The sequence below is a fragment of the Arachis hypogaea genome, chromosome 15, assembly GCF_003086295.3.
Source record: "Arachis hypogaea cultivar Tifrunner chromosome 15, arahy.Tifrunner.gnm2.J5K5, whole genome shotgun sequence".
In the NCBI taxonomy this organism is placed as follows: Eukaryota; Viridiplantae; Streptophyta; class Magnoliopsida; order Fabales; family Fabaceae; genus Arachis; species Arachis hypogaea.
In genome coordinates this window covers 43,608,503-43,680,591 of record NC_092050.1, presented here as the reverse complement: position 1 = coordinate 43,680,591, position 72,089 = coordinate 43,608,503, and the positions used below count along the sequence as shown (strand labels likewise).

Here is a 72,089-nt window from a genome sequence, read left to right as displayed (position 1 = left end):
CAAACTCATTGTTGATTGAGAATTGGAATTCTTCAAGAATTAATTCATCCACTTAACTTACCTTCATAGTTAGAGGTTAATAAAGTGGGAGAAAAATCAAATTCTCATTACAATTGATAAGGATAACTGGGATAGGACCTCCAGTCTTCATACCTTGCCAAGAGTTTATTTTATTATTACTATTTTATTTTATTCTTTTTGTGCAACACACTGCTTCCTTACTTCCAAAACCCCCAATTTACAATCTTCATAACCAATAATAAGAACATACCTCCCTGCAATTCCTTGAGAAGACGACCCGATGTTTAAATACTCAGTTATCAATTTTAAAGGGGTTTGTTACTTGTGACAACCAAAAACGTTTGTACGAAGGGATTTTTGTTGGTTTAGATACTATATCTACAACGCGACTGTTTCTATGACATTCTTTACTGACAAAAATCCCAACGTCAAGATGTTTACAGCTTGTACCTCAAAGATTCTCAGCTTCTCCATTATAGAGAGTGGCATGAGGTTTATACTTGACCCTAGGTCACACAGAGCCTTCTCACAAGTCATAGTGCCTATGGTGCAAAGAATTAGGAAGCGTCCGAGATCCAGAAGCTTCTGAGTTAGCTTCTGTTGTACCAAAGCATTAAGGTCTTTGGTAAGCACTAAATGTTCTTCCTCCCAAGCCTTTGTACTAAATAGCTTGGCATTTAGCTTCATGAGAGCTCCTAGGTACCGAGCAACTTACTCTTCCCTGGTGTCCTCATCCTCATCAGAGGATGAGTATTCATCATAACTCATGCACTGCAGGAGTGCATGCAAGGGAACCTCTATGGTATCTACATGAGCCTTGGCTTCCTTTAATTCTTGGATAGGAATTTCTTTAGTGGGTGCTGAACACTCAATAGGCAAGGCCTTACTGGCGTTCAACGCTAGTTCTGGTGGTTCTTTGGGCATTGAACGCCCATCATGCATCTCTTCACCGGTGTTTAACACCAGTTCCTTTGCCAAGTTGGGCATTGAACACCCAGGAGGGACCTCCTTCCTGGCATTCAACGCCAGCTTTGCTACCTGTTTGGGCGTTGAACACCCAGTAAGGTCTTCCTCAGACCTCACTGGCGTTCAATGCCATCCCAGTTTCTCTAAATTCGGCCTCATCCTCAGTGGTGATCGCCTTGCACTCTTCTCTTAGGTTCACTTCAGTGTTACTAGAAAGAGTGTCAGGAGGAGTCTCAAAGATTCTCTTGCTCAGTTGACCAACTTGTACCTCCAGATTTCTGATGGAGGACCTTGTTTCAGTTATGAAACTATGAGTAGTATTAGAGAGGTTGGAGACTATAGTTACTAAGTCAGAAAGGCTCTGCTTTAGAGTCTCCATATTCCCTTGAAAAGATGGGAATTGTGGTCTATTGTTGAACCTATTCTGGGTTCTTCCACCTTAATTATTATTGAAGCCTTACTGAGGCTTCTGTTGATCCTTCCATGAAAGGTTAGGATGGTTCCTCCATGAGGGGTTGTAGGTATTTCCATAGGATTTTCCCATGTAATTCACCTCCTCCATCACAGGTTGGTCAGGATCATAAGCTTCTACTTTAGAGGAAGCTTCTTGAGTGCTGCCAGTTGCAGCTTGCATTCTAGTCAAATGCTAAGAGATCATATTGACCTGCTGGGTTAAGATCTTGTTCTGAGCCAATATGGCATTCAGAGTGTCAACTTCAAGAACTCTTTTCTTCCGAGGGACCCCATTGTTCACAGGATTTCTCTCAGAGGTGTACATGAATTGGTTGTTTATAACCATCTCAATGAGTTCTCTTGCTTCTGCAGGTATTTTCTTCAAGTAGAGTGATCCACCTGCAGAGCTGTCCAATGATATTTTAGACATCTCAGACAAGCCATCATAGAAGATGCCTAGGATAGACCATTCTGAGAGCATGTCAGAAGGACATCTCCTGATCCATTGCTTGTATCTTTCCCAAGCTTCATAGAGGGATTTACCTTCTCTTTGTCTGATGGTTTGAACTTTCACTCTGATTTCGCTCATCCTTTGAGGAGGAAAGAACTTGGCAAAGAAAGCATTGACCAACTTTTCCCAAGAGTCTAAGCTTTCTTTAGGTTGGGAATCCAACCATATTTTAGCTCTGTCTCTAACACCAAAGGAAAATAGCATAAGTTTGTAGACCTCAGGATAAACTTCATTGGTCTTAATAGTGTCACAGATTTGCAAGAATTCTGACAGAAATTGGTGTGGATCTTCCAGTGGAAGTCCATAGAACTTGTAATTATGTTGTAGAAGAGAGACTAACTGAGGCTTAAACTCAAAGTTGTTAGCTCTAATAGAAGGTATGGAAATACTTCTTCCATAGAGATCAGAGGTTGGTATGGTGTAGTCACCAAGAATCTCTCTTGCATCTCCTCCATTATTAGCATTGTCTGCCATGTCTTCAGCTTCTTGTTCAAAATTTTACGAGAGGTTTCTTCCGGAGTGTTGTGCTTTATCTTGTTGTAAATGCCTCCTTAGAGTTTTCTCAGGTTCAGGGTCAGGATTAAAGAGAGGTTCTTTATCTCTGTTCCTGGTCATAAAGAAGAAAAAGAAGACAAGAAACAAGAAGAATGAGAGCTCTATGTTCAAGAACAGAGGACTTCCTGTAAGATGTGAAGAAGAAAGAAAAGAAGAATGAAGATAGAGGAGAGAGAATAAGAATTCGAAAAGAGAGAGGGATAGAAATTCAAAAATTAGTAGTAAAAAGAGAAAATATTTTTGTTTTTATTTTTATTTATTAATTAAATTCAAAAATAAAATTAATTAACTAAAAATATTTGAAAATTAAATGATGAATTTTCGAAAAAGAAGAGAGAGAAAGAGAGAAGATATTTTCAAAAATCAGGAGAGAGAAGAACTAGTTAGGAAGTTTTGAAAAAGAAGAAAGAGAAAACAAGTAACTAATTAAGAAAGATTTGAAAACAAGATAAGATAGAAGATTAGAAAAGATTTGAATTTAAAATTTGAAATTAGAAAAGATAAGATAAGAATTTGAAAAGATTTGAAAAAGATTTGATTTTGAAATTTGAAATAAGATGAGATAAGATTTTTTAATTTTTAAAGAATGATAGAAAGATAAGATAGTAATTTGAAAAAGATATGATTTTTGAAAAGATTTGAATTCGAAAAAATTTGAATTTCAAATTTAAAACTAAGATCAGATAAGATAATGATTTTGAAATTAAAATTTAAAATATTTTTAATGATTTTCGAAAATTAAAGTGAAAGAAAAGATATTTTTATTTTTTTGAATTAATAAAGAAAGAGAAAAACAAACAAAAAGACACCAAACTTAAAATGTTTAGATCTAAGACAACTAGAAATTGAAAATTGCAAAGAAAAACACAAAGAGAAACCAAACTTAAAAATTTTAAGATCAAAACAAGAAGAAAAATAAGAACACTTTGAAGATCAATAAGAACACCAAGAACAAATCTCAAAGAATTCAAAGAAAACAAGAACATGCAAAGGACACCAAACTTAAAAATTTTGAAAACCAAAGACACAAATTTCGAAAGATTTAAAAGAAAAATCATAAGAAGACACCAAACTTAAAGATTGACACAAGACTAAAACAAAAGACACTATTTTTTAAAACTTTTTAGAAAAAGACTCAAGAAATTCGAAAAAGACTCAAACAAGAACAAGAACAAAGACTCAAACAAAAGATTAAAATTAACAAAGAAAAGAAAATGTTTTTGAAAAATTTTGATTTTTTTGGGGAAAAAAAAAGAAAATAAAAGACTCAAACAAAATTAAAGACAATACCTAATCTAAGCAACAAGATAACCCGTTAGTTGTCCAACCTCGAACAATCCTCGGCAATGGCGCCAAAAAACTTGGTACGCATAATTTAGCTTCGCACAACTGAACCAGCAAGTGCACTGGGTTGTCTAAGTAATACCTGAGTGAGTCAGGGTCGATCCCACGAGGATTGTTATTTGAAGCAAGCTATGGTTATCTTGTAGATCTTAGTCAGGTGGATAGAAAAGTTGGTTAGTTATTTAGAGCGCATAAAAGTAAAATAAAGATAACGTTACTCAGTTGATGGTGAATGCAATGATATGAAGATGGTTAAGGCTTGGAAATGCTTTGTTCTTCTGAATCGATTCGGTTTTACTGTCTCCTCCAACTGTGAATGATTTCTTCTATGACAACTGCATGTGATCAACGCCTTTCTTGAGAGGTCGATAATGCTCCTCCAAATCTGAATCCCAGGGTTAGTGTGCATCCAGTCTGATTGAGGGTGAAGCTCTTGCAGTCAATTCTCCTTAGTGATCCTACTCAAAACGCCACAGACAAGGTCGAATCTTCCGGATCAGAAAGTGCTGCAACTTTGGTTCTAGCCTTTATCACAAAGACCCTAATCTTCCCATACCTCGGCTGAACTGGTGTCTTGAGAAGTCCCCAACGAAGTCGTGGATTAGCCGTCTAAGAGATGTATAATCAAGCTAGTGGTTCATCATTGTCCAACAAAAGACTCACTCTGAACCCATATAGAATGAGATAACCTTATGCCAGTTCAATGCATTCATAAGGATGAAGAACGAAGATACATCTTAGAATAGAGAATCAAACTCGGATTGAAGATAAAACAGTAATACTTTATTAATCCAGAAAACTCAGCAGAGCTTCTCCCCTCAACCTAAGAGGTTTAGAGACTCATACTGTACATAATGGTGTTCGAAAATAATGGGGGAGGAAGAAGATCCTAAACATGGGTGATCTTCTCCTATATATACTAATCTAATGACTAATGATTACAGAAATATGATAGACTAGACTTATGAGTGCGAAAATCCACTTCTAGGGCCCACTTGGTGAGTGTTTGGGCTGAGCCTGATCGAGATCCACGTGCTAGGAGGCCTTTAGGGCATTGAACGCTGGCTAAGGGGTCCTTTTTGGGCGTTGGACGCTAGTCTCTTCTTCCTTGGGCGTTGGACGCCAGAATAGGGCTGGAAGCTGGCGTTAAATTCCAGTTTTGGGCCTTTGATTCTAAAGAAAAGTATGGACTATTATACATTACTAGAAAGCTCTAGATGTTAGCTTTCCATAGCCATTAAGAACGCTCCATTTGGACTTCTGTAGCTCTAGAAAATCTCTTTTGAGTGCAAGTAAGTCTGATCCTGACAACATCTGCAGTGCTTTCTCTGCCTCTAAATAAGACTTTGGCTCCAACTCCTCAATTTTAGCCAGAAAATACCTGAAATTGATAAAAACATACAAACTCAAAGTAGAATCCAAAAATATAAATTTTGCACTAAAACCTATGAAAACTTACTAAAACTTAAATAAACATGCTAAAAACTATATGAAAATGATACCAAAAAGCGTATAAAATATCTTCTCATCATCACTTATCATGTTAAATCCAGACAATTAAGGAGTTGTGAGAAAGGGTTTCAAGCTTTAATTCTAATGATGTAACTTTTCCAAGATTCAAAAGAATTCAATTTAGATCAGAGTTATTTTCCAATACACATTAATCCATAGGATGAAGAACGAAACCAATTCTTAAACATAAATCAATGCATTAATCAAGAGTAGAGGAGCAAATAGTTTTTAATCCATCAAAGTAAACAGAGCTCCTAACCTTAACAATGGAGGTTTAGTTCTCCATACTGTAAAAAATTAAAATTCTCATAATGCAGAAAATTGAAATCCTAATCTAATGTGTAAAACCTAAAACTAATGAATGAGAGAACGGCAGGGGGAGAATTCCCTTAGTACGTTGCTTCCTTCCCTGTTTTAAAGTAAAATCTTTTATTCCTAGCACCCAAATGTATCTTTCCTTTTTTGGCAATCAAATCTTATCATTAATAATGATTTTCTGGGTCTTGGGCTGTGAGTCTGGTGTTTAGCACCACTTTGGTGGTGTTTTGCACCACTTTTGATGCAATTCACGCACTCCTTACTGCCCATCTAGCGTTTAGTGCCAGTTTCTGGTGTTTGGCACCGGGGTCCTGAGAAAATAGTGATGCTAGACGCGGTTTGGTGCTAAACACCAATGTCGCGGCATTTAGCGCCGTGATGTCAGAGAGCAAGCATGGAGTATTATATATCATTGGAAAGCTCTAGAAGATGGCTTTCTAATATCGCTGAAACCGCATCATTTGGACCTCTATAGCTCAAGTTTGCTTGTCGGAGTGTGAGGAGGTTAGGGTTGACAGCATCCATGATTTCTCTTTGTACTTGTCTTCAGTTCTTGTTCCTCCTTGTTCTTTTGCTTCTCTTTTCCTACATTTTCCTACAAGAATTATGAAACCAAGAAAATCAAAGTACTAATAGAATAGCCTTCAAAATCATATAATTATCATGAAAAAGTCATAACATTTCTACAATAAATGCCAATGAAAAGTTCTTAAGATGCTCATGCATCATAATTCTAACCAACCCTATGTGAATAGTAGGTAGAATTAGATAGTTGTACATAATAAGTGTAAATGGTTTGCATATATCTTGGTAGACTTCCTTCATCCTCTTGATTAGTGTTATAACATGAGGACATGCTAGGTCTAAGTGTGGAAAAATTGATAAACTCCATTTTGTCCTTATAAATTGTATAGAAAAGTATGGAGTTTATCAACTAAATCTCACAATTTTAGCTCAATTCATGGAGTTTTTCCATTATTGCTTCCAATGAACTCATGAGTGAAAATTATGCTTTTTATGCTCTTAATCATTGATTTCTTAATTTCCTTTTATACCATTCGATGCTGTGATCAATTGTTTTTAAGTGTTTCAGGGTTAAGGTATTTCAATGGCTTCAAAGGATTGAAAGGAATAGAGCAAAGAAGCAAATTAGGGAAGCAGTTAGGAGTGGAATTTGCTGAAGTCCTCGCGTGTGCAAGCATCAGTCGTGCTCGCAAATTCCTCGCGTAGGCAAGTCTCCTTCGCACATGTGTGAGTTCCTCGAGTGAGCAGCATTCCTTGCGTGCGTGAGAATTTTCCACGTGAGCGAAAAACCTCCACGTGCCTGGATTAATGAAACACATACTTCCTTGTTTTGGGCTTCCAAAAGGCCCCCAATTGCTATATTCTGAAGTATATTGAAGCAAGAATCGAGAGGGAGGAGTCAAGTAGTATAGTAGTAGTTTAGTATTAGGTTGTAGGCCAAATTCTAGAGAGAGAAGCTCCAACTTCTCCCTAGGATTTTAGGATTTTTAGTAGTTTTTAGTTTAATTTCTCCTTAGATTTAGGTTTTAATTTTATTTTAGTTTAGTTTTCTTTATATTTTCTTATTCTATTGTCTTATTTCTCTTAGTTTTACCAGTTAGCTTCTTAATTTTTGTTAATTTTAGTTTATAAACTCACTTGATGAATTTCCAATTTTCTTTAATACAATTAATGTTTTTCATGTTATTAATGTTCATTTGAGTTGTTATTATTACTTTCTTGTCTTGGTTAGTTGTAGATTTTATTATTATTGCAATTTATGAAGCTTTACTTTTATGCCTTCTAAGTATTTGATAAAATGTCTCACCTAATTATGGAGTAGAATTTTGCATTCTTGGCTTGGAATTAAGGATTTAGGTGACCTTAAGTCATTGATGTCTGATATTGATTGGTGATGATTTAAGGTTATTAGTTTATTTAGTTTCTACCAACACTAATCTTTTACCAAATTTAATTGGTAAGTTGGTTAGAATTTGTGGATTGAGATCAATCATACCTACTTGATTTTCTTCCGTTGTTTAAAGGTCGACGTGCGATTAAGTCTTCATAATTGCCATGTTTGTGGTTAATGACAAGGATAATGATCCTTGACTCTCAATCCTTGCCAAGATCTTTTTAACATTTTAATTTCCTTTCCTTTGTTTTAATTGCTTTGAGTTTAATTGCCCTTGATATTTAGTTATTGCATTGCTTCTTTAATTTCTTGTCATTTAATTTCCACTTATTGTTATCAACCCCTGTTTTCCATAGCCAATGATACGCACACCCAATTGCAATTCCGTGGGAGATCGACACGAGATTTAAAACTACCGGTTAATTGATTTGAATTGTGACAATCTTTTAAACTTTGATAGGGTTATTTGTCGGTTTAGAACTATGCTTACAACGAATTCATGTTTTTAAACTTGTGAAATTCTAAACTGATTTAGGACTATGCAGTGCACCGTAGGTTCTTTACAAGCGACGATGGACAGCTTTTGAGAGGAGGAGGCGATGGGAGGCTACGATAAGAAAAGGGGTTTTGATGAGCGGATATTTTATACGCTTTTTGGGGTTAATTTCATATAGATTTTAGTATGTTTTAGTTGGTTTTCAGTTTATTTTCATTAGTTTCTAGGCAAAATCCACATTTCTGGACTTTACTATGAGTTTGTGTGTTTTTCTATAATTTTAGGTATTTTCTGGCTGAAATTGAGGGAGCTGAGCAAAAATCTGATTCAGGCTGAAAAAGAACTGCTGATGCTGTTGGATTCTGACCTCCCTGCACTCAAAATGGACTTTCTGGAGCTACAGAACTCCAAATGGCGTGCTTCCAATTGCGTTGGAAAGTATACATCCAGGGCTTTCCAGCAATATATAATAGTCCATACTTTGCTCAAGGATAGATGACGTAAACTGGCGTTCAACGCCAGTTCTCTGCCCAATTCTGGCGTCCAGCGCCAGAAACAAGTTGCAAGTTGGAGTTCAACGCCAGAAAAGGATCCAAAGCTGGCGTTGAACGCTCAAAACAGCCCCAGGCACGTGAGAAGCTTTAGTCTCAGCCCCAGCATACACCAAGTGGGCCCCAGAAGTGGATTTCTGCACTATCTGTTATAGTTTACTCATTTTCTGTAAACCTAGGTTACTAGTTTAGTATTTAAACAACTTTTAGAGATTTATTTTGTATCTCATGACATTTTAGATTTGAACTTTGTACTCTTTGACGGCATGAGTCTCTAAACTCCATTGTTGGGGGTGAGGAGCTCTGCTGTGTCTCGATGAATTAATGCAAGTATTTCTGTTTTCCATTCAAACATGCGTGTTCCTACCTAAGATATCCATTCGTGCCTAACTATGGAGAAGGTGATGATCAGTGACACTCATCACCTTCCTCAATCCATGAACGTGTGTCTGATAATCACCTCCGTTCTACACCAGATTGAATGAATATCTCTTAGATTCCTTAATCAAAATCTCCGTGGCATAAGCTAGATTGATGGCGGCATTCATGAGAATCCGGAAAGTCTAAACCTTGTCTGTGGTATTCCGAGTAGGATTCTGGGATTGGATGGCTGTGACGAACTTCAAACTCGCGAGTGCTGGGCGTAGTGACAGACGCAAAAGGATAGTAAATCCTATTCCGGTACGACTGAGAACCTGCAGATGATTAGCCATGCGGTGACAGCGCACCTGGACCCTTTTCACTGGAAGGATGGATGGTAGCCATTGACAACGGTGATCCACCTACACATAGCTTGCCATAGGAGGACGTGCGTGCGTGAATCAGAAGACAGAGGAAAGCAGAGATTCTGAAGACAAAGCATCTCCAAAACTCCAACATATTCTCCATTACTGCATAACAAGTAACCTTTAATCCATGCTCTCTTGTTTATTCGCAATTCAACTGATAAATATAATTGACTTCCTGACTAAGAATTGCAAGATAACCATAGATTGCTTCAAACCAACAATCTTCGTGGGATTCGACCCTTACTCACGTAAGGTATTACTTGGACGACCCAGTGCACTTGCTGGTTAGTGGTACGAGTGTGAAAAGTGTGATTCACAATTCGTGCACCAAGTTTTTGGCGCCGTTGCCGGGGATTGTTCGTGTTTGAACAACTGACGGTTTATTTTGTTGCTTAGATTAGGAAAATTTTTCTTTTTGGTTTAGAGTCTCTTATTATTGTTCTTGGTTAAAAATATCCTTCTTCAAAACAAGTGTTACATTTATTGCCCAATTGGCTAGAGTGTTGGTTTATGTTCTTGATGATTGGGCACCAGTTTTATTAAAAAATCTTTTTCAAAAATAATTTTCTCTTGATTAAATCTTGTGCCAAACTTTAAGTTTGGTGTTTTCTTGTTGAGTTTTTTCTTTGGTTTTCGAAAATTTTATTTTGGTTTTCTAAAAATTTTAAGTTTGGTGTTCTTTCTTCATGTTCTTGTGTTCGTGTGAGTCTTCAAAGTGTTCTTGAGTTTCCCTTGTGTCTTGATCTTAAAATTTTTAAGTTTGGTGTTCCTTGGTGTTTTCCCTCCAAAATTTTCAAAAACAAGGAGCATTAGATCTGAAAATTTTAAATCTTGTGCTATCTTATTGTTTCTCTCTCTCCTCTTTAAATTCAAAAATATCTTTTCTCTCTATTTTAAAGCAAATTTTTGAAATTTACCTTTAAAATTCAGATTTTTTATTTTTTTAAAATTTAAAACCTTTTTCAAAAATCATCATATCCTATTTAAAACTTTCTAACCACTTTCTCTCCCCTCATTTTTTCGAAATTTTTCAACCATTTTTGTTTATTTTATTTTAATTTATTTCATTTTCGAATTGAATAAATATATAAATAAATAAAAATAAATTTTTTATTTGACATCATCTCCCTTTCTCCATTATGGATCTAAGTGGAAATGAACAGTCCAGGAGGACTCTGGGGTCATATGCTAACCCCTCTACTGCTTCATATGGGAGTAGTATCTGCATACCCTCCATTGGAGTCAGTAGCTTTGAGTTGAATCCTCAGCTCATTATCATAGTGCAGCAAAGTTGCTAGTATTCCGGTCTTCCACAGGAAGAACCTACAGAGTTTCTAGCACAATTTTTACAAATTGCTGACACAGTACATGATAAAGAAATAGATCAGGATGTCTACAGACTATTACTATTTCCATTTGCTGTAAAAGATCAAGCTAAGAGGTGGTTAAATAACCAACCTAAGGCCAGCATAAGGACATGGAAACAGCTGACAGAAAAATTTCTGAATCAATACTTTTCCCCAAAACGGATGACACGGCTAAGGCTGGACATCCAAGGCTTTAAACAAGGAGATAAGGAACCTCTTTATGATGCCTGGGAGAGATACAGAGAGATGCTACGAAAATGCCCCTCTGAAATGTTTTCAGAGTGGGTTCAGTTAGACATCTTCTATTATGGGCTTGCAGAAGGAGCTCAGATGTCTCTAGATTACTCAGCTGGTGGATTTATCCACATGAGAAAGACAATTGAAGAGGCTCAAGAGCTCATTGATACAGTTGCCAGGAATCAACATCTGTACCTAAGCAGTGACCCTTCCATGAAAGAAGAGGTTAAAACAGTAACTGCTGAACTCAGCCCTGTAAAATAAGTTGCTGAATTCAATCAGCAATTGGACTTTCTAACAAAGCAGTTAGCCGAATTCAAGGATAAACTACAAGAGACAAGGATGGCTAATATAAATATGGAAGAACAATTGAGGCAAACAAAGCAGCAGCTGTCAAGACAAATAACAGAAGAATGCCAAGCAGTTCAATTAAGAAGTGGGAAAACATTAAATACCCCACCTCAAGGCAGCAAAGAGCCAAGGAATGAGCAAACCACCCAAAATTCACCTGAGGACAGTAAGAGCCCAGGGAAAAGTAATTCTGGCGTTAAAACGCCAGCAATCTGGTGGAAGGCTAGCGCTGAACGCCCAGACCATGCCCAAGACTGGCGTTGAGAACGCCAGTAACAAGCAAGGACTGGCGTTCAACGCCAGAAACAAGCAAGGATCTGGCGTTGAACGCCCAAAATGAGCAGGATCTGGCGTTGAACGCCCAAAATGGGCACAGTTCTGGCGTTCAGACGCCAGGAACAGACAAGGAGTTGGCGTCTAACATCACTCCAGCCTCTAACTCTGGCACTCAATTGCCAGTGAGGGATCAGACACATACAAGTGCTGATGACAACCCCGCTAAAAAGGCTTCTTCAACCACTTCTGTAGGCAATAAACCTACAGTAACTAAGGTTGAGGAATATAAAGCCAAGATACCTTATCCTCAAAAACTCCGGAAAGAGGAGCAGGATAAGCAATTTGCTCGCTTTGCAGATTATCTCAGGACTCTTGAAATAAAGATTCCATTTGCAGAGGCACTTGAGCAAATACCTTCTTATGCCAAGTTCATAAAAGAGATCCTGAGTCATAAAAAGGATTGGAGAGAAACAGAAAGAGTTCTCCTCACTGAAGAATGCAGTGCAGTCATTCTAAAAAGCTTTCCTGAAAAGCTTAAAGACCCTGGGAGTTTTCTGATACCATGCATATTAGAAGGTAATTGCACCAAGACAGCTTTGTGCGATCTTGGGGCAAGCATCAATCTAATACCTGCATCCACTATCAGAAAGCTTGGCTTAACTGAAGAAGTTAAACCAACCCGGATATGTCTCCAACTTGCTGATGGCTCTATTAAATACCCATCAGGCGTGATTGAAGACATGATTGTCAGAGTTGGGCCATTCGCCTTTCCCACTGACTTTGTAGTGCTGGAAATGGAAGAGCACAAGAGTGCTACTCTCATTCTAGGAAGACCCTTCCTAGCAACTGGACGAACCCTCATTGATGTCTAACAAGGGGAAATAACCCTAAGAGTCAATGATGATGAGTTTAAGTTGAATGCTGTCAAAGCCATGCAGCATCCAGACACATCAAAAGACTGCATGAAAGTTGATCTTATTGACTCTTTGGTAGAAGAGATCAACATGGCTGAGAGTCTCGAATCAGAGTTGGAAGACATCTTTAAAGATGTTCAGCCTGATTTGGAGGATTCAGAGGTGATGAAAGAGCCTCTGAAATTTCCTCTGGAAGAGGAAAAACGTCCTAACCCCAAGCTCAAACCATTACCACCATCCCTGAAATATGTATTTCTGGGAGAAGGTGACACTTTTCCAGTGATCATAAGCTCTGCTTTAAATCCACAGGAAGAGGAAGCACTTATTCAAGTGCTAAGGACACACAAAACAGCTCTTGGGTGGTCCATAAGTGACCTTAAGGGCATAAGCCCAGCTAGATGCATGCACAAAATCTTATTGGAAGATAATGCTAAACCAGTGGTTCAACCACAGAGGCGGCTAAATCCATCCATGAAGGAAGTGGTGCAGAAAGAGGTCACCAAATTACTAGAGGCTGGGATTATTTATCCTATTTCTGATAGCCCCTGGGTGAGCCCTGTCCAAGTCGTCCCAAAAAAGGGAGGCATGACAGTGATTCATAATGAAAAAAATGAACTCGTTCCTACAAGAACAGTTACAGGGTGGCGCATGTGTATTGACTACAGAAGGCTCAATACAGCCACCAGAAAGGATCATTTTCCTTTACCATTCATAGACCAGATGCTAGAAAGACTGGCAGGTCATGATTATTACTGCTTTTTGGATGGCTACTCAGGCTATAACCAAATTGCAGTAGATCCTCAGGATCAAGAGAAAACAGCATTCACATGTCCATCTGGAGTGTTTGCTTATAGAAGGATGCCATTTGGGCTGTGTAATGCGCCTGCAACCTTCCAGAGATGCATGCTCTCTATTTTCTCTGATATGGTGAAAAAATTTCTGGAGGTCTTCATGGATGACTTCTCAGTATATGGAGACTCATTCAGCTCCTGTCTTGATCACCTGAAACTTGTCCTGAAGAGATGCCAAGAGACCAACCTAGTCTTAAACTGGGAAAAATGTCACTTCATGGTGACTGAAGGGATTGTCCTTGGGCATAAAATCTCAAACAAGGGAATAGAGGCGGATCAAGCAAAAATAGAGGTAATTGAAAAATTACCACCACCTGCCAATGTTAAGGCAATCAGAAGCTTTCTGGGGCATGCAAGATTCTATAGGAGGTTTATAAAGGATTTTTCAAAAATCACAAAACCTCTAAGTAATCTGCTAGCTGCTGACACGCCATTTGTGTTTGACACAGAGTGTCTGCAGGCGTTTGAAACGCTGAAAGCTAAGCTGGTCACAGCACCAGTTATTTCCACACCAGACTGGACATTACCATTTGAGCTAATGTGTGATGCCAGTGATCACGCCATTGGTGCAGTATTGGGACAGAGGCATGACAAGCTTCTGCACGTCATTTATTATGCTAGTCGCGTTTTAAATGATGCCCAAAAAAATTACACAACCACAGAAAAAGAATTACTTGCAGTGGTTTATGCCATTGACAAGTTCAGATCATACTTAGTAGGATCAAAAGTGATTGTGTATACTGACCATGCTGCTCTTAAATATCTACTCACAAAGCAGGATTCAAAACCCAGGCTCATCAGATGGGTGTTGCTTCTGCAAGAGTTTGATATAGAAATAAGAGACAGAAAAGGGACAGAGAACCAAGTGGCTGATCATCTGTCCCGGATAGAGCCAGTAGAAGGGACGTACCTCCCCTCTCTTGAGATCTCTGAGACTTTTCCGGATGAGCATTTATTTGCCATTCAGGAAACACCATGGTTTGCCGACATTGCAAACTATAAAGTTGCAAGGTTCATACCCAAAGAGTACACAGGCAACAAAAGAAAAAATTAATCACTGATGCAAAGTACTACTTGTGGGATGAACCCTATCTCTTTAAGAGATGTGCAGACGGAATAATCCGTAGGTGTGTTCCTAGAGAAAAAGCACAGAGGATCCTATGGCATTACCATGGATCTCAATATGGAGGCCATTTCGGAGGTGAGCGAACGGCCACCAAGGTCCTCCAATGTGGCTTCTATTGGCCCACACTCTATAAAGATTCCCGAGAGTTTGTACGTAACTGTGACAGTTGCCAAAGAGCTGGTAATCTGCCGCATGGTTACGCCATGCCTCAACAAGGAATCTTGGAGATTGAGTTGTTTGACGTATGGGGAATTGACTTCATGGGACCTTTCCCACCATCATTCTCAAATACTTATATTCTGGTGGCAGTTGACTATGTATCAAAATGGGTTGAGGCCATTGCCACACCCACCAATGATACTAAAACAGTGCTGAAGTTCCTCCAGAAATATATCTTCAGCAGGTTTGGGGTCCCTAGAGTACTAATCAGTGATGGGGGCACTCACTTCTGCAACAAACAGCTTTACTCTGCCATGGTCCGGTATGGGATTCGCCACAAGGTGGCGACTCCATATCATCCACAGACTAATGGAAAAGCTGAAGTCTCTAACAAAGAGCTAAAAAGAATCCTAGAACGGACTGTAAATACCCGTAGAAAGGATTGGGCAAGAAGCTTGGATGATGCTCTGTGGGCATACAGAACAACATTCAAGACTCCTATAGGGACCTCTCCATACCAACTGGTCTATGGTAAGGCATGTCACCTGCCCGTGGAACTGGAACATAAAGCCTACTGGGCAACCAGATTCCTAAACTTTGATGCCAAATTAGCTGGAGAAAAAAGATTGCTCCAGCTAAATGAGCTAGAGGAATTCAGATTCATTGCTTTCGAAAATGCCAAGCTTTATAAAGAAAAATAAAAAAAGTGGCATGACAGAAAGCTATCATCTAGAATCTTTGAACCAGGACAAAAGGTTCTGTTGTTCAACTCTAGGCTCAGGCTATTCCCCGGAAAACTGAAGTCCCGGTGGAGGGGACCATATGTGATTACAAGTGTATCACCATATGGTTATGTGGAGCTTCAAGATATTAATTCTGATAAGAAGTTCATTGTCAATGGACAGAGAATCAAGCACTATCTTGAAGGCAATGTTGAGCAAGAGTGCTCAAGGCTGAAGCTAGACTAAAAGCTCAGCAAGGTCCAGCTAAAGACAATAAAGAAGCGCTTGCTGGGAGGCAACCCAGCCATGGGGCATCAATCCTCTAAGCATTTTGCCCTATTTTTATTTTTATTTGTTTATATAAAGTTCATTGATAACAAGGTAAAGAATTAATTGCATAAGTTTACAGGGTTACAGAAGGAATCTGCACACAAAACAGAGAAAAAGAGCTCACTGGCAAGAAAACGCCAGTAAAAGTCTGTTTTGGGCGTTCAACGCCCAAAAGAAGCATCCACTGGGCGTTGAACGCCAGTGAGGATAGCCATCTGGGCGTTAAACGCCAGAAAGAATCTCTTTCTGGGCGTTTAACGCCAGATTTGCAGCATTCTAGGCGTTCAGAAAAACGCCCAGTAACAAAGGACTTCCTAGCGTTCAACGCCAGAAAGAAGCAGCAGCATTTGGGCGTTGAACGCCCAAAACATGTAGCGTTTGGGCGTTCAAACGTTAGGATGGTGGGGAGGAGGTAAATTCATTTTTTCTTCATATTTTTCATTTTAATCCTAATTTTCATATTTCAATTCATGATTTCTTGCATAAACATGTTAAGAACCCTGATTTCTAAAATTCCTAATTTCTAAAAATCCTACCTTAAAAATATCAAATGTATCTTAATCCATAAGCACAAACCCTCTTTTTCAATTCAATTCAACTCTTTTTCAAATTTTCAAAACAAATCTATCTTTTCAACTAATATCTTTTTCAAATCTCCACATTATCTTTTTCAAAATCTAGATTTATCTTTTCAAAAATCTTTCATATCTTTTCAATTTTAAACTACATCCTCTCTTATCATATCTTCTATCTTATCTTTTCCAAATCAATTTTTTTTATCATATCTTTTCTAAATTTTCGAACCCACCCCCCTCCCTTTAAATATGGGTTCGGCCTCCCTCCCCTTCCATCAACAATTGCACCTAGCTCTCCTTCTATCCCTCTCCTTTCTTTTCTTTTGCTTGAGGACAATCAAACCTCTAAGTTTGGTGTGTTTTTCCGTGATCACTAAGACCATGGCTCCTAAGGGAAAATAACCCACTTCAAGAGGCAAGAAAGAGAGCGTTCCAAAACCACTTTAGAATCAAGGGAAGTTCTTATCTAAAGAACATTCAGACCATTATTACAAAATAATGGGTCTAAGATCAGTGATCCCGGAAGTTAGATTCGATCTGAAAGAAGACGAATATCTGGAGATCCAGGAGCAAATTCGAATCAGGAACTGGGAGGTCCTAGCTAATCCTGGAACGAAAGTGGGAAGGAATATGGTCCAGGAGTTCTATGCTAATATGTGGCAGACAGACAAGCAAAAACTATCTGGAACTACTTTCTATGAATATCGGACCGTGGTCAGAGGAAAGATTGTTCATACCAACCCTGACAAGATCATGGAGATCTTAAAGCTACCTCAGCTGAAGGATGATCCAGACTCTTTCAACAGGAGAATGATGAGAACAGACAAGGGCCTGGATAAGATCCTAGAGGATATATGTATCCCTGGAGCCAGGTGGACCACCAGCACGAAGGGTGTCCCAAATCAACTCAAAAGAGAAGATCTTAAACCAGTCGCCAGAGGATGGCTGGATTTCATTGGGCATTCTCTGCTGCCCACCAGCAACCGTTCTGAAGTCACTGTTAAAAGAGCAGTGATGATCCATTGCATCATGATGGTAAAAGAAGTGGAAGTTCATCAACTGATTTCAACTGAATTCTACAAAATTGCTAATAAAAATTCTAAAGAGGCCAGGTTGGCTTACCCAAGCTTGATTTCTCTGCTCTGCAAGGACGCTGGGGTAAGGATGGGAATAACTGAGTATATCTCAATTGAGAAACCAATCACCAAAGCATCAATGGAAAAACAACAAGCGCAGGATGACCCCATCAAGAAGAAAACACAGGAATTTCTCCCAGAAATCCCTCAATCTGAATATTGGGAGTATCTTGAAACATCAGTTACCAAGATACAAGAAGCTATGGAACAAATAATAAAGGAACAGAAGGAACACAGTCAAATTCTTTGCTATTTGATTAAAGAACAGGAAGAGCAAGGGCGTGACTTGAGGGAATTGAAGCGCCAGAAGTTATCTCTTGAAGGACCAAGCACCCCACAGATCCGAGGAACATCCACTTCCCAGAACAAAGGTTGTTAAATTCCAATTTCTGCTTTAACTCTGTGATAGTTGTCGTTATAAGAGTTTACCTTAGGAGTCATATAAGTAGTAATTAGTGTCTATTTTGATTTTACCTCCAATTAAGTTATAGTCTATTTTTCTCATCATCAGCAAACATGAATAAAATAGTAGATCTTTTGAATAAGAGGCCATAAAATTCGAGTTTTTTTTAATAAGAAAAATTCTAATTAGTAACATGTGGTGGCAATACTTTCTGTCTTCTGAATGAATGCTTGAACAGTGCATATGTCTTTTGAATTTGTTGTTTAAGACTGTTAAATATGTTGGCTCTTGAAAGAATGATGAACATGAGACATGTTATTGATAATCTGAAAAATCATAAAAATGATTCTTGAAGCAAGAAAAAGCAGCAAAGAACAAAGCTTGCAGAAAAAAAAGAAAAAAAAAAGAGAAGAGAAAGCAAGCAGAAAAAGCCAATAGCCCTTAAAACCAAAAGGCAAGGGTAATAAAAAGGATCCCAAGGCTTTGAGCATCAGTGGATAGGAGGGCCTAAAGGAATAAAATCCTGGCCTAAGCGGCTAAACCAAGCTGTCCCTAGCCATGTGCTTGTGGCGTGAAGGTGTCAAGTGAAAACTTGAGACTGAGCGGTTAAAGTCAAGGTCCAAAGCAAGAAGAAGAGTGTGCTTAAGAACCCTGGACACCTCTAATTGGGGACTTTAGCAAAGCTGAGTCACAATCTGAAAAGGTTCACCCAATTATGTGTCTGTGGCATTTATGTATCCGGTGGTAATACTGGAAAACAAAGTGCTTAGGGCCACAGCCAAGACTCATAAAGTAGCTGTGTTCAAGAATCATCAAACTGAAATAGGAGAATCAATAACACTATCTAAAATCTAAGTTCCTATAGATGCCAATCACTCTGAGCTTCAATGGATAAAGTGAGATGCCAAAACTGTTCGGAAGCAAAAAGCTACTAGTCCCGCTCATCTAATTAGAATCTGAGCTTCACTCAAAAACTCTGAGATATTATTGCTTCTTGACTTATTAGTCTTCTATTTTATTTGTCTAGTTGCTTGAGGACAAGCAACAGTTCAAGTTTGGTGTTGTGATGAGCGGATATTTTATACGCTTTTTGGGGTTAATTTCATATAGATTTTAGTATGTTTTAGTTGGTTTTCAGTTTATTTTCATTAGTTTCTAGGCAAAATCTACATTTCTGGACTTTACTATGAGTTTGTGTATTTTTCTGTAATTTCAGGTATTTTCTGGCTAAAATTGAGGGAGCTGAGCAAACATCTGATTCAGGCTGAAAAAGGACTGCTGATGCTGTTGGATTCTGACCTCCCTGCACTCAAAATGGATTTTCTGGAGCTACAGAACTCCAAATGGCGTGCTTCCAATTGCGTTGGAAATTAGACATCCAGGGCTTTCTAGCAATATATAATAGTTTATACTTTGCACAAGGATAGATGACGTAAACTGGCGTTCAACGCCAGTTCTCTGCCCAATTCTGGCGTCCAGCGCCAGAAACAAGTTGCAAGTTGGAGTTCAACACCAGAAAAGGATCCAAAGCTGGCGTCGAACGCCCAAAACAGCCCCAGGCACGTGAGAAGCTTTAGTCTCAGCCCCAGCACACACCAAGTGGGCCCCAGAAGTGGATTTCTGCACTATCTGTTATAGTTTACTCATTTTCTGTAAACCTAGGTTACTAGTTTAGTATTTAAACAACTTTTAGAGATTTATTTTGTATCTCATGACATTTTAGATCTAAACTTTGTACTCTTTGACGGCATGAGTCTCTAAACTCCATTGTTGGGGGTGAGGAGCTCTGCTGTGTCTCGATGAATTAATGCAAGTATTTCTGTTTTCCATTCAAACATGCGTGTTCCTACCTAAGATATCCATTTGTGCCTAACTATGGAGAAGGTGATGATCAGTGAAACTCATCACCTTCCTCAATCCATGAACGTGTGTCTGACAATCACCTCCGTTCTACACCAGATTGAATGAATATCTCTTAGATTCCTTAATCAAAATCTCTGTGGCATAAGCTAGATTGATGGCGGCATTCATGAGAATCCGGAAAGTCTAAACCTTGTCTGTGGTATTCCAAGTAGAATTCTGGGATTGGATGGCTGTGACGAACTTCAAACTCGCGAGTGCTGGGCGTAGTGACAGACGCAAAAGGATAGTAAATCCTATTCCGGTACGATTGAGAACCTGTAGATGATTAGCCGTGCGGTGACAGCGCACCTGGACCCTTTTCACTGGAAGGATGGATGGTAGCCATTGACAACGGTGATTCACCTACACACAGCTTGCCATAGGAGGACGTGCGTGCGTGAATCAGAAGACAGAGGAAAGCAGAGATTCTGAAGACAAAGCATCTCCAAAACTCCAACATATTATCCATTACTGCATAACAAGTAACCTTTAATCCATGCTCTCTTGTTTATTCGCAATTCAACTGATAAATATAATTGACTTCCTGAATAAGAATTGCAAGATAACCATAGATTGCTTCAAACCAACAATCTTCGTGGGATTCGACACTTACTCACGTAAGGTATTACTTGGACGACCCAGTGCACTTGCTGGTTAGTGGTACGAGTGTGAAAAGTGTGATTCACAATTCGTGTACCAGGTTTAAGATTTGGTGTGGGTGAAAATAGATAATGAAGAAGGTGAAAGGTGAAAGTAAAATTAGGTTGGGATGTTTTTAAATAGTTATTGGGCCTAGAAAAATAACACGTTGTTCATGTTATTCGCATCCTCCATTGTTCACCTAGCGGAATTGTATATATAATGGCTCACCTTTAAAGATCATAGAAAATGCGATACATATCCCAAGTGAACTACTTCTATGATTATATATCTACATCTGCATATGTATGTATGTGTTATTATTATAATTGTGACTAATGTTCATTCACTGAGTGTACGGAAATCTCATGATGGGTTCCCATAAGACAAGTCTCCCACTTCACGCTCCAAAAAATAACAAAAAATAACAAAACAGATTTACTAGAAAAATACAAAATTAATGCACAAAAAATAATACAAATAGATAAAAGTTCATACCTAATGTGTGACAAAGTTGTATTTGTGTTAGAATTTGTGAAGATTAGAGTAAAAAAATTAAAAATATATGAAGATTGTGTTAGAATTTGTGAAGGTTAGGGTGAAAAATTAGAAATATACAAAGACCCCAATGGCAATATATGAGAACTCTAATGGCAGAAAGTATGTGCAAAAAATAAATGAAATTTGGTGTTAATAATTAATAAGGGTAATTTTGAATATTTATTATTATATAAGGTTATATTAGACTTTTTAATTTTGATAAGCACAAGCCAACTTTGAAAAGCTTCCCGTTAGGTACTTTCAAAAGCACTCCTAGCTTTTAAAAGTCACAAGCACAAGCACATGGGCTTTATAATTTACCAAACGCAAAACGAGGAGCTTGTATAAAGTACAAGTACCTCTTCGAAAAATTTTAGCAAGCCAAGCCTTAATCAGTTCGTGGGTTTTGCCCGCATTCAATGATCAACAGTTCATGGATTTGTTCCGCCTTTAAACATTTAATAAAACATGCACTGAACAAGCAGGACGGAACCCTCATCCTTGCCAAACCAACATTTAATATTTCAATTTTCTTTTTCTGTAAACATTTTTCTTTAATCTTTTCTTTAACCACTACCTTAATATTTTTCTGAATCTTTTTAAGCATTCTTTCCTTAAAACCTTAACCTTCAAATTCATTTCATAATCTTTACCTTAATGATCTTAATTCAAACTACTTTCAAGCACCTTAAATATGTATTTCTAGCTATCAAACATCAAATTCATCAATTGTGCATTCAAGACACATTTCACACAATTCAATTTAATTAAACCCTTACACTTTTATAAAAATTCGGACATAACCTCTCCTAAAAGTGGACTTAACCACCCTTAAAAGTTCCTCCAATCTCAACTACTTATAAATCATTGTAACCGTCAACCACAATATCATCAAATTAAATTAGAACTTTCCAACAAATATTCAATCCTAAACAAACTTTCAAGGGTATGTATAACTGTCGAACAATTCTCAATTTCACACACATCCAATCATCATCCTAATAAATTTAGAATCAATCAAATTCATAACCACAAACCAAACTCAATAACACTACAATTATTAATTTATTTGTAATAATATATTCTACATTTTAGGCATTCTTAAATTAAAATAATCATTAATTTTGAAAACATATCTCTTATCTCAATTAGTCAAAACCCACAGAAATTACCAAGTGTAGCAAATTCCCCTTTTGTTTTAATCTGCAGCAACTCCACCATAATTGTGCAGCAGCGACACTCACAACTTGTAGTTACAGTGACTCAGTCTTAAGATATCAACACCTCTAAATCCTCAACAACATATAACAGAAGAATAATAGTGTGAATTTTGGAACAAGAACAACTTATAACAACTAGGGAGGAACGAGGGAATGGAGCAGCAACAGCTCCGGCGATGACAATGTTAGCAACTCTGGAAATGGCAGGGCAGAAGCAAGAACGGACGTATGGTAGCAACAACGATAGTTTTAGGTAACTTTGGCAGCGGCAGCGGCGGCGTCTTTCACCACCTTCGCATCCTTTTTCCTACCTCTTTCTTTAGTCATTGTGTTCTCTCCCTATGCGAGCTCCTTCTCTCTCTTTGGGCTACTCTTAGCATCGTCGGTGACTTCAATCGATTGCAACAGTTACGATGACACTTCCCACGACAAGCCCTAGCAGCGGCGGTAGCAACAGATTGGTGGCGACGGAGGCTGGTGCGGTATTTTACAACCACACTTACTAACCAGCAAGTGCACCGGGTCGTACCAAGTAATACCTTACGTGAGTAAGGGTCGATCCCACGAGGATTGATGGATTAAGCAACAATAGCGTTTGATAGGATTAGTTAGACAAACAGAAAATAATGTTTGGGAGTTCAAAAGACATTAAACAATATTAAAAATATTGTAGAAAGGTAAGTAATTAAGATGGGAATAAAATATGGAGAAAATAATTAAGGTTTCAGAGTTATCTATTTTTCCTGATTAATTTTTCTTACTAACTATTTTAATCATGTAGGATTTAATTTATGGCAAACTATACGTGACTAGACCCTAATTCCTTAGACCTTCCTAGTCTCCTATAAAATTCATCAACAGCCAATTCCTTGGTCAATTAATTCCAATTAGAGGGTGATAATCAATTTCTAGTTTATATGCCACAAAAACTCTAATTACCCAAAAATAAAAGGATTATATGTCACGTATCCCGTTAAATCCAAATAATTAAAATTTAGGAGAAATTGTTTTCAAGCTGTTGTTCAAGTAAAGAGCTTTTCCAAGTTTTACAGGAACTCAAATAGAAAGAGGGTCATACTTCCGTTCCACCCAAATTCATAAAATAAAGAGCGAAAACAATTCTTAAATTATAAATCCACACATAAATTAAAATAGTAAAAGCAATAAAATTAATCCATAGAAATAGACAGAGCTCCTAACCTTAACAATGGAGGATTAGTTGCTCATAATTGAGATGGAAAATAAAGATTGTAAATTGGGATAGAATGGGATCCTCCCCAGGACCTCTCTACAAAGGAAGGAAAGTTTCTCCCTTTTTATAACTAATCCTAATAAATTTAAAATCTAATATCTAAAACTAAAAATTAAAATAATATCTTTTCCTAGAATTAAAATTTGAATTTAAATTTGAATTAATTTAAATAATCAAATCTTCAATGGATGGATGGGGACCACTTGAATTGTCCATTCTGCAGATCGCTCATGTGATGCGTCCGCGTCGTCCACGCGTTCGCGTCATTTGTGCAGATTCCAGTCCACGCGATCACGTCAGGCACGCGATCGCGTCATTGCGATTTCCTCCATTCCGCGCGGTCGCGTGAGCCATGCGTCCGCGTCGGTATTCGCTGGTCATCTCCTTGACTTCTTCTCTTTCTCTGCAGAAACTCCATCAAATTCCGCCAAATGCTACCTAAAATAAACAGTATTGTACAAAACTCAAAATAGCATCCATAGTAGCTAAAATATAATTAATTCTTAATTAAATTCAACAATTTAGATGCAAATTCACTAGGAAAAGATAGACAAGATGCTCACGTATCACAACACCAAACTTAAACTGTTGCTTGTCCTCAAGCAACCAAAACTAAGATAAGCTTAGGATGTGAATTTGCATGAGAATGAGAGTTCGATTAAGCCCATGTCTTCTCTTATAGCGGGGTTTACAATTGCAATCCTGAACAGTTTTGGCATCTCAATTTATCTTTTGAAGTTCAGAGTGATTGACATCCATAGAAACTCAGAATTCAGATAGTGTTATTGATTCTCCTAGTTCAGTATGTTGATTCTTGAACACAGCTACTTTATGAGTCTTGGCTGTGACCCTAAACATTTTGTTTTCCAGTATTACCACCGGATACATAAATGTCACATACACATAACTGGGTGAACCTTTTCAGATTGTGACTCAGCTTTGCTAGAGTCCCCAGTTAGAGGTGCTCAGAGCTCTTAAGCACACTCTTTTTCCTTTGGACCACGACTTTAACCGCTCAGTCTCAAGCTTTTCACTTGACACCTTCACGCCACAAGCACATGGTTAGGGACAGCTTGATTTAGCCGCTTAGGCCAGGATTTTATTCCTTTGGGCCCTCCTATCCATTAATGCTCAAAGCCTTGGATCCTTTTTACCCTTTGCCTTTTAGTTTAAAGGGTTATTGGCTTTTTCTGCTTGCTTTTCTTTTTCTTTTTTTTTTCTTTTTTTTTCTTTTTTTTTAAATTTTTTTCTACAAGCTTTGTATTTTTCACTGCTTTTTCTTGCTTCAAGAATCAATTTTATGATTTTTCAGATTATCAATAACATTTATCTTTTTTATCATTCTTTCAAAAGCCAACAATTTTAACATTCATAAACTTCACTATCTAAAATATGCACTGTTCATGTCATGCATTCAGAATCACAGAAAATACCACCACATTTAAGTAAATAAGACTATTCTTCAATATAGACCCACTTTCTCATGCCATATATCACTCCTGTATTTTTTTTTTTTTTTGAATTTAAGCTCAGTGAGTAATACATGAGACGTCTTTTCAGAATTAAAGCAATAGGAAGAACTAAACTAGTCCTACGATTCTAACTAATAAAGGATCATGCAACAAACAAAGCAAAATAACAGGAAACCGGAACATAACATAGAAAAAGAGGGGAGGAATAAAAAATGAAAGGAACTCAACCACCTTAATTATCCTAGCGGTCGCTTTATTCTTCAGGTTGTGCTCCTTCGCGAAGATGATTCGCCTCCCTTTTGTACTAGAAAACCTATAAGTGCAGCGTCAACACCAAACTTAAAGGTTTGCCTGTCCTCAAGCAAAGAAGAACTGTAAATAGAAAGAGATAACTTATTAAAATGAAAGAAAATAAAAGGATAAGAGAATAAGAGAGAATTAGGATTGGGAGAGAGAGAGAGAGAGAGAAACTGGGCGGCGCAAGCGACGCGTTCGCGTCAATGACGCGATCGCGTACGTCGCGCGTTCTTCATAATGACGCGTTAGCGTCAGGCACGCGTCCGCGTGGATGGCCATGTATGCAAATGACGCGGACGAGTCGGACACGCGTCCGCATGACCAAATTTGTGCTTTTAGCACACTTCTTGCCTCAAGCCAGCTTAACTCTCTGTCCAGATACCTTTTACGTCGATTTTTCGGGTCACGCGTCCGCGTGGATGACGCGGTCGCGTGAAGTAGCAAAAATCATGGATGACGTGGTCGCGTGAGCCATGCGTCCACGTGGGCTTGTTTGTGCTAGAGGCATAATTCTTGTGCCACTCCCGCGCAACTCTATGTTCAAATTTATTTTTCACGCACACATGATTGACGCGTTCGCGTCAATGACACGATCGCGTCGTGTGACTCTCTTCTCTTTTTTTTTTTTTAAATAGCCTGAGGTGTTTGGTTCCTGTGATAAAATAGCTGCATGATCAGAAAATTAGTAAGAACTTAAAAAAATCAACTAAGTAAGAAGACTACTATTACGAAAAACAACTAAGAATGAAAAAGAACGATCATACCACGGTGGGTTGTCTCCCACCAAGCACTTTTAGTTAAAGTCCTTAAGTTGGACATGTTGTGAGCTTCTTTGTCATGGTGGCTTGTGCTTGTACTGATCCAGGAATTTCACCAATGTTTGTTAATCCAATGGCCACTGGGATTCCAAACTAGGCGCATAACTCCTTCGAGCAAGTTGAAGCAAGTGACAAGGCCCCAATAGTGTTGATTGTGAGAATGAATTCCAGGATCCCAAACCTTACTTTTACACCCGTCTTCTTGTGTATCACCATTGTTTCCACCGGGTGGCAAGCAATCTGAATTCTCACAGAGGCATCAAAACAACCTTCTGGACCCATTCAATTGAGCTCTACACCAATCCTTGCACTTCGATTTGGAGCATGCAACCATATTGAACCTTGCTTGACAACTCTTACCACTAACCATCTTCCTCTTACTCTTAATGCCACAAAGAGCTCTAAGTTGACCATCCGTCTCCAGTAGCCCATATTCAAGTGGGAAAGTAAGGATTAAGGATAGGAATTTTACCCACTTGAATGTTGTATTGGATGGTGATGGCTTTGGAAGAGGTCTTGCAAGCTCTACTCCCTTGTGTTCTACTTTGAATTCTACCACCTCCTTGCAAGCTTCCTCAATTTCAACCTCTTCTTCTTGGTAGCTTTCTTTTAATTCAATCTCTTCTTCATTGCTTACCAAGGGCATGGGAGGTTATGTATCTTCCTCCTTTGTGGGTGCATCTTCCTCCTTTGTTTTTGCATCTTCCTATTCTTCCATGTGTGAGGATGGAAAGTTCTCTAATGCACTGGAGTATAAACTCCTTTGATTGATTTCCTCACTTTCTTCCATAGGATCTTGCATTGTATCTTTTGGGAAGGAATTTGCTTGTTCCTCTTCCTGGTACTTGATAATCGACTGCATATGCTTCTCTATATTTTTGACACTTGTCTTTATATCATGTAAGCATTCTTTCATGAGAAGCTCAAGATCTGATGGTATTTGAGATGAATAAGAAGGAGGTGATGGTTCTTGATAAGTGTAAAAAGAGGATGGTTCTTGGTATGGATAGGGAGATAGTGGCTCTTGATATGGGTAGAAAGATGATGGTTCATGATACGGATAGAGAGGTGGTGGTTCTTGATATGAATATGGAGGTGGTGGCTCTTGATAGTTGGAACATGGAGCACTGAGGTTTCTTTGCTTTTGACCTTTCCAACCAAAATTTGGGTAGTTTCTCCATTCATAAGGATATGAATCACTACTCGGGTGTGAGTAGTAACCCATATGATCTCTCTCCATTATTTTTTCTTAACACAACACACCAAAAAGAATTAAACGCACCATGTGGTAAATAGGAAAGCAAAGAAAAAAGAACAAAATTCTAAAAATTAAAATAAAACTAACTAAAAAACACCAAACTTAATTTAAGAAATTAAAATTAAAAAGAAATAATGGGTTAAAATATTTTTATTTTTATTTTATAAAAAAAATTTTTATATAATAAAAGAAAAAAAATAGAAAGAAAAACGTAACAGGGGAGGGGGGAACGAAAGAAAAAAAAGGGAAGTGTAATGGAAAAGAAAAGAAAAATATAAACGTAAAAAGAATTTTTTTTTTTCGAAAATTTAAAAGCAAAATTTAATTAAAATAAAAATTAAAATGCCTAATTTAAGCAATCAAACAACTAGTAGTTGTTAATCACAATCAATCCCCGGCAACGGCGCCAAAAACTTGATACGGTATTTTACAACCACACTTACTAACCGGCAAGTGCACCGGGTCGTACCAAATAATACCTTACGTGAGTAAGGGTCGATCCCACGAGGATTGATGGATTAAGCAACAATAGCGTTTGATAGGATTAGTTAGACAAACAGAAAATAATGTTTGGGAGTTCAAAAGATATTAAACAATATTAAAAATATTGTAAAAAGGCAAGTAATTAAGATGGGGATAAAATATGGAGAAAATAGTTAAGGTTTCAGAGTTATCTATTTTTCCTAATTAATTTTTCTTACAAACTATTTTAATCATGTAGGATTTAATTTATGGCAAACTATATGTGACTAGACCCTAATTCCTTAGACCTTCCTAGTCTCCTCTAAAATTCATCAACAGCCAATTCATTAGTCAATTAATTCCAATTAGAGAGTGATAATCAATTTCTAGTTTATATGCCACAAAAACTCTAATTACCCAAAAATAAAAGGATTATATGTCACGTATCCCGTTAAATCCAAATAATTAAAATTTAGGAGAAATTATTTTCAAGCTATTGTTCAAGTAAAGAGCTTTTCCAAGTTTTACAGGAACTCAAATAGAAAGAGGGTCATACTTCCGTTCCACCCAATTCATAAAATAAAGAGCGAAAACAATTCTTAAATTATAAATCCACACATAAATTAAAATAGTAAAAGCAATAAAATTAATCCATAGAAATAGAGAGAGCTCCTAACCTTAACAATGGAGGATTAGTTGCTCATAATTGAGATGGAAAATAAAGATTGTAAATTGGGATGGAATGGGATCCTCCCCAGGACCTCTCTACAAAGGAAGGAAAGTTTCTCCCTTTTTATAACTAATCCTAATAAATTTAAAATCTAATATCTAAAACTAAAAATTAAAATAATATATTTTCTTAGAATTAAAATTTGAATTAATTTAAATAATCAAATCTTCAATGGATGGATGGGGACCACTTGAATTGTCCATTCTGCAGATCGCTCATGTGACGCGTCCGCGTCGTCCACGCGTTCGCGTCATTTGTGCAGATTCCAGTCCACGCGATCGCGTCAGGCACGCGATCGCGTCATTGCGATTTCCTCCATTCCGCGCGGTCGCGTGAGCCATGCCATGCGTCCGCGTCGGTATTCGCTGGTCATCTCCTTGGCTTCTTCTCTTTCTCTGCAGAAACTCCATCAAATTCCGCCAAATGCTACCTAAAATAAACAGTATTGTACAAAACTCAAAATAGCATCCATAGTGGTTAAAATATAATTAATTCTTAATTAAATTCAACAATTTAGATGCAAATTCACTAGGAAAAGATAGACAATATGCTCACGTATCAAAGGCATGACGGGGCGAGACAATGCCTCTTTCTCTCTCGCGTCTTTCTCTCTTTCATTCGATCTTTTTCTCTCTCCTCTTCCCTGTGACAACAACGACTACGGCGGCTCCCGACCTTGCCAGCACCGTCCCTTCCCTCTCCCCCCCCCCCCCTCTCTTCTTCTTCTCCTTTTCTTTCTCCCTTGCATTTTCTCGAGCCCTCTCTCCTTTTCTATTTCTTCTTATTCTTTCGTGTGTGTGTGGAAAAGTGAGGGTGTAACCAAGGTTCTGAAAATCAGTTCGAATCAGACGGTCAAACCGAATGAACCGCTAATTGATGGAAATCCTGGTTCCGACTAATGGCAAAACCACAGGATTAGAAACCGACGTTGAACCGCAAAACCGGCCGAAAATTGGTTGGTCGAACCGAATCGTGAACCGGCCGATTTTTGAAATTTGACCAAAACGCAACCGTTTGGTCCTTTCCATCTAACCCAGCAACCCTAAGTCCCTAACTTAGTAACCCATTCCACTAACCCTTGCTCAACACAAGACACGATGGTGCAGCTCTCCCTCTCCCTCTCCCTCCCTCACCCACCCTCCAGCTCGTCCTTCCTCTCACTGCCGGCAAGTTGTCTCAGCCACTTCCGTCCAGCTGCTAGACTGCTCCCGCTGCCGTTGCAAGTTGGAGCCTCGAAGGTTACAGTCATGATCGTGCAACTCTCCACCATCATCGCCGTTTCAACTCTAGAAAGACCGTTGCCGGACTCGCCTCCTGCCTCTGTCGTACACCTCTCTTCCACCGTGGCCTGGCGTCAGCTCGGTTGCACCGGTCAGTTCTGTTCACCGATTTTCTTTCTGTTTTATACTTTTATGCTTCTAGCCTCTAGGTTTTTTTTTAAACAATAATTGTTGAATAATCTATAAACTTATTATGGATTTAATAATTGTTAATTATTCTGTGAGTTTTGCTACTGTTATTGGTTGAATAATTGTTGAATTTTGCTGCTATTATTGGTTGAATTTTGCTGCTGTTATTATTCATATCAGACTCTTATGCCTAGAAATAGAGTGTGGAGCTAACAAGTGAAGCTATAGAGTTTTCAAATTGTACCTTTCGATTGTTGGATACAGATAAAAGTATGTAACAACATTTTTTATCCACTCTAATATGCACCTCCGTTTACTTAGCTTCCATGCTCATTTTAATTTATACTTTCTATTGTTTAATGTTTCAAAACTTGACACTTTCTAGAATCGATCCCTATGCCCTGCAGAAGTTGATAAGCTTTTTAATACTACTGCTCCAGAGAGGTAAACATTCCCTTTATTTGTCCCTTTTTCTTTTTCTGAATAAATAATTAATTCTTCACTACTATCATATTAATCTACACCCTTTTTTTGTTTTGGGGGGTATATTAATCTGCATAATTAAATTACTCTTTTGTGACATTGAGGAAATAGACTTAAATTGTTTGATGGCCTCTAATAGCTTGAGCTATTGATTAAGTATCCATAGTAGAGCTTTGAGACAGTTTCTAAGTCCAACACTCAATAACAATTAGATTTTGTGTAGTTAATATGTTATACTAGGCTTATCATATATTGTATTTAATTTGTTAGGATGGAAAGACAAAAAAAAGCGAAAAGTACAATATGAAAATATTTGAATGAGATCATAACATTATAGTTTATATAGTACTTTTAATTTGGATGATATTTTAAAATTTATATTCGATTATAATTATATTTTAGTGTGTTTATTTATATTTTATTTATTATTTTATTATAAAACGATTTTTTCAGTTCAACTACGGTCGAATCGGTTGAATTTATAAATCAGTAAACCGGTTGGGTTTTTTAGAACCGTGGGTGTAACACATGTTTTGGTGAGTGTAACACACGTTTTTAAAAGATACGTGTGAGCGTGAGTGGGAAATGAGTGTGAATGCGTGTATGTAGCTGATTCTTCTTATTCTCACGCATTAAATAAGCCTAAGTCTAATTTAATTTAGCTTCAACCCTTTAGATTAATTTACGTTGATTATATTGATACGGAGTGTTTTAATATATATTTCAATCATTTAAATTATTAGTTAACAAGAGCTCTAACATGGTGTTTGGTTATATATATGTTATAAATATTTTGAAATTAAGCACATTTTTTCGAAGGAGGATATTAGAGGGCATAATCGCTGTAGGTTTGGTGGGTATATGAGTGAACTTTTTAGAGGATAAGCGAAAGTGTTGAATTATTATTAACAGTGTGGTGGATGCAACATGTATCGTGTTCATGCATTATTTGATATGAATGGAACTGAGTCAATTAATTAAAAGCAGTCATGCATCTGGTTCTGAATTTATCAAAAGAGTGACTTTATTAAAGAGAAAGGAAAACCATTGATGCTGATTGACGAGCCTAAATTATATACAGTAGATTAAGTAGATTGGTTTTTACCATGCATGCATATTATTATTATTAAGTTTGTTTGGAATGGAGCCGGGCTGATCCAGAACTTTAAGAAGGTACTTATGGTTTTGGTTTTGTTTTTCATAAAAAATAATACGTCATTGCAATTATATCACACTGATGACAATTTCTTTTATTTAAATTTTAGTATTGAGTTTGATTGAACGAAATTATGGGTTTTGTATGAGTTTTTATCAAAAAAAAAAAAATTCAAATGATTTTTTAAAGATTTTTTTAAAAAATAAAAATAATTTTATATTTAAATATCTCATATAAAAATAAATATTTTCTATTTAATAATTATATTTGGATATAATAATATAAAATATTTTTTATTTATTTATTATATTAAAAATATTTTTAAATAAAAAAGAATATTTAAAAAAATATAAATTATAGTTTTTAATTTTTTTCTAATATTTTTATTTTTATTATTAAAATTTTTTTAAGCTCACTAAAACATAAAATAAAAATTCTAATAACTTAATGATATAACAATTCGGATTTTCAAAAATTAAATAATTAGCTATTTATGAGTCATTATATTATATTGAGATTTTATTTTTTAAAAAATTAATTTTTAACAAAAATAATTAAATCAAAATTTTATAATTATTGAAGTTTAATTTAATTACGATTTATTTTATTAAATTTAAATTATTTATTACAAAATATTTTGTTAGACAAAAAATTTAATTGATTTTTATTGTTATTATTATTATTATTACTATTATCATTATTATTATTATCATTATCATTATTATTGTTATTACTATTATTATATTATCATTGTTATCGTTATTATTAATATTATATTGTCATTATTATATAATTATTTAATTTTATTCTATTATTATTATTATTATTAAATTATATTATTATTTATTTTTTTCCAAAATATTTTGGCCGAAGCCTTAAGGAAACAAGAAGAGGAATGAAATAACGTGGCTGCATGCTTATATACATATATATAATTCTTATACATGTTTCCTTTATACATATATACCATGACACTTGTTTCTTTTATTTTTCTAACCTTGACACCTATAAGCCTAAACACCACTCATCACTAATCATCTTTGTTTTGTTCCTCATGCATCACCGAACACTACAAAATTCTTATTTGTTTGTAGAAATTTTTTAGTGAAAATTATTAAAACCTCCACAATATAATTTATTTATAACAACTTTAAAGAGTTAACAAAAATTTTCACTTTTTTTTTTGGTGACTAAAAACTTTCACTATTTGTTTTCACTTTTCAACCCGATTATTTATAAAAAACCCAACCCAAAAAAATATTTACCAAATCCATACCAAAAATAAAAAAAAATGAAAGAGTTATTCGATCGAGAGAGAGAACAAGCAGGGAGAGTCTGAAACCCTAGAATCATGATTCCATCGCCACCGCCATTCATCTCCTTGCCGCCGTTGCCGCCAAGTTTCCTCCGTCGACCGTCGCCTGCTGGAGTTATGAATGGAGACCAGGTTCACACATTCATCCACTATTCTCTCTCTCTCTCTTTGACTTTTTGAATTCTTTTTCTAATTTTCGCTTTTCGTTGTTTGTATCGAGGCAAGCTCACGGAGGAAGAAGCTCAGGCTCTTTCAAAGAGGTAAATAAAAACGCTCTTTCTTTCAAATCAGATCTGTTTTCAGGTTTTTTTTGTTCCCTATTTTTTATTTCTTCGTTCTCTGATCTGATTCGCCTACTAGAAAATGTGTTTCTTCGATTCCCTTCGAATTGATCTTTTGTTTCTTCTTTTTTTCTTTCAAACTTTAGTGATTTTCTATTCTTCAATCTTTGTGTTTTTTATTTTTCATTTAGTTGTTTTAGTAAGTGTGATTATTGATTAGATTGTTTTCTATGATATGATGACATGCCTGTTAATTGATTCCGGAAATGCCTCAAATGATAAATAGAATTTGTGTGTTTGCGTTTTGTGACTGATCTCTGTATCTCCTCTGCCGTCGTCATGCCTCTATCTTCTATGTTAGCAGGTTATGCCAAATGTAATCTTTGGATTTCTTGTGTTTATCCTTTACAGACAGCTACAGAAGAAGAGTATTCTTCAACTATGAAAAACGTATCCGCTTACAGAGCCCTCCAGAAAAGGTAATCATTTCACTTTTTTAGTCTTTTCCATTATGTGTTTCTTCAATGATCAGTGATATTGATTCTTATTCATTTAATTTGCAGGTTTTCGAGTACTTTGCATCGATCAAAATCGCAAATGGCAAGGTTTATATGACACCTGTAGATTTGATGCGTGCTGTTGTTCCGGTGTTCCCTCCTTCGGAATCAAACCGTGTTAGAGAGGGCTTTCTTAGAGGGGAGCAGGTTCTTGGTACATTGCGGTGTTAACCCTCTGAATTCTTTATGCTCTTTGACACTAACAATGATGGAGTCATTTCTTTTCTAGAGTGAGTATTCTGTTCTGTTGTTATCACATCTTCTTCTATACATGAATCAATCTCATTTGTTCAGATTTCAAGTGCTGCTAATTTGGATAACAAATTCATTTCTTCCTCAATTACAGGTACATCTTTTTTGTTACTCTCCTCAGCATACCAGAATCCAGCTTCACAGTCGTCTTCAAAATGTTTGATCTTAACAATAATGGGTAGGATCTTCTTCCTTCCTTCAAGAAAAAATGTCACAATCATAATGATTATACACATATTGTTACGATAGCAATTGATTTTGTCCACTATCAATGATATCCTGGTTTGTGCATCTGAGCTCTCTAAGGATCATGTTAATAGGGAAATAGACAAAGAAGAATTCAAAAAAGTGATGGTATTTATATAAAGAATTTACCATATTGCAGAGCATGAAAATTTCTTATGATTGTAGGCCTCTTTTTTATGGCCAAAATTGGAACCTTGCTTTATGAAAAGGTTGCATTTTAAATAATACATACATGAATTCTGTTGTCTTTTGATTTTTTATTTTCATTTATTTACTTTTGTATAGGCAACTAATAGAAATAAAGGAAGCAATTGAACGTCAGCACAAATTATTCAAGAAAAAAAATCTGGTATTATCCTATTACCCCTTCTCTATTTAATCCATTGTTTCCTAAAGTTGGAGGGGAGGGCTTGACTGCTTGAGTGGATCAAATTTAGGGTTGTTTTTCATTTTACCATTTTCCATTCTCCTCCTTTCTTATGCGTACTAGTTATATAATCATATGATGGCTATGTGTCAATCAAGGCATTTAGTACTTTGTATTTATTGACATCTAATGGCTTTCATTGTGTATTCACTTTCCAGATATATAAATAATAACTAATATTATGCTCCTTTTGACAGTACAATTATTTGTATAAATAATAATTAATAATGTATTAAGTAATATTTCAATTATTTGTATGTACTTGTATAGTTATGATTGATTAATGGGCTTAGTAATGTAGAGTAAATAACAGTTTCTATTCTCATGTCCCCTCTAATTTTGGGTTGTATTATTTTTTGAGTCAAATTACAATAGAGATAGAGGAAGAGATGAGATCTAATACAACAGTAATGTTATAGGAAAGACTAGTAGAGTGTGCAGCAGATGGTTAGCAAAAACAGCTTGCGTTTCATCAAAGGAGTCACCCTAATGCTGCCCAAGAATGCAAGCCCAAACCCCCACACCCTTAAGCACAACCAACTCTAGGTTCGTACCCTACAGCACCTTCATTTTTTTCTGTTTCTAAATTCTGATTTGTAAGCTGAGGACACATATGTCCTTTTTCTTATTTACAATGGTTAGAGGAATTTATTTGTTTCGTAATAAAGAAATTAGAAATTTTCATTTATTTGTCTTTTTCTTTTAAAATTTAGATAAAAAAAAATAGGAATGGTTTATATCTAATATGTCGGCTTAGGAATTTAATTTTTTGAAAGAAAACTCTAATGAGTGGGTGTTATATTCCACATGTTTCCCAATTCCTTTTTCTTGGTCTTATGGTGATGATGATGCTCGTGGCAGGCACAAAAGCTTCTATATGACATGTTGGAAGAGACTATAGAGATAGTGAAGGAACTTGACCCTGTTCTGAATGATGAAGATCCCAAGATCAACCAGGAAGAAGAAGAAAGAGAACCTGGCATTCGCTTGTTCAAGCATGTTTGCCAACCAGGAATAGTGTTTGATCATTTTGGTAACTCACTAAATCAAATGACCTCTTTTCTAGTGGCTTACTTATCTAGAGTTTGAAATTTTCAATATATATTTATAGTTTCTGCATAGGGTGTCATCATATTTTCAAGTGACAGCGAGAATGCTTTAATCAGTCAAATTAATTTTAGTGCTTTATATAGTTGAAATACAATCTTTATTTCATCCAATTGGGATGCGAAGGGGTTTTTATATTAATTTACTATCCAGTTTGGTCGAGGTCATATTGACAGACCTTGTTTTATATTTCAAATTATTCATGTTAAATTTTGTTCAAATATGTAATATTTTAATTTCCTTCTAAATTTTTAATGTGTCTTATTTAAAGATTTCTTTTAAATGATAATTGATTAGTAGTATAATAATGTAATTCTAGTATCTAGATTAATTATTTCAGACTAATATTGACATGTTTGTGGAGGTTGAAACCCACATGAATGTGTTTTTTTTTAAATTGAAAATTATTTTTATGGGGGTTCTAAACCGCCACAATGATTAACCAAGAATTGCCACAAAACGCAAGCACAGAACCCCCACAAAAGGTATAGAAAACCGCCACTGAATGGAATTGTGGGGGTTGTGAAAAACCGCCACAAAAGAACTCGTGGCACCTCAAATTTTGGGGGTTTTCGAAACTGCCACGATCCTTTCTGTGGGGGTTTGAAACCTCCACAAATAGGAAAAAAACCGCCACAAATGAACAAAATCCTTGTAGTGGAACATGCATTTGGAGAAAGAAAACTAAGAGAGAGAGCGTGAACTTCATGGAAACATAAACTTTCAGCTTCGATTTTTTTAGATTTGTAACTCTAATAAAAAATTTAATCTGGTAAAAGTGTTTGTATCCTCTTTTTCTACATATTAACGTTATTTTTGTCCGGTAAAAATTAACGGTGATATAGCTCCTCCTCCGTTTGAGTTTGGCCAATTAGAATTCTAGAAGGCACAAATAATTTCTGACGTTTTCTTCTTCAACAGCTCGATCAAAAAGCTTCTCCGAAGTTTCTGTTATTTTGATTTCATATAGAGATAAGGTTTTGGTAACTTTATAATAATTCAATGTGAATTTGATAAGTGAATGTTGATTTGGTTGATTATTGTTTGAGTTTGAATGAGTTTATATTGAATTATTGTTGTTGCTTGTGATTTGTTAGTTTAGTTATAAGGAACAGCTCAGCTGTGGTTCTTTTAATGATTTTGGGACTGTTGTGATATGATATTTTTGAGGAAATTGATGAGATTTGGTAGTTGAAAGATTAAATTAAAAACTGAAAAAAAAAACGGTAATAGTAAAGTTTAAAAAACGAACTTAAAACTCAAGTTGAAAACTTGAAGAATTTTGGAAATGAGATTCAGTTCTTTGATAAAGTTATAATCGAAAAATTAATATTTATATTTAGGAATGAAATAGTAATTTAATAAAAATTGAAGTTAGTTTTGTCATTATATATGTTTTTTTGGGTAATAAGTAAAGTTTAGGGATAAAATGGGTATTTTATAAAAGTTTAAAAGTAAGGTTTTATAAACTAAGATTTAAGAATATATATATATATATATATATATATATATATATATTATTTAAAATATCTTATTTATATTGTTGTTATTATTATTTTATTAAGAATATTATATCTAGTAAAAATATTATTAATATTATTATATATTAGAGAAGAGCAAATAGAGTGATTTTAAAAGTTTTAGAGAACGCAAACTTAATTAAAGTACTTTATAATTTTTTTTCATAAGATACTTAGGAAAAGGCGAGGGAAAATGTGAAGTTAAGTTATGATAAAGAATTAAAAGATTAAAGAAAAGAAGAGAGAAAGAAAAGAAGTAAAAAAAATAAAAGAGAAAGATGAGAAAGAAAAGAATGTATTAACTAAAGGGATATCTGCCACAGGAGAGCAGATCTTTACCACAGGAGAGAAGAGACCAAAGATAAAAAGATTTTAAAAGACTGTCTACCACAGGTGAGAAGAGATCAAAGACTAAAAGATTTCAATGAACGTCTGCCACAATAGAGCAGATATAAAAGAAGGTATTAATTAAAGGAATCTCTACCGCGGTAGAGTAGAGAGCAAATATTGAAAAGAAATTGAGTGTTGTTTAGGCCTCAGTGCCAAGTGTCTAGTGGGAACGGCGATACGTAACGCTCACTTGATACTATAAGGATGACTCAGTGAGGACGGCGATGCATAACACTCACTGGAGACCGGAAGGAAGGTTCCCATGAGGACGGTGATGTGTAATGCTCATGGAGGGGATGTTGGCTGAGATAAGGACGACAATACGAAATGCTTATCTCAGGACTAGTGTTGGAAATTGGGCAACAGACCGACACATGAGCTCATGGCCTGTATAGGACAAGACATGCATCATACTTGTTTGCGCATACTTGTTGTGATTATGTTTTCATGATTGTGTGTGCTTGTGATTGGATTCTATATTCTGTAATTGTTCTCTGATTTGTGTTTGTCTTGCATTATTTGTGTCTATGATTGATTCTATTTTATGATTGAGTTTTGATGGTGATTCGTGTTGAATTGGGCCGTAGGCCGAGTTGATATGATTTGGGTCAAAGACCGTGATTGGAAGGACCAGTGGCAAGTTTTGGTTAAAATGATTTCTTAGTAAGGTGTGTGAAATATATGAAATGTCATTTTGTGTGAAATTTTTATAAGGAAAATATGAGTTTTAAATTTGGATAATGAACTTAACTTCTAACCCCGACCCTGCTAAGAACTCCCGAGTTCTTATCCCATATTTCCACCCCTTTCAGCTACAAGTGCGAAGGTTTAGTGCGAAACTACAAGAGCATAGAAGATTCTGTTTACACGTTGAGTTGTAAGATTTTATTTTCCCCTCGTCATTCATTGTTTTAGTTTTTAGAGGGGTAGGAATTGTATTTGAGGATCTTTGAATAAGTCTATATATATAATACTACGTGGATATATATAATTTTATGATTAAATGATTTACAGTACCGACTCTTCGATTTTTTAATTAAAGTTTTGGTTCGTGTTCGCGAAGGCTCAATATTAAATAAAAATAGTATATAGTAAAAAGGTTTAGAGGTAAGTACCGCTCGAACTTTTAGTACGATCATGAAGTATTAAAAATTAGGGTGTTACAAATGACACCCAAAAATCACTCTATGTCAAGATTGTTGTAAGGGTTTGTTTGGATGAATTGTTACAAAAATATCTTTTTTTTAAGTTATCTATTTTTAAAAAATATTTTAAAAAAGTAAATTAATTTTATGTTTAAATATTTTATGTAAAAATATTCTTTTATTCAATAATTATGTTTGGGTATAATGATATAAAAATATATTTTGTTTAATTATTATATTAAAAATATTTTTTTAAATAAAAATATTTAAAAAACTATAAATTGTAATTTCTAAAAAATATATTTTTTGTTTTTCTAGTATTTTTATTTTTACTATTAAAATTTAGTCAAATACATTAAATAAAAAAAGAAAGATCATTATATATTAAAAAATATCATTTTCTAACAACTTAACAGCATCCAAATAAGTATTAAATGTTTTAAGTACTATTCTAAGTTCATAAAAGAAGAATTGATATTACATTTTAAAGAAAACCGTCAAATTGATACCAAAAGATTTTGATGTTGACAAAAATAATTTTAAAAAATACAAATGGTAAATTAAATCCTAAAAAATAATTAAATTAGTTGACAAAAATGACCAAATATTAACCAAATTTACTTTTGTTAATTAACAGAAAACACTGAATAGAGTCTATTTAAATTAACCAAATATTTTTGACATAATAAATAAATAAAAAATATTTTATATTATTGTATTTAAATATAATTATTAAATAAAAATATTTAATTTTGCATGAGATATTACAAAATCTAATAGTTACTCTTGAATTTGATAGTATTAATTGGAGATAATACTCAAAATAATTTTTGAAGATCAAACTCAATTTGACTCCCAAAATTATAATGACTCTCAAATTTTAAGATGTAATTCAAGTTAATTTTTTCATTTATTTCAGTCGATAAAAAAAATAACAAGACACATTCAATTGATATCTGGTATTAAGAACATTTATCTGATAAAGTCAAATTATTATAAACATCAATTTAATCCCTCTTGATTGAACATAAAAACTAACAAGAACCCCAAATCTCTAAGATTGAAGTTGCTGTTATCTTGGGAAGGATATTGAGGAGCAGCAACCAAGATTCTAGAAGCTCCGATAGATCTTGTTCGCATAGTACTTGGTGGATAATGAGGAATGCACATCGAAACAGAGTTGGGATCCACATTAGTGTAGTTGTGGGATGCGCAATCTATTCTTTATTAGAATAAGACAAATGCAAATTTAAAGAGACCATTTTTAAATTATGATATGAGTTGTTTTAAATTATGATATGAGACTCCTCCTCCTCCTAATATTTCTTTCTTTTATAAATTTTTTTCAATTTTTTGTATGGGTAGATAATGAAGAAAAAAAAGACATAATTAAGAGAAATGAATATCAAATTAGTGATGAGAATTGAAAATCAAATATGCATTAATAATATATAAAATCAAATATGCAAATTAAAAACTATTTTAACTCAAATATATTTTTTAACTGGATTTCAAAATTTATGATTGTCATCAAAATGAATAGTTGTAATTGCTATAATATACCAAAAGTAAAACAAAAAATGATGTCAAAAGTATCATCAATTATAGATACATAATTAAAGTTTCCAAAATACAACTTTACACAAGGTATCTCAAAAATTTTAAACAATAGAATTTCAAAAGACTTTCTACAAATTAAGTCATACATAACTTGTTGCAACAACAACTACGTACCTAAATAATTCTCTATTTCTTTCTTAGTGGTTTGAAGCCTGGACTGAGAACAAATTTCATAAAGGATTAAATATGATTTTGGCCTCCAACGTAGGGGTTGAAAATTTATTTCGTCCCTCACCTTTTTTTCGCTCCAAAATGGTCCCCAAGATTTCAATTTGTTTTAAAATCGTCCTTTTTACCAATTATATTTTTTTATTACCAAATTACCTTTTATTAAAAAATTATAAAATAAAATAAATATAAAATAAAAAAGAAAAAAGAAAGAAAGGGGGATATAGAAGCGGGGTGAGAGGGGACGAGAAAGAAAGAAAAAGAAGGGGGGGGTGGAGGGTGGAGGGGGGAGAGAAGAGGGACGCCATGCCGCCGCACCGCCGCCCGCCACTTCTTCTTCTTCTTCTTCTTCTTCTTCTTCTTCTTCTTCTTCTTCTTCTTCTTCTTCCCGCCGCCGCACCGTCGCCCGCCGCTTCTTCTTCTTCTTACCGCCGAACCGCTGCCCGCCGCTTCTTCTTCTCGCCGCCGCACCGCCGCCCATTTCTTCTTCTTCTTCTTCTTCTTCCTGCCGACTCCACCGCCGCACCGCCGCCCGCCGTCCGCCACTTCTTCTTCTTCTGTGAATTGGATTTTTTGTGAAATTTTTGAATTTTTTGTAAAATTTATTGTGGAATATTGTTGTTGCTGAAATTTGATTTTGGAGTATTGTTGGTGCTGAGTTGAGTTTGAGTATTATTGTTGTTGATGCTGAAATTTGTGAAATTCTGGGTTCTTGGAATATTACTGTTGTTGCTGAAATTTGTGAAATTCGGGGTTCTTTACATGATGATGATGATGATGATGATGATGATGATGATGATGATGATGATGACGACGACGACGGTGCTAGGTGCTGGTGAAATTCTGGTGAAATTTGTGAAATTCTGGGTTTTTTGCTGAAATTTGTGAAATTTTGGGTTCTTTGCGTGATGATAGTGGTGCTGGTGCTTTGCATGATGATGATGATGATGATGATGATGATGATGATGGTGGTGGTGGTGGTGGTGGTAGGTGGTGGGTGGTGGTGGTTGTAGTGGTGCTAGTGCTTTGCATGATTTTGGGGAAGAAGGGATAGGGGGCATTTTAGTCCGAAGGGCGGTTTTAAAACAAACTGAAATTTTGGGAACCATTTTGGAGCGAAAAAAGGCGAGGGACGAAATAAATTTTCATCCCCTACGTTGGGGACCAAAATCATACTTAACCCTTTCATAAACCTTGCCAATTGTGCATCTGTTCCAAAATATAGGGGTAAACACAGATTGGATTGGATATGGCCATAATCTAGATTCAACCTGCACTAAAATTATCGAATTTGATCCAATATTTACGATTTTTAAGCTTTGATCTAATCTTATTCGGATCGGGTATCGAATATATCCGTAAAATATAAAAATATTTTAAAATATTTATTTTTATTAAAAATATCAATAAAATTTTTTTCTCACTTTTTTAAACATGTTTACTCCTATAATATTATTAAAAATATATTCTTAAATAATAAAAATAAAATAATACAATATATATAATAATTATTAATTGAAATAAAATATAAAAAGAATATTTGTTTATTTATTTATTTATTTTTTACGGATCCTTAAATATGCAGATCGAACATGTAGATACCTACCTGAAATTCACAATCTAATCCTATTAGTGTGTAGATCATATTCGATCCAATCATATAGTTTTGCAGATCGAATCAATATCAACAATTTTTTGATCAAATTCAAATAAAAATCATGGATATGCGGATCGAATTCGATCCATGAACATTACTATCAAAACTTGCTCCCTGCATTGAGTTCATTGGTGATATTGATCTTTTTTTTTAGGTTGCAGCTTATCAGGCCTTGTAACGTATTGATGTGGAGTTAGAGGAGGTGGTAAATCCGACGGAGGCATCTAAGAGCAATTTGAAAGTGTTTGATTGGTTAGTGATAAGATATGGCTATTTCATACAAGCAATTTGCAATCTTTAAGTTTAATGTTACCTATTTTTGAATTTCTAATTGTGAATAAATAAGTTAGGTGAAGGCAATCTCTGAAACTTGTATAGCATCACCACTTTGTGTAGTTGCATCAGGAGCATTAGGCTCATTAGTAAAATCACCAAATTATTATGTATCAACAGTAGAATCATTGTGTTAATGTTGCAAGTGTGAGGAGTGTATGAACATCAAAGAAAATAAAGAAGAGTGAGAAGTTTATAAGATGAGAGACCTATTAATTTATTACTTTAAGATTTGAGTTGGATACAGTATCTTTTCATTTATCTTTTTATGAAAACACTTTTTTTTTAATGTGCTATTTGTATCACAATAAATACAAGTGAATTTTTTGTATTGTCTCTTTTATTGGGTTGAATTTTTTTATTTCTTACCATCAGATGGTTTTTATCAATATTTTTTCCTTTTTTTTGGTCAAATTTCTTATTTTAGATGTTTGAGGTCTATTATATTAAATTTTTTTTCACAGATTCTGTCTTAGTATTGAATTTAGAGAATGTATATATGTAACTCTATATGCCTTCATAATCATTTAATGATGACAAAAATTTAGAATTTTTGTTAACCTTAAAATTCTACATACATAGTCACATGACAAATCTACAATAACAAATTCTAATTAGTGATCATTTATAATATGAAATAATACAACTTCAGAATTTTAAAAATTATTTTGAGTATTAACTCCATTAATTACCTTGTTAAACTGTGCTATTCAAGTTTATAATTACAAAAAACAATAGTCACTCCTAAATTTGATATCACTAAGTTAAGTAAAGATCATGTTTATATCCGATAATTCCATAATCATGTGTTTATTTCTTAATTTTCGTCACCATTCACCACCATGTGATTAAACGGAACAAGGGATTACAATGAGTGTATATATATATATATATATATATTCAAGAATATTAATTAAATGACTTTTTTTAATTAAAGTATAGAATTAATTAAAGAGTACTCAAGAATATTAGTTAAAAAAGTTAAAATAGGAAAATGACTTTTTTTAATTCGTTGTTAATGATCGTAATAAAAATAAAAACTATATTTTTTATGTATAGTGTTCTTAAGGGCATTTGTTACTTAAATTCATCTAATTATTTAACAAAGATTAAAATAACTATTTCTATAATTATTAAATTCATAAAAATTATAAAATAAAAAACTAAGAATTTAGATTCTCTAAAATAAAAAATTAATAACGTAGTAAAATAAAAAATTAATTATTATTGAATTTATAATTTCTAGTATATATAAATTTTATTATCTTAATTTAATAGTAATTAATTTTTTATTTTATTATTTTACTAATTTTTTAATTTAAAAAATCTTGATTCAAAAACCAATATCTTAAAAGTACATGTAATATGTTTTTTATCATTAAAATGGATTAAATATTTAAAAAAAGTTAAAAATAATTTATTTGAGACTCTACTTATAAAAACACTGTTCACACGTCTTGGTGAATAAGCTGTGATCACTTTAAGGTTTAACTGTCAGAAGTTAAAACTAGAGAGTATTAATAAATAAAAAAGGAATATTAACATTTCCTCCCTACCTTTTAAGTATAACACATGTATAGAAAATGAGTGAATTTTTTCACATATTCTTACAAATATATCTTCTAAATATTTTATCGTTATCTTTAACTTATATCTTACAAAACGTAGTTTAAAGAATTCATAATATGATAGCATGATAATAAAAAAATAATAATATTACTAGATTACTAGATATGTGAATCAAAAAATAAATAAATTATTGCTATAATAATTAAAAGATGGTGGTGTCTAACTTATTAAAAAAATAAAAATTAAGATTCAATTTAAAAAATATAAAATAAATAATTTTTAAATATTTAAAATTTGTTATAAAAAATAAATTAAAAAATTGACATTAAATAATAAAACACCATAAAATTCACCAAATATAGGTTAACTAATAGAATATATTTGACGCGAGATATAGCCGTTGGGACTTGGGAGGCATCTGCTGGAACGAAAGTAGAAAATCGGTTCGTTAATAACAGTTCAAAAAGTTTTTCGACCGTTAGAGAAAACTGACCATTACAATTCTTGCAACATTACACTTACGCACTCCCTCTCCCTCCTTCAGCACCAAGCAGCAAAGCAAACACACGCTCTTTCTGTTTTCCTCTCAAAATTAAATTAGATCAAACTCAACGCAGCAATCGAACTCAACCAGAGACACCAAATTCGGAGGAAAGAAAAACCCTCTTTCACCTTAACTCGAGGTTGTGCTCAAATAAATTGGACATGGCAACGGCGGCGGCGGAGGAAACTGGAAGTAGTAACATCGGCGGTGGCAGCGGCACCACCATTACCGTGATCGATGAGACCTACGAGTTCTCAGCGCCGAGGTTCTTTGATTTCATCAATGGGGAAACCGAGGAGGACGAACGCAGGGCTCAGCTATGGTTCGATACTGCTCTCTCCTACGCACCTTCACGTAAGTTTTGTTTCTTTAAATTGTTGCTGAGTGAAAAGTTGGGATTTTAGGTTATAGGGTTATACACATAGGATCGAAGCAGGTTAGGGTTGGTTTAAATCCATGCTGATTTCTTAGCATTGGTTTCTCCTGTGGCTGCTATTCTGTAAATTCTTCAATTAAACCTGTCGCATGGTTCTAAGCTCTTTGATTAAGCTATAAGTTATTTGGAATGTTGGATAATTCGCTTAATAGGAAGTTCAATTCTTTTTGCACCAACACCTTTTAGGTTAGGGTTAGTTACATAAATATTGTTCTCTCTAAACAGGCTATCAGGATAAAAAGTTTAAACTATTGTTTAGTTTGTTTTCTAATTGGTGTTTATTGTATGATTATTTACGTGATTGATCTTTACTTGGTTCTTCAAATTGTTGGCAGCATTCATGCCTAAAATCAAGGCTGGTAGATCTATCACTGTAGATACCTTGTGTGATTTTAGTGAAGCTGACAAAATAGACACGGTACTCTTACTTCTACATTGATGATATAATTGTTGTGCTTAAAATTTGATTGAATTATCATTACTGATCATATATTGTTTTACTAGACATCCGAAAATGCTGAGAAGACTTTTCAGGAAACAATTAAACAGCCACAGAGCATCACTACTGAAATAAAGGAAGATGATGCACCTTGCAGTGAAGTCAAAGAAGAAAACAAGACAATTACTTCTCATGTGGTAATTATTGCTGCAATCTGAGGATCCCTTTTGGAAAATTTGTTCCCTGAGTATTGACTTAAGTTTAACAATTATGATCAATGGATATCAGGTTCCTGCTGATATGGAAAGAAGTGCAGATGTTTGCAAAGGAGAGAGCTCATGCTTAGGGATTTCATCATCTGGAGATGGGTCTGCTGAAGTAGGAAAAGATGCTTGCACTCCCAAGCCAACACTGCAGAAAAGATTGCCAACCACCACCTCCAAGAAGCAAGAGACAGCTAGAAAGATAGGCACTAGTAAAAAACCACAGTCACAGTCATCATCCATGAAAACCAGCACTGCTGGGACTCCCCATGTGGCCCAAGAGAATCAAGCTATTAAAAAGCAAAAATTGGAAGGAGGAAAGAGTAGACAGGTAAATTTTGCCGTTGTTCTTCCGCATTTTCTATTTAAAATTTTTTATGTCTTATCTTAATTGTATCCCTTTTTCTTTCTTCGTCAAAACTTTTCAGATTCTGAATGTCAAACATCACAATTTGCCCCATAAGTCTAAATTGGGTTTATTAACCACTGGCAATGCCAACATCCCTTCAAGTACTAGCAAGACTAACAAAGAAGACAGAAAGGTTTGTGTTGTTCATTAATTTCATATATTAATAAAAGATCCTTTTGATTATAATTTTAGTACTTTACTGCTGATCCTTTTATATCGAACTATCAATGTCTGTATGTGATAGGTTTATGTTCGTGGAACACCAAAAACAGCACCTGCACCATTTATATCAACAGCAGAAATACTTAAAAGATTTCAGTCCAGTACAAGAGACCTGTCATTGCCCAATGCTCTTTCTAATGTAAGATATGGATCTGTTGTTTTCTCTCCTTTTTTATCATATGGTACATGTTAAAATTTAAAATACATTTTTGACTAATTAGTTGGGGAAATGTTGCTTCCATGACCAGACAAAACCAAAACTAACATTGACCCGACCAAAAGAACCTGAATTTGAGACAACTCAAAGGGTTCGCCCAACTAAGGTGAAGAGTAGTGCTGAACTTGAGGAAGAGTTGATGGCTAAAATGCCAAAGTTTAAGGCTCGTCCACTGAATAAGAAGGTACTTTTTCATTCTTCTCTGGGTCGTACGTGAATGTTATCGTTTATGCCTAGATTTATGAAATTTATTTATTTCCTTTTTTTTATCCATTATAGATTTTGCAGACATCAAGTTTGCCTCCGATACCAAGAAGTACACCCCATCCTCCAGAGTTTAAGGTAAACCACATCAAAATATGTTTAGCAGAAATGCCTAATGTGATACAAGTACTAATAATTATTTATTTATTATTTTCTTTAGGAGTTTCATTTGGAAACAATGGCCAGGTCCCATCAGAATGTAGATTCAGCATCAGTAGCTTCAACAGAGCTGTCTCATAAGGTAATTTAGAGCAACAGGAGTTATATGATCCCTTTTGGATATGTCGGCTTATTCACTTCGATTCATTAGGTTGTCTCTTTTCCTTCTTTGACACAGGATAATTCATGGAAGCCTCGTCATCTTACAGAACCTAAAACACCTGTACTTCAAACATCACTGAGGGGCCGTCCGCCGAAGGTGAAGAGCTCCATGGAATTAGAGCAAGAGGAGCTTGAGAAAGCCCCCAAATTCAAGGCAAGGCCGCTAAATAAGAAGGTAATGGTGCCAACTTCGATATTACTTATGTAAGAATTTTGTCCTATCCTTCAAGAATTTTATGGTAACCAAATGATTTCTTGTCAGATTTTTGAAAGTAAAGGCAACATTGGCATATTCTGCAATGCAAAGAAGAATGTTACCGAGCCTCAAGAATTTAACTTTGCAACAAATGAGAGGATCCCACCACCTGCTGCTGTGGCAGATTTGTTTGACAAGGTACTTTAGAGTTAAATACTTTTCTCTTAGATATTTATTATCAGTTAAGAGATTCATTTTCTTAATGGGGTTTGCAGCTTTCTTTGAAGTCATCTGAATCTGCACATAGCCATAATGCTCTTCCAAGAAACACAACTCCAAATCCATTTCATCTCCATACTGAGGTTCATTACTTCACCTTTCATGGAAGATTAGTATAGCATGGTGAATAGTCTAGTTTTGGTATACCAACATTCTTAATCATGTTTTAGGAAAGAGGTGCTGAAAAAGAAAAGAGACTGTTGGTAGAACTTCTAACAAAACAGTGGGAGGAGGAAAGAGCGAGGGTTCCCAAGGCTAATCCATATCCTTATACCACTGACTACCCTGTGGTAAGAAGTTTCTCAATTTCGGCGCCCAATTGATGTTTACTAATTGATAGAGTATACATAGTATATATAAAATTGTTGGTGTCGTTTGTAGATTCCGCCGAAACCAGAACCCAAGCAATGCACAAAACCAGAACCATTTCAACTGGAGAGCCTAGTGAGACATGAGGAAGAAATGCAGAAAGAAATGGAAGAAAGACTAAGAATGGAGAGAGAAGAGGCCGAGATGAGAACATTCAAGGCACAGCCAATCTTAAAAGAGTGAGTACCAATTCAGAAGTTTATTCTTCCTGACGTGTATGAAGAAATACGATGTTCTTAATATAGTCTTTGTGGATATCATTGCAAGCAGGGACCCAATCCCAGTTCCAGAGAAGGTTCGCAAACCCCTTACACAAGTTCAACAGTTTAATTTACATGTGGAACATCGCGCTGTGGATCGAGCACAATTTGATGAAAGGGTAAAATCTCTCTCTGCATTTTGTGTGTGTGTATGTTATTATTATTGGTATTAGTATAGCTTTTTTGTGGCAGATCAAGGAGAAAGAAATGATGCACAAACGATACAGAGAAGAAAGTGAAGCAGCAAGAATGGTATAATATATTTTGTGAACTTTGGTACATTGTTATAGTCATCTAGTTACATGTTTGAGTGATAGTGATAAGTTTGTGAACAATGCAGATAGAGGAAGAGAAGGCTCTGAAACAGTTGAGAAGGACAATGGTTCCTCATGCTAGGCCTATTCCTAAATTTGATAATCCATTTTGTCCCCAAAAGTATATTCTTAAACTCTGTCTGTTTTTTATTGAAAAACGTTTTCTTATAATAAAAAATACAACTAATACTCCGTGCATACTAAATGTTGCGTACTTAGGTCTACCAAGGACACAACAAAACCTAAGTCACCAAAATTGCGTGTATTCCATAGAAAGGAGAGGAGGAAGGTATTCAATGGAACTGTAATTTCAAGTCCTGCCTCCAACATGAGATGATGATGGATTGATGGCTACATCAACTTTGTATTAACATTATTGTAGTGTTCAAGATTTCTTGAATGACACACCCCTATGTATGTTTCATAGTTGTTTTCATAGTCAAATTCCTAATTCTTTGTAAATTTTTTTCCAAAAACTATATAGAGATATTAATGTTGTTCTAATGATATGAATACCTTCATAAAAATACTACGTCACACTAGTAAATTAGTCATAACTTATTAAAACCGGTGTACTCACCAAATCTCACTTGAAAATAATAATTGCCTGAAAAATATTTTTGTTTTATGTTGTTATTATTGGTACTAGTATTAGTATATATCTTCCTTCCTTTGGCAAATCAAGTAGAAAGAAATAATGTACAAACGATGCAGAAAAAAATATTCTATATTTTGTGAACTTTGGTACATTGTCATAGTCATTTATTTGTTGTTACATGTTTGATTTAATAGAGATAAATTTATAAACAACGCATATAGAGGAAGAGAAGGCTCTGAAACAGTTGACAACGATGGTGCCTCATGTTAGGCCTATTTTCTTTGATAATCTATTTTGTCCCCCAAAAATTTTTCCTTAAACCGTGTAACTAATACTCCCTACATAATAAATGTTGCAGAGTACTCCACGGAAAGGAAAGGAGATGATGATGGCTACATCAACTTTGTATTAGTATTGTAATGTTCAAAATTTTTGAATCACACATCGTAGTTGTTTCCATTGTCAAATTCCTTAATTTTTTAGAGGCTTGAATACCTCCAGGAGTTTAGAGGCTTGCTCATCCTTGAGTTGCTCAATCTTGGTATGTGTAGGAAGAGAGGAAGTGAGCTCTTTAAGGTCTCTGGCATCTATCGTATTTTCGTCAGTTGGCCCCTCATCACCAGAGGGTTGCTTATCTACTTTTTTTTCACCTATCAAATAAATGGTCTTACATTTTTCTCTCGGATTCGGAATTGTATCACTGGGAAATGTATTAGGAGGTTCTCAGCAACTTGCTTGCTCAACTGTCCTATTTGAACTTCTAAGTTCCTAATTGAAACTCTAGTTTTCTGTATAAAGCTGTGGGTGATCTTGGAGAGTTTTGCTAAGGCTATTTCTAAGGCCAGCTTTGAAGATGATGGTTCTTGATAAGAATAGAGAGAGTATGGTTCTTGATATAAATAAAGAGATGATGGTTCTTGGTATGAGTAAGGAGATGATGGTACTTAATAGATGAAATATGGAACACTGAAGTTTTCTTGGTCTTGACTTTTCCAACCAAAATCCGGATAGTTTCTCTATCTACAGTAATATAAATCATTCCTTGAGTGTGAGTAGTAGCCCATGTAATCTCTCTCCATTATTTTCCTTAGCACAAAACACAAAATTGAATCAAACGTACTATGTGGTAAAAAGAGAGGAAAAGAAGAAATAATAGAAAGAAATATTTTTTATTTTTTTATTTTTTTTTGAAATAGAAGAGAAATAGGAAAAAAGAAAAAGAATATGTAATCTAGGTAATCAATTAACAGGTAGTTGTTAATCACAATTAATCTCCGGCAACGGCACTAAAAATTTGGTGCGAAATTTACAATCCAAAACTTACCGGCAAGTGCATCAGGTCGTACCAAGTAATAAACTCAGGTGAGTGAGTATGGATCCCACGAGGATTAATGGACTAAGCAAGCAATTATTGATTTGTTGTTCTAGTTAGACTAGTTGAAATGAGAGATTTGATTATCAAATAATAAAAAAGACAGTAAAGTAAGAAAAGCAAACAATAAAGGTTGAGAAAATGGTATGAGAATAAAGTTAAGATTTTGGAGATGTTTAAATATCTGGGTTAATATTCAATGTCAATTACCTTGATCATACAATAATTTAGTTTATGGCAAACTCCAAGTGATTAAATTCCTATTCCTAGGCAATCCAATCTCCTCTAATTCAACCAACCGTTAATTTCTTGATCAATTAACCTACTTCACGTTGTACGTGAGCCCATAAATGATACTCCAGGATCACACTTTCAAGTCACATATAACATGGAACAGCCCACATATTACGTGGGCCTCGCTGCCTCTTCCAGAACATCAATTCAAGACTTTATGTTCTTCAAAAGTTCAACTCGAGGATTATTCACAATTAATGTTGACAATTATTAAAGATCATAAGCAATCAAGGAAGATATCTTCTCGGTGGAGAATGATTAGGAAATTGATTTGATTATGTTTTAGTTTTGATTCTGGCTTAATTTGAATTTGAATTTGAATTAGGGTTAGTATTTAATACAGAGGGGGACACTTTGTTCCGCTCTCCCACTTTGCAATTTTTATTTCATACGGATTTCAAGAACAAGCATAAGTTTCTAATTCTCCTCGGATAAGGTTAGGAGCTCTGTTAGTTTTATGAATTAATGCAATAACTTTTCTGTTTCTAATTGATGCAATGGATTCCTCTTTAAGAAATGGTTTTCGTTCTTCATCTCAAAGGGTTTGAATGTGTTGGAAAATAATTCTTCTCTAACTTAAATTTTCTTAAACTCTTGGAAAATTAATTAATTAAATTAAGCTTGAAAACCAATTCTCATAATTTGTATGTTTCGAAACTGGATTGATAAGTGACATAGAATCAACTGGGCTAAACTCTTATGAAATGTGTGGTTTTATAAATCTAAAATGTTCTTCAACTCTTTTTCTGATTAAGTGACTATGGAATTAGCATTTAATTAGGTGAAAGAGAAATTGAATCACCCAGGGATTGGGGTTTAATTACTAATGGTTTACCATAAAAGAATCGTTGCATGATTAGAATAGAAAGTGAAAAGTGTTTATTCAGACGACTAACATCTCTGAAACCTTAACTTTCTCAATTATATAACTTTCTCAACCCACTATCTGCTTTGTTTTTGTTTCGTTTACTTTCTGTTTATCCTTAAATCCAGTCAAAACCTTAATTTGCTAGTCTGACTAGATTAATCAATTAATTTTGCTTGCTTAATCCGTTAGACCTCGTGAGATTAACCCTCACTCACCTGAGGTTATTACTTGATTTGACCCAGTACACTTGCCGGTATTTTGTGGATTGTAAAATCCGCATCAAGCTTTTCTAAGATTCAATAGAATTCAAGTTAGATTAGAGTTATTTCCCAATAATCACTATTTTGTAGGATGAAGAACAAAACCAATTCTTAAACATAAATCAATGCATTAATCAATAGTAGAAGAATAAATAATTATTAATCCATCAAAGTAAACAGAGCTTCTAACCTTAACAATGGGGGTTTAGTTGCTCATGGTGTAAAAAAACTCTAGCAGTAAAAAAGTGTTAAAGTATAGAATGAAAACTAAGAGAAGAGAGATCCTCACGTCGGCAGATCTCAATCCTATTTATAATCCTCATAAAAATTGATTTAAAACTTAAATAACTCCCTAAAAAATCTTTTCTAATTAGTATTTGATTTGAAATCAAATCATATTTGCTTCCGTTGACTCCTTGCAAACGTGTGGTCCCCATTGTAAAACACGCTACTGGCACTAAATGCCAGTGACTGAGCGTTTAGCCCAACCAACAGTATGGCTTGCACACAACAAAAGGGTCTCAGCGCTAAACGCTAGTGGTTGGGCATTTAGTGCCAATGTCCAGAAGGCCAAGCAAAAATTACGAAGCTGCCTGCACTAAATGCTGAGTTGTGGCGTTTAACGCCACCTACCCAGAGAGGGATTGTCTTACTAAGCTCTTGTAGTCGTACATTTTTCACCAATTCTTCATCTGAATGCTACCTGAAATCAATAAATAGCCACAGAAACTCAAAGTAGCCTCCAATGGGGTATAATCCATCGAAATCCTCTAATAAATCAATGGAATACCATACAAATCACATAGAAAAGGCACTAATGATACTCACGCATCATTGGGAAAGTTGAGAATTCACTCCAAGTTATACGTTTATAGATGTCAATGGGGATTTTGATGAGATTATGATTGAAGTGTGACGAACACTATATCCCGAGAGTGTGGCGGATACTATATCCCAAAATGAATAGGCTTGTTAAGGTTGATAATTCCCTCTCTCATGTTTGATTCAATTAAGATTTGGATTGATATGGTGAGGATGGTGGCTTTGTCCCATTCACGCATAGGCAAGTTGAGATTGAGGATTCTCTCTCTTGCTATGATAGACAAATTGACGTTGAAGATTCCCTCTCTTGTTGAGATGGGAAAGCGAGATTGAGGATTTCCTCTCTTGTTATATCAGAAAATTGAATGGAGAAGGTTGAGGATTCCCTTCGATTTAATTTCTGGTTGTGGCATGAACGAGTGAGGTTGAGGATTCCTTATCGTTACATCACGGTCTCTCTCTAAATGGGAAGTTGAGGATTCCCTTCGTATTAAGAGACAATATTCGGGTTAGCTACCGGATGTGTCAAGTTCTGGCTATATAACCGACAGATGAACTCATTGGCCATAGGACAGACATGCATCATTTGCACTTGTTGTTATTGCTTCCTTTAGTTTGGTAGTTATAGCTTTTATAATTCATGCAATTTATGATGTTTTTCATTTATGCCTTGCAAGTGTTTGATAAAATGCTTCTTTCAATTATAGAGTAGATTTTATACTCTTTGATTGGGATTGAGGACTTAGGTAACCTTAAGTCATTGATGTCCAATATTGATTGGTGATTTATGGTTGTTAGTTGATTTTGTTTCCAGTAAAGCTAGTCTTTCACTAAGCTAATTAGTGAGTTGGCTAGGATTTGTGGATTGAGATTAATTATGCTTATTTGACTTACCTTCGATGTCAGGTTGACTAAGTGGGATTAACTCTTCATAATTGCCATGTTTATGGTTAATGACTAGGATAGGAATCCTTGACTCTCAACCCTTGCCAAGACCCTTTTTAGCATTTCAATCTCCTTTCATTTTCTTAGTTAATTACCTTTATTGCTTCTTTATTTTCTTGCAATTTAATTTCTTGTCAATTGCTATGACAACTCCCTTTTTTTCCATAGCCAATGATACGCATACCTCACTACAATTCCGTGGGAGAACGACTCGGGACTTAAAACTCCCAGTTTTTGTTGATTTGAATTGTGACAATCATTTAAACTTTGATCAAGGTCATTTATTGGTTTGGAACTATACTATTGACGAAGCAATTCTCTTTGAGAAATTCTAAACTAACGGTTGGCCCTCGTCACATACGCGAAAAGGTGTTTGCATATGCGATCACCCCTGTTTTTCTGAAAAAGTGAATTCTTACATCCTCAACCATTCTTCGAGCCTTTTAAACCTCTGTAAATCCGGTTATGAGCCTAGAACCAGTGTAATAGAGGGTAGAGGAGTTAAGAATGAGAATGTATGAGTTGAGTTAGTGAATTGAAGAAAGATGGATAAAATGTAATGAGAGATGATTAAGATTGATTATGATGAGAATGATTAAGATTACGAGAAATGAGGATGATTGATTATGATTAAGTATGATGAGAATGGTTATGATAATGAGAAAAAATGATGGTTGATTTTGATTGAGGATGATGAGGATGATCATGATGATGAAAGATAATGATTGATTTGATTGAGGACGAGTTTGATACTGAGTAATCGAGAGTAGGAGCCTGAGTATGGTAAATTGATGATGGATTGGGGAGGTTGAGGATTCCCTTTAAGTTATATGTTTATAAATGTGAATGGGGATAATGATGAGATTATGATTGAAGTGTGATGGGCACTATATCTCGGAATAAATAGATGGGTTGAGGTTGAGGATTCCGTCTCTCCTGTTTGATTGAATTCAGATTTGGATTGATATGGTAAGGATAATGGCTTTGTCCCGCTCACGTATAGGCAAGTTGAGATTGAGGATTCTCTCTCTTGCTGTGATAGACAAGTTGAGGTTGAGGATTCCCTCTTTTGTTGCGGTGGGCAAGCGAGGTTGAGGATTCTCTCTCTTGTTACATCGGGAAATTGAATGGAGAAGGTTGAAGATTCCCTTCGATTCAATTTCTAGTTGTGGTATGAACGAGTGAGATTGAGGATTTCCTATCGTTACATCACAGTCTCTCTCTAAATGGGAGGCTGAGGATTCTCTTTATGTTGAGAGACGATATCCGGGTTAGCTACCAGGTGTGTCGGTTTTGGCTGTATAACTGATAGATGAGCTTATTGGCCATAGGGAAGACATGCATCATTTGCACTTGATTACTTTTGTAACGACCCAACTTCTAGTACGTTATGATCATACAAAAATTAAGGCGTTACTAACCTAATTTCTTTATTATCTATTTTATATTGAGCCTTTACGCGATAATCTGTAGACAGTTTTACTAAAAAGTAAAATTTTTAATCAAGAACAAATAACACATATTCACAAACTTAATATTAAAAATACATTATAGTATTACATACAAAACCAATTACAAAACCTACTCCTCTGAATAAAACTTCGACTAACAAGGTGAGGGGAAAAATAAATTCTAATAACAAGGCAATAAGCCTTCGCATCTGTAGTTGAAAGGGGCGGAAATGGGGGTAAGAACTGGGAAGTTCTTAGTGGGGTCGGGGTGGATAGTTATGTTCATTTTATTCATTGTTACATAGCAATCCCACAACAGAATACATACAATCTTCAATAGATAACCAACAGCAACTAACAACAGGACACATATCAACATAATAAATAAAAGAACACTAAAGTCAATCAATCATATAACACACACACAATCACAAAATTACACAACACAAAGATATGCGCAAACAAGCATGATGCATGTCTAGCCCTATGCAGGCCATGAGCCCATGTGTCGGTTGCCTATCTGCTCCCAACATTACCCAAGCACAAGTCCCAGATATGGCTTTCTAGATGAATACAGTCTGCATATAAGTCTTATGGTCACGCCGCATACAATGTGACTTTTAAATGTATTGTAATATGCTTACATCTGGAAAACAATTCACAATGTGTGGGTGTCCCCACTATACATTTGGCCCTAAGACCTAAACATGATTGCATCTGCTCTCATGTTACAGACAGTCTTTTAAAGTCTTTTTATCTTTGCCCTTTGCTCTCCTGTGGCAGAGATCCCTTTAATTAATACATTTTTTTCTTTTTTGTACTCTGCTCTCCTGTGGCAGAGGTTCGTTAGAATCTTTTAGTCTTTACTCTTTGCTCTCCTGTAGTAGATCATCCTTTTAGTTAATATATTCTTTTTTTTTCTATTTTCTGCTTTCCTATGTCAGAGATCTGCTCTTATGTGGTAGATATCCCTTTAATCCTTTTTTTTCTTTTCTATTTATCATTCTTTTATTTTTCTTATTTTAATACCACAAATCGCCTTCACACTCTTCCCTCATCTCTCCCTAGATTTTTTATGAAGAGTGAATCATAAGATTCTCAGTTTAGGTTCGTCTTTCTACAACTTTTAAATAAGTTACTATTTAACTCTTCTATTCTATTATAATACAAATTACTAATATATAATATATTAAAAATACATAGATAATAATCTTAATACCAAAGTAAAAGTAGTATTTTTCTTTATTACCTAAAACTTATTAACTTGAACTTTAAATAATCTTATTACTCAAAACCTATTAACTTATGCTTTATTATTAGGCTTTTATAAATTATTCTGTATCTCTGAACTTTTTAAAGCATTTATATTTTTATCCTAATATAGTTTATAAATTACTAAAATATCCTTATATATAATATAATTACCAAAATAATCTTGCATCTTTTATAAAATACCCATTTTATCCTTGAACTTCTTAATTATTATCCATAATACTCCAAAACTTATATAATTACAAAACTAACTTCGATTTTTACTAAATTACCATTTTCATCTCAAAAATAAATTTTTATTTCCATGATTATAGTTTTACCAAAGGACCGAACCTCATTCCTAAAATTCTTCAAGTTTTCTGCTTGATTTTTAAGTCTGTTTTTGATCTTTACAGTTACTAATTTCTCTTAATGTTCAATTCTAATTTTCTGCCACTTAATCTCATCGATTTCATCATGTTTCAAGCTTAGAATTTCCTCATTTTTTACATAAATTAGTTTGTCTTTTCAGCTTTCCAAGGAACCAAAATTACAAGTTATAAAACATAAAAATTTTAACACAAAACAATCATATAACCACTCAATTTCAATCATATCACAACCAGCTACCATTTTAAGCAACATAAATACATTCAAATCACAATAAAATTTACGAAACCCTATCATTGTATGATAGTCACCAAACCAAAACACCAAGGAAGCTTTCTGAACGAGAAATCGAAGAGGAAAACGTCAAAATTGGCTACTCCACCTGTAACATCCTAATTACCCTAAGCCTTACCTCATGCCGTAAAACAAAAGTTAATCAAAGGTTACGACAATTATAAGGCTTATACATATTATGTAAAAAGAAATAATATATTCTAGAAACCTGATGAAGGATTAAGCTAAAAAACAGAGTTTGAAAAGTGCAAAACATTCACACAAAGCTACACTAAACGAAGCACAAGGTATATCAAAAGATAATAATCATAAGGATCTAGCCCCCGCTCGCGAAGTTTAAGCCGGCTAGTTATATATAGACATACAGAGTTTAAACAGATAAAACAACTTATATAAACTTTCTCTCAAAGTGAGCCTCTAGGAAAAATAAATACAAAAGTGAGAGAACTAATAAAAATAAATCAAAGGACTCCAAAACATGATAAGGTCCTCCGCTCTATCACCATCAAGCAACTCACCGAGGTGGGTTACGACCTGCATGTGAAAAATAACAACAAAATATGGTATGAGAATCGGAGGTTCTCAGTATGGTAACAGTGCCCAGTAATGTAAGATATAAGACCCCGGGACGCCAGAGGCAATCCTAGATCTTCATATCAGTCATAAGATTCAACTTAAAACATAATTAAAATTAAAACCATAACTTTAAACCCTTATAAAAAGGGGTAAACTAACTTAAGGGATTTCTAACTATCAGTTCACCGCTATCCCACAACCTTCACCAGCCTATCCGCCATGCGATCCATTGCCACCACCTTCTGAACCTCCTCAATCCCAGTAGAAAACACAAGTAGTAACAATGCAAGTAAAACACAAGTATAGCATGTATATCAAGAAATTCAAGAAGCAATTAATCATGTTATACAATTAAGCAAGCAATTCAAGTCGGTAAAGCAAGCAAACAGATAGAAGATGCACATGATGAATGCTTGTCCTATTTGGTTGTGATATCACATTGTCAGTTCAACTGCCAACCCGACACATCTCTATGGAGACGTCACCTTTCGGTCACAAATACAATGGGTACTCGATGAGCGGATAATTTATACGCTTTTTGGCATTGTTTTTACATAGTTTTTAGTATAATTTAGTTAGTTTTTAGTATATTTTTATTAGTTTTTAAATAAAATTCACATTTCTGGACTTTACTATGAGTTTGCGTGTTTTTCTGTGATTTCAGGTATTTTTTTGGCTAAAATTGAGGGACTTGAGCAAAAATCAGATTCAGAGGTTGAAGAAGGACTGCAGATGCTGTTGGATTCTGACCTCCTTGCACTCAAAGTGGATTTTCTGGAGCTACAGAACTCTAAATGGCGCGTTCTCAACTGCGTTGGAAGTAGACATCCAGGCTTTCCAGCAATATATAATAATCCATACTTTTCCCGAGTTTAGATGATGCAAACTGGCGTTCAACGCCAGCTCCCTGCCCTATTCTGGAGTCAAACGCCAGAAACAGGTTGCAAAGTGGAGTTAAATGCCAGAAATAGGTTACAAACTGGCGTTTAACTCCAAGAAAGACCTCTCCACGTGAAAGCTTCAATGCTCAGCCCAAGCACACACCAAGTGGGCCCCAGAAGTGGATTTCTGCATCATTTACTTATCTCTGTAACCTTAGTAACTAGTTTAGCATAAATAGGACTTTTTACTATTGTATTCAGAGATCTTTGGACGTTTAGTTCTGGGATCATGGAGGCTGGCCTCTCGACCATGCCTAGACCTTGTTTTTATGTATTTTCAACGGTAGAGTTTCTACACACCATAGATTAAGGTGTGGAGCTCTGCTGTTCCTCGAGTATTAATGCAAAGTACTATTGTTTTTCTATTCAATTCAAGCTTATTCCTATTCTAAGATATTCATTCGCACCCAAGAACATGATGAATGTGATGATTATGTGACGCTCATCACCATTCTCACTTATGAACACGTGCCTGACAACCACTTCCGTTCTACATGAAGATGAGATAGAATGAGTATCTCTTAGATATTTAATACAGGGGACCGAGTCCGAGATATTAGAGTCTTCGTGGTATAAGTTAGAACCCATGGACGGCCATTCCTGAGATCCAAAAAGTCTAAACCTTGTCTGTGGTATTTCGAGTAGGATCTGAGAAGGGATGGTTGTGACGAGCTTCAAACTCGCGAGTGCTGGGCGTAGTGACAGACGCAAAAGGATAGTAAATCCTATTCCAGTATGATCGAGAACCGACAGATGATTAGCCATGTAGTGACAGCGCATTGGACCATTTTCACAGAGAGGACGGGATGTAGCCATTGACAACGGTGATGCCCAACATACAGCTTGCCACGGAAAGGAGTAGGAATGATTGGATGAAGAAAGCAGGAAAGCAGAGGTTCAGGAGGAACGAAAGCATCTCTATACGCTTATCTGAAATTTTCACCAATGAATTACATAAGTATCTCTATCCTAGTTTATATTTTAATTATGTTTTAATTATCAATTCTCTATAACCATTTGAATCCGCCTGACTGAGATTTACAAGGTGACCATAGCTTGCTTCAAGCCGACAATCTCCGTGGGATCGACCCTTACTCACGTAAGGTTTATTACTTGGACGACCCAGTGCACTTGCTGGTTAGTTGTGCGAAGTTGTGACAAAGTGTGATTCACGTTTGAGAGCACCAAGTCTTTGGCGCCATTGTTGATGATCACAATTTCGTGCACCAAGTTTTTGGCGTCGTTGCCGGGGATTGTTCGAGTTTGGACAACTGACGGTTCATCTTGTTGCTCAGATTAGGTAAATTTATTTTAATTTTAAGCTTTTTGCTTTTATTATTCTTAATTTCGAAAAAAATAATTAAAAATAAATATTTTCAAAAATATATTTTTCTTCAGAATTTTTAAGAATGAATTCTAGTGTTTCATGATGATTTGTTGAATCCTGGCTGGCTCTAAGCCATGTCTAATCTTTTGGACCGGGATTTCAACTTATCATCACAAGAGCTTGTTGATCTTCACCCATTTGGCAGTTACACACATAGTTGTTGTATACATGGGAGGTAGGCAATATCTGCTGAAGCTTGGCTGGCCATTGGCCATCTCTAGTGTTTTGGACCAGAGCTTTAACTGAAAGCTTGGCTGGCTAGTAAGCCATGTCTAATTCCTGGACTGGAGCTTTAGACTAACATTGCAAGATTCTTGGAATTCCTATTAAAAATTTTGAAATCCTTATTTTTCTTTTTCCAATTAATTTTAAAAAAAAATTAAATTAATAAAATCATAAAATCAAAAATAATTTTGTGTTTCTTGTTTGAGTCTTGAGTCAAATCTTAAGTTTGGTGTCAATTGCATTTTTTTTTTAAAATTTGTGCATTTTTCGAAAACTCATGCATGTGTTCTTCATGATCTTCAAGTTGTTCTTGACAAGTTTTCTTGTTTGATCTTCATATTTTCTTGTTTTGTGTCCTTTCTTGTTTTTCATATGCATTCTTGAATTATTAGTGTCTAGAGAATAAAAATTTCTAAGTTTGGTGTCTTGCATGTTTTTCTTTTCTTAAAAATTTTCAAAAAATATGTTCTTGATGTTCATCTTGACATTCAAAGTGTTCTTGGTGTTCATCTTGACATTCAAAGTGTTCTTGCATGCATTAGTTATTTTGATTCACAATTTTTATGTTTTGTTTCAATTTAGTGTTTTTCTCTCTCATCATTAAAAATTCAAAAAAAAAAATATCTTTCCCTTATTCACTCATAAATTTTCGAAAATTTGACTTGACTTTTTCAAAACTTTTTAAAATTTAGTTGTTTCTTATGAGTCAAATCAAATTTTCAATTTAAAAATTCTATCTTTTTCAAATCTTTTTCAAAAATCAAATCTTTTTTTTTCTTTCATAATTTTTGAAAATTCCAAATTGATTTTCAAAAATCTTTTTCTTATTTTATTTCATAATTTTCGAAATTACTACTAGCATTTAATATGATTGATTCAAAAATTTTAAGTTTGTTACTTGCCTAATAAGAAAGGTTCAATCTTTAAATTTTAAAATCCTATCTTGTTGTTTCTTGTTAGTCAAGTAATCAACTTTAATTTTCAAAATCAAATCTTTTTAAATTTCTTTTTCAAATCTTTTTCAAAATAAATTTCAATCACATCTTTTTCAAAATTAATTTCAAAATCTTTTCTAACTTCTTATCTTTTGAAAAATTGATTAACCACTTAACTTTTTGTTTGATTCTTATCTTTTTCAAAACTACCTAACTAACTCTCTCTTTCTAATTTTCAAAAATTCCTTCCCTCTTTTTCAAAATTCCTTTTTAATTAACTAATTGTTTTAATTTTTACTTTAATTTAATTTCATTTTTTTGTATTTTCAAATTCTAACTTTAAATTTAATTTAAAAACAAAAATATTTTTCTTTTCTTTTCAATGATTTTCGAAAATTCTTCTCCCTCATCTCCTTCTAATTATTTATTTATCTACTGACACTCTTCTTCATCTAAGAATTCGAACCCACTCCTCTCCCATGTGTTTGGATTCTTATTTTTTCCTTCTTCTATTCTTATCTTCTTCTACTCACATAAAGGAATCTCTATACTGTGACATAGAGGATTTCATATTTTCTTTTTTGTTTTCTTCTTTTTCATATGAGCAGGAATAAGGATAAGAACATTCTTGTTGAAGCTGATCCTGAACCTGAAAGGACTCTGAAGAGGAAGCTAAGGGAAGCCAAAGCACAACTCTCTAGAGAAAATCTGACAGAAAATTTCGAAAAAGAAGGAGACATGGCCGAAAATAATAACAATGCAAGGAAGATGCTTGGTGACTTTACTGCACCAAATTCCAATTTACATGGAAGAAGCATCTCAATCCCTGCCATTGGAGCAAACAATTTTGAGCTTAAACCTCAATTAGTTTCTCTGATTTAACAGAACTGCAAGTTTCATGAACTTCCATCAGAAGATCCTTTTCAGTTCTTAACTGAATTCTTGCAGATCTGTGATACTGTTAAGACCAATGGGGTTGACTCCGAGGTCTACAGGCTTATGCTTTTCCCGTTTGCTGTAAGAGACAGAGCTAGAATATGGTTGGACTCTCAACCTAAGGATTGCCTGAACTCTTAGGATAAGTTGGTCACGACTTTCTTAGCCAAGTTCTTTCCTCCTCAAAAGCTTAGCAAGCTTAGAGTGGATGTTCAAACTTTCAGACAAAAAGAAGGTGAATCCCTCTATGAAGCTTGGGAGAGATACAAGCAACTGACCAAAAAGTGTCCTTCTGACATGCTTTCAGAATGGACCATCCTGGATATATTCTATGATGGTCTGTCTGAATTATCTAAGATGTCTTTGGACCATTCTGCAGGTGGATCCATTCACCTAAAAAAAATGCCTGCAGAAGCTCAGGAACTCATTAACATGGTTACAAATAACCAGTTCATGTACACTTTTGAAAGGAATCCTGTGAGTAATGGGACGCCTCAGAGGAAGGGAGTTCTTGAAATTGATACTCTGAATGCCATATTGGCTCAGAACAAAATATTGACTCAGCAAGTCAATATGATCTCTCAGAGTCTGAATGGATTGAAGAAATCATCCAACAGTACTATAGAGGCATCTTCTGAAGAAGAAGCTTATGATCTTGAGAACCCTGCAATAGCAGAGGTGAATTACATGGGTGAACCCTATGGAAACACCTATAATCCCTCATGGAGAAATCATCCAAATTTCTCATGGAAGGATCAACAAAAGCCTCAATAAGGCTTTAATAATGGTGGAAGAAATAGGTTTAGCAATAGCAAGTCTTTTCCATCATCCACTCAGCAACTGATGCCAGGGCATTTTGGGCAGTTTCACTAACCATTTCTTTACTGTTTTAGGGTAGTTTCATGCATTTTCTTAGTTAATAAGTAAGTTTTGGGTAGATAATCACTTACATCTTGATTCAAGCAAACATTGTGAATTTCATGTGATTTTCTGAGAATTATGCATGAATTGAATGACAAATTGGATAATGCATGTCTCATATCTTGGATTAGAGCTTTAATGCACTTTATTTGCTTGGTTTCAGGACAAAGAAAACAAGGAAGAGCCACATTAGCAGTCACGTTAATCTAATTAACGTGACCACTAATGTGGAATGGGAATAAACTTGCAACATTAATGAGAAAAGTGATTGCTAATAACGCCTTCGAAACCATCATGGCCCACGTTAATTGCCACATTAACTACATTAACGTGGTAGTTAACGTGGAGAGAAAGGGAGCTCCAGCGTTAGTGGTAAAAGTGAATACCACTAACGCTCCAAATTGACAATTGGCCACGTTAAAAGTCACGTTAATTCAGTTCACGTGAACTCTAACGTGGAAAAGGAAGACAATGCCAACGTTAGTGACACTCACCTTTGTCACTAACGTTGGACTAAGCCCAATTGGCCACGTTAAGAGTCACGTTAACTACATTAACGTGAACTCTAACGTGGGAGGAGCAACGAATCGCCAACGTTAGTGACACTCACCTTTGTCACTAACGTTGGACCAAGCCACTATGAGCCACGTTAGTTGCCACGTTAATGACATTAACGTGGAAGCTAACGTGGAGGAAAGAAATAATGAACCAATGTTAGTGACACTCACCTTTGTCACTAACGTTGGAGATGACAATCACCACCACGTTAGTGGCCACGTTAAGACAATTAATGTGAGGCACTAACGTGAGAAGGGGCGTTTGGAGCGTTAGTGACAAAGGTAAGTGTCACTAACGCTCTCGAGGCTAAGGCATGCCCACGTTAAGAGCCACGTTAGTTATACTAACATGGACTCTAACGTGAGAAAAGGGGGGCTAAGAGTAACGTTATTGGAAAAGGTGAACGCCAATAACGCTCGTGATGGACCAAGAGGCAACGTTAGTGGTCACGTTAGTGCCACTAACGTTGAAGTTAACGTGAACCATCTTGGGCTAGGAACATTAGTGAAAAAGGTGATTGTCACTAACGTTCTCGAACCCAGATTTTCACTTAACGTTAACGCCACTAACGTCCTAGCTAAAGTCCATGCCTACTTCACACTTTCTCTGCAAGTAAAGCTGAGCCCACTGAAGATTTCAAACTGCTTCAACTCAATATCCAAAGGCCTATATCCAAAGACTTGAAGAGCCAACTAGGAGATCAGAAGAGTAGTATATATAGGAGTAGTTTTGAACTAGAGAAGAGAGCTTTTTGCATTAGGAGAACTACTCTCTGTATAATTTTATTTTCTCTGCACTTTAGTTTTACTTTGGGAATGTATTTTCCATCTTTGCTTTCAATTTCCAGAGCTATGAACAACTAAACCCCTTTCATTGGGTTAGGGAGCTCTGTTGTAATTTGATGGATCAATAATAGTTTTCATTATTCTTCTTCTTTCTTTTCTCTTGATTTTACTAGAAAGCTTTCAATCTTCATCCAATTGGGTAGTTGTCTTGGAAAAGAAGCTATTCATACTTGGATCTCTTCGGAACTTTGGAAGAGGAATGAAGAGATCATGCTAGAAATGCTTTCTCATGTTGGACCAAATTGGGGTTTGGATGGATATAGTGACATATAATCCTACCAACATTTTGATTTGGGAATACATGTGGTATAATCAGTGACCACACTTCATCTCTTCTCATGAGCAATTAGACCAAGGAATTGGCTATTGATCAAGATTTGAGAGATTGAATTACCAAGGAATTAGAATTCAATCACTTAAGATTGCCAAGGAGATCAATGAATGAATTGATTGAGGAAGTGATGAAAATGAACTTGATCCGGAGAATACAACATCTCCTGAGCCCAATGAACTCCCCATTTCTGATCTTACCCATTCTCTTTACTTTCTGCCATTTACTTTTATGTTCATCTTCCCCATTCCCCATTTAAGGTTCTGCAATTTACTTTCCGTCATTTACATTCAGTTTTTTATTTTTAGTAATTATATTTCCTGCCATTTACTTCCCGCCATTTAAATTCCTGCAATTCCCCAATCAAATTTTGCTTAGCTCAACTAGAACATTCCTCCAATTAAAGTTGCTTGACCAATCAATTCCTGTGGGATTCGACCTCACTCTATTGTGAGTTTTTACTTGACGACAATTCGGTATACTTGCCGAGGGAAAATTGTTGAGAGACAAATTTCCGTGCATCAAGTTTATGGCGCCGTTGCTGGGGATTGATTTTCTATCAACAATGATTAAATTGGTGGATAGCTAGATTGAGCATTTTTCTTTTGTTTGATTTAAATTCTGTTTGAGTAATTTACTTTCAGTTTTAGTTATTTTCTTCCCTTTACCCCCTACCCGTTTGTGGTGTTCTCGTATTTGTTATAATTCAGTTCACTAACCCACTAACTGTTTGATATATTGCATCACCCACACTAACAGCATTTTTAACAAGAATATTTTCTATCTCCCTTTTGCTTTGGCCTTGTTGGTTGTATGACAGGTAGAAGAAGCAGGGCTTCAACTTCCTTTGATTCTGAACCTGAGAGGACCTTCCTTAGACTAAGGAGGGAAGCAAGAGGAAAGAGAGTTGTCGGTGCTGAGGAAGAGGAGGAGTATTTTGAATCAGACATGGATGAGAATATGGAGAACCATCATGAAGAAGAGGCTCACAACCATGGCAGAGAAGGTCCAGTGCATCATGCTGGACAAGAAAGAAGAGTTCTATGCTCTTATATCAATCCAAACCCAGGAAACTGTGGAAGTAGCATCCAAAAGCCAACCATACATGCCAATAACTTTGAACTAAAGCCACAGCTCATCACCCTGGTTCAGAACAATTGTTCATTCGGAGGAAGTGTCCAAGAAGACCTCAATTAACATCTAACCACATTCCTGAGGATATGTGATACTGTGAAGTCTAATGGTGTTCATCCTTACACCTATAGACTGCTTCTATTTCCCTTCTCACTCAAGGACAAAGCATCTAAGTGGCTGGAATCCTTCCCGAATGAGAGTTTAACAACCTGGGAAGATGTGGTGAACAAATTCTTGGTGATTCTATCCTCCTCAAAGAATCAACAGGTTGAGAGCTAAGGTAAACCTTCAGGCAACAAGATGGTGAAACTCTCTATGAAGCATGGGAGAGGTTTAAGGACTTGACAAGAAGGTGCCCGCCAAATATGTTCAATGAATGGGTACAGTTACACATCTTCTATGAAGGTCTTTCTTATGAATCAAAGAAGGCAGTAGACCACTCATCTGGGGGATCTCTGAATAAGAAGAAGACCATTGAAGAAGCCATAGATGTCATTGAGACTGTAGCTGAGAATGAGTACTTCTATGCTTCTAAAAGAGGCAACACTAGAGGAGTAATGGAGCTAAATAATGTGGATGCATTGCTGGCTCAGAACAAGCTGATTACCAAGCAGTTGGCTGACCTTACCAAGAAGATGGAGAGGAACCAAGTAGCAGCAATCACCACATCATCAGCAACCCAAGAAGGAGTGAATGCAGAAGTAGAGAGTGAGCAGGAACAAGCCAACTACATTGGAAACTCACCTAGGCAGGCCCATGATCCATACTCCAAAACTTACAATCCTGGTTGGAGGAACCACCCAAACTTTGGGTTGGGAAATCAACAAGATCAAGGCCAAGATCAGAGACATCACAACCCCAACAACAATGCAGCTCACCAACATTCCACACAGAGATCATATCAGCACCCACCTAACAACACCTCTCAACATCCATATCAAAACCAAAATGGCCATTCTCATCCCTCCAACTCCAACTCACCATCATCCGAAGATAGACTCTCAAGGATTGAGACCCTACTTGAACGAATATGCAAAGAAGTCCAGGACAGTAAAATGTTCCGAGAGAAAGTGCGGTCCAATATGCAGAATCAAGATGCTGCCATCAAGGAACTTGAGACACAAATTGGCTACCTATTCAAGAAAATTCCCAGCCATAACCTGTGCAGCAACACCGATCCAAACCCAAGAGAGGAATGTCAGGTTATCACCCTCAGAAGTGGGAAGGAATTGAAGGAAACTCCCAAGAAATCACAAGAGAAGAACTCAAATGAAGGGGAAAAGGAATGAGATAAAGTCCAAATTCCCATTCCCAGTTCATAGCAAAAAGGAGAAATGCTGAAGCCAGACGTCCCAAAAGCTCCATACCCTCAGCAATTGAAAAAGAAGGGGGATGACAACCAATTCTTAAGATTTCTGGAAATCTTCAAGAAACTACAAATCAACATACCCTTTGCTGAAGCAATAGAGCAAATGCCACTCTATGCCAAGTTTTTAAAGGAATTAATGACCAAGAAGAGAAGCTGGAAGAGCAATGAGACTGTGATACTAATCGAAGAATGTAGTGCCATCATTCAGCACAAACTACCCCAGAAAATGAAGGATCCTGGGAGCTTCCAGATCCCTTGTATTATAGAGGAAATCACAGTGGAGAAGGCTCTGTGTGACTTAGGAGCTAGCATAAATCTGATGTCAGTAGCTATGATGAGAAAAATGAGGATTGAGGAGGCTAAGCCAACAAAAATGGCCCTACAACTGGCAGACCGATCGTTCAAGTTTCCTCATGGCATAGTAGAAGATTTGCTGGTGAAGGTAGGAGATTTTATCTTCCCAGCAGACTTTGTAGTGCTGGACATGAAGGAGGAAGCCAAAGCCTCCATCATCCTGGGAAGACCGTTCTTGGCCACTGCTGGAGCTATCATTGATGTCCAAAAAGGTGAACTCACCCTGAGATTACACAATGAAAAGATGACTGACGTTAGGATTTTTGCCAGTAAAGAATTTCATAAAAATATTCACGTTGTAGATATAGTCTCTAAACCGACAAAAATCCCTTCGTACAAACGTTTTGGTTGTCACAAGTAACAAACCCCTTTAAAATTGATAACCGAGTATTTAAACCTCGGGTCGTCTTCTCAAGGAATTGCAGGGAGGTGTTCTTATTATTGGTTATGCAAAGGTATGTTTTGGGGTTTTGGATCAAGGTAAAAAGTTAGTTGAATGACAAGTAAAATAAAATAATAATAATAAAATAAATAACTATAAAATAGACTCTTGGCAAGATATGAAAAATTGGTAGTCCAGACTTAGTTATCCTTATCAATAATAATAAAAGTTGAATCTTAATTCCACTTAGTTGACCTTTACTATAGCAAAGGAAAGTCAAGGGACTAATTAGTTTGATCTTCGAATCCTATTTATTTCCTAAGAAAAGGTTGGGATTATTGAAGTTCAGTTTAATTAGCAAAGATAATAGTTATCAATTATGTTGAGCTAAGATAACTACTGAGTTACTGCTTTCTTAACCAAGGCCAAAAGGGGAAAAAGTAAATTTGCTGGAATAAAAATGTCTTCAGATGGGAATAACAATAATGTAAACAAAAGAAAGCAATAGTAAACTGAAATACCTCAAATAACATTAATCCAAAATAATAATCTGTAACATGGAAGAGTTCATAAATTAAATTAGAAAAATAAATAAAAGGAACATTGAACCTGGGAAGAAGTTGAAATAATAAAGTTGAAATAATAATACATCCTAATTCCTTTAAGAGGAATCCTAATTCTAAATCCTAAGAGAGATGAGAGAACCTCTCCCTCTAAAAACTACGTGAAAAGTGAATTATGGAAGCGTGATTATGAATGGATGCATTTTCCCACTTTATAGCCTCTAATCTGTGTTTTCTGGGCTGCAAACTGGGTCAAAAATAGCCCAGAATTCGCTGGTTGCGAATTCATACTCGCTGATTTTCGTCACTGCGACGCGTCCGCATGGAGCACGCAGTCGTGTCGCCTAGCGTCAGAATAACTATGGCATATTATATATCAAATCGAAGCTCCAGACGTTAGCTTTCTAACGCAACTGGAATCACATCGTTTAGACCTTTGTAGCTAAAGTTATAGCCGTTTGAGTGTGAAGAGGTCAGGCTGGACAGCTTAGCAATTTCAACAACTTCTTATATTCCTTCCACTTTTGCATGCTTCCTTTCCATCCTCTGAGCTATTCCTGCCCTGTAATCTCTGAAATCACTTAACATACATATCAAGGCATCTAATGGTAATAAGAGAGGATTAATATTAGCAAAGATAAGTCCAAAGAAACATGTTTTTAATTAAAGCACATAATTAGGAAGGCAAATGTAAAACCATGCAAATAGTATGAATAAGTGGATAAAGAGTAGATAAAAACCACTCAATTGAGCACAAGATAAACCATAAAATAGTGGTTTATCAACCTCCCCACACTTAAACCCTCATGCTAAGCTCAAGAGAAGCTAAAAAGATGAAGAGGAATGGTAGAATGTATGAAATGCAACCTATCTATATGAATGTAACTACATGCAAAATGTTTCTACCTACTTGGTTAAAAGTAAATAAGTTCTCCAAGACAAAAATAATTCAAATTCCACTAATTCAAATTATATAAACAAAGACAAGTAAACTTGTAAGAAGATAGCTCATGAAAGCAGGGAACATAGAATTTAGCACTGAACCCTTACTAGTAGTGTATATCACTCTAACTCTCAAGTGTCTAGGGTCAATCACTCTACTCTTCTCTAATCATGCTTTCTAAACTTTGTTCTTCATCTAACCAATCAACAAATATTTAGTATACCAATGCAAACATCATGAGGTCTATTTCAAAGTTGTAATGGGGCTAAGGTAAGGGTGAGAGTATATATATATGGCCAAGTGAGCTATAATATGAATCTTTGACTAACCTAAGCTCTCACCTAATATACATATACTCTATATAACTCTAGAATCATGCCTAGCTACCCAAAATTCCCACTTTTGTATAATTCCCATACTCATGTACCAAATCCTCTTTAATTTTTATCACATGTGCATTGATCTTTTATTAAACATAATATTGGGGTAATTTTGTCCCCTTATTTATTTATTTATTCATGGAATATTTTTGGATTTTTTTTTGTAGAGAAATAAACATAACTTATCAATGCACATGGATTTTCTATTATTTTTCTATTTTGGTTTTTTTTTTCATGAGTAGGTTCCCAAATTTCCAATATTCAAATAAATTAGAAACATGATACATTCCCTTATTAACCCATGTTCCCACAGTTTCTCCACACTTAGTTGATGCACAATCTCTATCTTAAGCTAATCAAAGATTCAATTGGGATAATTAATTTATTTTTCTGCTTAAGGCTAGTGATGTGGTAAAATATAGAACAAATGGGGATTAACAGGCTCAAGGTGGCTGACAAGGGTGAATTAAGGGTAGGCTTATTTGGGATAAGTGAGCTAAAATCAAATAATGGCCTCAATCATATGCAAGCATGTAAATACACTAAATATTGGACATATAGAATGGAACAAAGCTAAGATTGCAATCATAGTGAAGAAAACACACAAGAATAAAAATTTATGGTTAAATAATGTAACCATATAAATATGCTCAAAATCTCACAGGTTGTGTGTTCTTTAGCTCAAAAACCATGTTCCAAATACAAGTTCAAACAAATTTTAACATTAAATTTTTTTTTTCAATTTAAATTAGTGAAATACTATAAAAATTTCTTGAAAAAGAAAATATTACTTCAACCAAGTAGTAACTAAATGCATAAAATCAAACAAACATTTAAACATTCAAATGCAACAACTAATTTAACAAATAAAATTTTAAACATTGGTGTTGAGACAGGAAAGTACTAACCCATGGAGATCGGTATCGACCTCCCCACACTTAAAGATTGCACCGTCCTTGTAACGACCCAATTTTCAGTACGCCTAGGACATACCAGAAATCAAGTGCTACCAATTTGTCATCCTAATTATTATCTATTATCTATTATATGAGCCTGATTCGTTGTTAAAAGCGTAGTTAGTTTGCGAGGTACTTTCTTTTTTTTTTTTGAAAATGTTAGAATTAATAAATAGAATCATTCATAATCAGTTCAGAACTGATAACAGATAAAACAGTTATAAACAGCCACACATAAATATATCACAGGTAGTCAATAACATTCAGTGATTCAGGCTTTATTAGAGTATAGACTTTTAGTTAGAACACCCCTAGATATAGCTAGATAATAACTATATACATATATATACATACAACATCCTAGGCCCTGACCTGTTCAAGAAGTCCCTAAGCTGGCGCCCAGGCTAGCCTAGACTCTATACCCACCTAGTCCTTCTAAACTACTAAACTGAGGGAAAGTACGTTCTAAGTCTTCACAACTCAAGTCAGGTGGAACGTCACCAAAAGGTAGAACATCATCTGCTACTCCTCTGCACGATCAGTCATTGCCATATGACGTCTCTCTGGTACCTCATCAAGTAGCCACACAACAGGAGTCTTGTACATAGGATTTAGATTAAAGTTCATGTACAAACGGGGTGCAGACATTAGCTGGTCTCACAGTATATACATGTAAACAGAGAACGAGATTCACCCTAGACTCAGAAGACTATCTAGAGCGGAATCCTCTTTGCAGAACCATCATCAATGAACTACGGAAGGGTACTCATACTTCCATCTGAAGGGAGAAGGGAGAGAGAAGAGGTAAGAACTGGGGAGTTCTTAGTAGGGTCGGGGTTATTAGTTACGTTCATTAATTCTATGTTGTTTAGTAGACTATTAGCAGAATACAAGGAAGCAGTAATTAGAAAACACAGATAAGTAGAGAAGATAGAGAAAACAGATAGCAGAACACAAACAGAAGAATACAAGAAAATATCACAAGCGCAGAGAATGGAATACAAACAAGGAAAGCATACATTCATACCACAATCATAACAAAGGAAATGCGCAACCAAGTATGATGCATGTCTAGCCCTAGTGCAGGTAATGAACTCATCTGTCGGTTACTAACCCGCTCCCGACGTTATCCAGCAACCTCTGTCTGGATAAGGCTTTCCTATTGGCTAT

General features: G+C 35.4%; 2 protein-coding genes and 1 non-coding gene across 14 annotated transcripts; 2 read left to right on the top strand and 1 right to left on the bottom strand.

The window, feature by feature from the left end:
- The first annotated feature begins 32,475 nt into the window (after window positions 1-32,475).
- Window positions 32,476-35,951, top strand: LOC112750229 (calcium uptake protein, mitochondrial). Of its 12 annotated transcripts, none has more exons than XM_072216188.1 (8): window positions 32,476-32,965; window positions 33,059-33,093; window positions 33,526-33,593; window positions 33,678-33,901; window positions 34,018-34,101; window positions 34,455-34,518; window positions 35,016-35,142; window positions 35,458-35,951. In XM_072216188.1, the coding sequence occupies exons 1-4, from the start codon at window positions 32,955-32,957 to the stop codon at window positions 33,840-33,842; spliced, it is 279 nt and encodes a 92-aa protein (XP_072072289.1). In that variant the 5' UTR covers window positions 32,476-32,954; the 3' UTR covers window positions 33,843-33,901; window positions 34,018-34,101; window positions 34,455-34,518; window positions 35,016-35,142; window positions 35,458-35,951. The 12 variants fall into 11 exon arrangements, 11 of the variants coding, with proteins under 11 accessions (XP_072072289.1, XP_072072290.1, XP_025654633.1 ...); XR_011871956.1 differs by having other exon boundaries at window positions 32,555-32,965; window positions 33,059-33,136; XM_072216185.1 differs by having other exon boundaries at window positions 32,748-32,965; window positions 33,054-33,093.
- An 8,573-nt stretch (window positions 35,952-44,524) lies between these two features.
- LOC112750228 (protein TPX2) lies at window positions 44,525-49,100 on the top strand. Its single transcript, XM_025798845.3, has 18 exons — window positions 44,525-45,003; window positions 45,421-45,503; window positions 45,590-45,721; window positions 45,813-46,118; window positions 46,216-46,329; window positions 46,441-46,557; window positions 46,667-46,819; window positions 46,915-46,977; window positions 47,060-47,140; window positions 47,237-47,395; window positions 47,483-47,614; window positions 47,692-47,778; window positions 47,866-47,985; window positions 48,077-48,243; window positions 48,335-48,443; window positions 48,517-48,576; window positions 48,665-48,759; window positions 48,858-49,100. The coding sequence occupies exons 1-18, from the start codon at window positions 44,811-44,813 to the stop codon at window positions 48,973-48,975; spliced, it is 2,289 nt and encodes a 762-aa protein (XP_025654630.2). The 5' UTR covers window positions 44,525-44,810; the 3' UTR covers window positions 48,976-49,100.
- Window positions 49,101-62,378: 13,278 nt separating this feature from the next.
- LOC112752314 (small nucleolar RNA R71) lies at window positions 62,379-62,486 on the bottom strand. Its single transcript, XR_003176757.1, has one exon. It is a non-coding gene; the product is annotated as a small nucleolar RNA R71 (small nucleolar RNA).
- Window positions 62,487-72,089: the final 9,603 nt, after the last annotated feature.

Excerpts from the sequence above, each read along its gene's own strand:
- LOC112750229 (XM_025798848.3), top strand. The coding sequence starts at position 33,858 with ATGCTCTTTGACACTAACAATGATGGAGTCATTTCTTTTCTAGA. Across the intron at positions 33,902-34,017 it reads GGAGTCATTTCTTTTCTAGA|GTACATCTTTTTTGTTACTC; the intron begins GTGAGTATTCTG and ends CCTCAATTACAG. Across the intron at positions 34,519-35,457 it reads TATTCAAGAAAAAAAATCTG|GCACAAAAGCTTCTATATGA; the intron begins GTATTATCCTAT and ends TGCTCGTGGCAG.
- LOC112750228 (XM_025798845.3), top strand. The coding sequence starts at position 44,811 with ATGGCAACGGCGGCGGCGGAGGAAACTGGAAGTAGTAACATCGGCGGT. Across the intron at positions 47,779-47,865 it reads CATTTCATCTCCATACTGAG|GAAAGAGGTGCTGAAAAAGA; the intron begins GTTCATTACTTC and ends ATCATGTTTTAG. Across the intron at positions 48,244-48,334 it reads GCACAGCCAATCTTAAAAGA|GGACCCAATCCCAGTTCCAG; the intron begins GTGAGTACCAAT and ends CATTGCAAGCAG.